This window comes from Molothrus ater, chromosome Z (assembly GCF_012460135.2).
Source record: "Molothrus ater isolate BHLD 08-10-18 breed brown headed cowbird chromosome Z, BPBGC_Mater_1.1, whole genome shotgun sequence".
NCBI classification, from domain to species: domain Eukaryota; kingdom Metazoa; phylum Chordata; class Aves; order Passeriformes; family Icteridae; genus Molothrus; species Molothrus ater.
This window is the reverse complement of record NC_050511.2, coordinates 58,026,138-58,087,085: the sequence shown is the minus strand read 5'-3', so window position 1 is coordinate 58,087,085 and position 60,948 is coordinate 58,026,138. Positions and strand designations below refer to the sequence as shown.

The following is a 60,948-nucleotide window of genomic DNA, read 5'->3' as shown; positions in this document are numbered from 1 at the left end:
GTTGTTTGCTCCCACATCTGACTTTCAGAACTGTTCCTGTACCTTTTAGCCATAACGATTTATTTTTATGGCAACAACAAATCCTTGGCTCAGAGATGACTGCAAAAACGTAGTCCATTCTGGGGTAGACATTCTGGGGTATTCTCAGACCACATGATCCAACTTGGGCAGATTTCCAACAATTGCTTGAATCAGTGCTTGCTCTGATGTATATACGAATCCAGGAGCATAATCAATGGTTGTCTGCAGATATGGGCTATGCTATCCAGGAGCATAGACAAAGATGGCCATCCTAAAATGGGATCATAGTACAGAAGCAGAGAGGAACACCTTGAGACAATGTAGAGATGAAGTTTTAAAATTCCTGGAGTGAGCAGAATGAAAAATAATGAATTGAAGTAAAGTTGGGAAATTCAGTGAGGGGTTGACAAAGCACCTGATTTTTAAGTTGTTTAGCTAAATAAATGAGGATGTATGGAACTTCAAAATCAGTCACTAGAATTGAGCTAGAATTATTCACACAGAGACCACAGACAAAAAGAGTAAGGAGTAAATTCCCATTGAGTCACAAGGGATCTTCTTGCTCATGGTGGATCCTCTTGCTTTTTAAACTCCTTAAGGAACCTTGGTGCAGTTAGGTGCAATCAGTCTCAGATTTGGACAATGATTTATGCCTGATTAAATTATCCATACAAAGTTCATTATAGTTTTGAGTAGCTAAATGGATTAGTAATTTTTCATAGCAGTTATCCAACATGCATCCAACATGCTATCAGTCACTTATTGAGGATTTGTCAAGGGTAAAGAATCTTTCTGCCTTGGATAAGGAACAATCTCTCCATCTCAGGTAAAGTGTTTCTAAACTCAAAAGGCATTCCAACTCAAGGGGAGAGTGGAGTGGAGAGTGGAGTCCATGTGCGGTTTGGGGACAATTCAGACTGGGCTTGTCCTGATGGTGATATTTTTAGAATTAAGTAGTTGGCTGCTAATCACTAGTACAGGCAAGACAGATTTCATTTTAGTACTCGTCTTGTCCTGTACTTTGGTTATCTTGCATTTTTGGGTTTCAAAATCACTTTTCAAATTATTTTTCAAGGCACTTTCACTCTCTTGAATGTGAGATGAGGTTTTCCAGTTTGCAGGTACACCATAAGGACATGTTTGTTGCTCTTTAATGAGCCTAAAGTGAAGTATGGCAAGAAGTGCAGCTGTTCCCTCACTTTCTCCATCAGTTCCTCTGCCAAGTGTGATATCATCAAGCACCAGCATGACTAAGTTCTATTCAGTACCCGATCAATGTTTCATCCACCAGTGACGTAAACACCAGCACGAGCCCCCTTGTATGCACTATGAGGAACTGTGCCACATGTGACATCACAAGTACCCTCACAACTGAGGTTCCTGTACCTGCCCTATCAGCTACTGAGACACCCATGATGTTCTAAGCATGTTGAAGACCAGAATCCATTTAACATCTTGTCAGCATTCCCACCACCAGTAACATAAAGACCTGAACAAGCATGGTTCCCCTGCCTGCCCTATCAGGTGCTCAGCCACAACTCATAGCAGACTCAGCAGAACTTCCTGACATATTTCTCCACAACTGGAGCAGCCCTAGGCAATGCTCCAGTTGTGGAGAAATATGTCAGGAAGGCTGCCCAGTGGAAAAGGACCTGGTGGTGCTGGCCAACAGCCAGCAGAAAATGAGCTAGCATGTGCCCAGGTGGCCAGAAAGGCCAATGGCATCCAGGCCTGTATCAGAAATAGTGTGAACAGCAACACAAAGGAAGTGATTGTCCCCCTGTAGAGGGCACTTGGTGAGGCTGCAGCTCAAATCCTGGCTTCTTTTGGGCTCCTCACAACAGGAAAGACAATGTCCTTGTAAGGATTGTGCTGTCTCTGTCTACCACCTGCTGGTGCCCCTAAATCCCTGCGGTGGGCACTCCTTCCAACTGCAGCTGAACACTCAAGGAAAGCCTACCTGCATAGTATCATTTCTTCTCTCCACAAAGCTGCTGTGTTCCTGCATGAGGGAGCAGCTGCTAGAGGACATGCTGTCCTTTCTCCACCGCTCTGAGCTGAAACTCAGGAAAGAACAGGATCCCAGTCTCCCAGGCACCTTCTGTATCAGCCCTTACCTTGTCATGGTTCCATGGCTTGGCACATTTTAAATTTATTGAGATCCTGCCATCTAACAGGGTGCCCTCCAGGTGATCCCACAAGCTCTGATTCACAGTCACTTGACATAGAACCTTTCTTATGAAGGTGACACTTGGATTGCAGCAAGGTGACTCAAGCACCTTCCTGAGCCTTGAGAATGCAGAAGCCAGTGCTTCCAGCAGCGCTTACCCTGGGACCTGATGCCACTGAAGACGCCATTTGCCAGAAGCCTTGCAAGAGACAATCCTCCACCCTGCTAGGATGTGCAAGAAGTCGGGCACCAGTTTAATGTATTTCATAAATCAAAGAGCATTCACACCCTGTTTTTACAAACTGGTTGGTATGGGAAAGCCGGGAGCCGTCCTTCATCCCAAGCTCGATGCTGGTGTTTGCAGCCGCACTGAGGATGCACAGCCACCTGGTGTTGCTGTGAGACAAGGAATCGGCTGGCTCTGGCTTCACTCAGCGTCTGCCTGGGCTCAACAGGGCCCACCATCTCAGTGACCATCTGGTATAAGGAAATAACTGGAAATTTAAAGTTCCAGTTAAATTTCCTTTTTTTTAAGGAAAAAACTGAATTGGTGGCTTACCCAGTTTACATTCTTTCCCCCCAGTTTTAGCAGCTGAATATCATTTTGGATACTTAAGAGAACAAAAAAAAAAAAACAAACCAAGGAAAAGAAAAATATATGGACATGTAATCTCTTCCTTCTCAGTTACTTGTGGTAGAGATCCAATTTTTTTCTATGAACACATCAATCACCATACCTGGAGGTGTTTTTGAAATGATTGGATGTGGCACTTAGTGCTATGATTTAACTGATATTGTGTTGTTTGGTCAAAGACTGGACTTTATGATCTTGGTGGTCTTTTCCAACTTGAATGATTCTATGATTCTTTGATTCTAAATGAGGAATTTCCAAACACTAGGAAAAGGTTTTCTCATGGCAAGGAGCATTTTTCAGAAGGAATTATTTTAAGGTAAAAAAACAATTGAAATCTTTGTGCTTGCAATAACTTCACAGTCTCCTGGCAGTACATACTAACAGTGCTTGATATGGGGAGGTACTGCAGGCATTGTTCCATCCTGGAGCAGCCTGTCAGGGAAGGTAAGTGAGGATAAGAGGATAAGATGGATAAAAGATGAGGATAAGATTGTAAAGAAAGAGTACATTGTACAATTTCTACAATTCATAGTATGCAACATTATTTCAGGTTGTTTTCAGATGCAAGCCAACATGGGATATATATAAAAATATGAAGGCCAAACAAATACATTAAATAATCATTCAGGAAAAGCTCTTTGGGTTTCACCCCAGTTCTCCTGCACTGGCATATTTGTTTCATTCCTAAGAATTAGGAGGAGTTTTTGGCATGCACAGTTGTAGTGATGTATCAGGTACAGCTCTTAACTGCAGAACTATTGTCCAATTAAGCTCACAAATAAACCTGGTTTTATATGTGAAACTATTTATTCAACTGTGCATTTTTCTTGACCACTACAAGGCCAAATTTCAGTATTTAGTGGGACTAGGGGCAACACCCCAACCTCATCATATTATGTGGAGCAGTGCAGGTGAGAGCTACAAAATCCTGCAGCTATGCTGAAAACTGCACATTATATATTAAAGAACGAATGAGCTAACTTTAAAAAGAAAGTGCAATACAGAAGAAGATTCAAAAGAAAGCAAGGTCTTGTTCTTGCCCATAGATTACCCCAGATAAATAATGGCATATTATAAATAATTATTGTGTCTAATATTATAAATAATTGTTATTGCCCACTATAAACATTGGTTATGTCTAATCAGAATGAGTTCTTCCTCATATTTTTTCATTCTGTTAAAAAATTCAGCACCCTGAACCTAATTATTAGTGTTGATATCTTAAAACTGTGAAATGAACAATAAGAGACAAAAGACAGGTTGGACAGGTGTTCTGAGAGGAAGGTAAGAGAGGACAGTGTTAAGAGTGTCTAACAAGGTGTTAGAAGTCTGTGGAGCATGACACAGTGATGCAGCCAGCGTCTTCTTGCCAGAACACACCAGGACTCTCTTTCAGGCAAGTGAGTGCTTTCCCAGGGTTGTTTTATTATACTTCTTTAAGAATGACTCCTCTGCATTTAGAGAATAGCTCCTCTGTAGTCTGACTTCTAAAACAACTGGCTTGTTAGAATAGGATTTAAAAATAGTAGAAGTTCAAATTATTTAATTCCTTCTACATAAAAAAGGATTAAATGTAATAGACACATCTAAGAATTTTTAATTATATAATTTGCGGATAAAATAATCAATGTAACACACAGCAAGGCATAAGAATATATTCCAAACTTTATTTCTTAGTATTCAGCACTCTCTCTCTTTTTTCTTTTTTTTTCCTCCTAGTACTTGGCACCATACAATCCTACCTGAGGCAGAGTGGTGAGGTAAAGTTCCTGGCACAGAGCATATCTTCCTTTGAACATGCCTATTTCTTCCAAATGAGTGTGGTGCTGTTGCAAGCATTGCTTCAATTTATACCATTTGTCACAAAGAAATGTTATTTCCAATAAGCAGTGCTTTTCTTCAACTCTGGGATATTTTGACTTCTTACATTTAAGAAAGCATTTTCAACTCCTGTAATCAAAATTAAATCAAAAGGCAGTGTTTAACTGGAAGATTCAGTCTTCTGTGGTACACTGGATGAATGAAATAAGAATTACTGAACTAAGTAAACAAAGGCTGTTTCTACTGAAGTGAAGCAATGATTTCTCATGCAGATAATTACTTGTAGGAAACAGTTTAATGTGACTGTCCTGGTTGCTCATTTAGCTCTCGCTGCTCAACTCCTGTCTCATATGTCCTGCCTCAGACATGTGTTCCTCTCTTGGGACTAAAGCTGGCTGGTAGTAAGAGATCTACCCAGATTTCTTCTGACAAAGCCATAGCACCAAAGGTCAGATCATTTTATAGAAAATGAGATGTAGTCAGAGTAGAGCACAGAATCAGACCTGCCAGCCAAAAGCAACCATCCACAACTGACTGGATACCTCACATATTAAGTGCACAAACAGAAATCTCATGTTTTCTGCCTGGGATTTGCCTTATGGATCAGTTTCACCAAAGAGAGGAAAATTATTGTCATTCCTATTTCACAGCTAAAGAGAACTAATGATTTTGTCTAAATAATTGACTGAATAAAACATTTGGACTTGCAGCCTTCCTGAATAAAAGAAAAAACAAACCTTTGTGACTATTTTGGTTTCTGATCAATATTTTAAGCTTGGTTTTAAAACCCATTTTCATTCTTTCAAATTTTGTATTTTTACCAACGAACTCATTACAGATTGCTCTTCTGTGTTCAATGTGCTTGCAAGCAGCTTTAGTGAGAGTCAAGAAGAGGTGGGAGAACACCTCCAGTGTTAATCAAGCCTTGCTCTTACAAATACCAGCACAAGCCTCAAAGTTAATGAGGCTGCTCAGTGCTTTGTTCAATTTCAAATATTGTTGAGGATGAAGTCTCTATGGTATCCCTAGTCTTACTTGGCTATCTCTCATCCACTCTAATGTGGTGGAAACTGTAATGATATTTCCATTTTTCAGCTTTCCTGCCCATTCTGCTACATCAAAAGTCTGTGAATTGCCAGAGGTATGGATAAGGTATTAAAAATTCTGTTTCAAAATTAAAATGTGTGGTAGGTAGTACAGTAATTGGAACTCCCCTCACAGTTGTACTTCATATGACACCATGTTTTGGCAAACAAAAAGGGCCCATTTTTACACTTTTTTTTTTAAATCATGCTCTTGTCTCTTAACAAGGAAAGACATTAACTGATGAATAGGTTTTGTATAAAGGTACCAGTTGTGTATTATTTAGTTTACAGTAAAATTAAATGAAACATGAAAAAATTATTTGGGGTTTTTTTCTGGCCAGAAAGTTAGATTTTTATTAGAGTTATATTTTGTTTTGAAAATAGGACCTCATTATACATATAAAGCTCAAAATTTTCACCTTTGCAGTATTTTTGGTATAAGCTGACAAATTCACTGAAAAGGAAATAAAATTTTCCAATATATGAAGAAGATACTGGATTAAATCTACATATGCAATTATATACAGAAACAAAAAATTATATTTTAAAAAATATTGCATTCTATTAGGTATGCAAACTTGTGATTATTAAGTCTGCAACAAGACAACAGTATGTTCAACTGGAACAACTGTTCCAGAGAATAGTGATTCCTGTATTACCTATGTTAAAAGCAATCCCTAATATTTCTCACCTTTAATCATAACAACAGTCAACTGAAAATGTCTTTTCACTATGCCCAACCCTGCTGTTTTCTTGGTTTGGAAGATCATTGACCTTCTAAATACAGTACTTATGGGTAGTCACAGCTCTCACTGATAAAGCATTTTGTTGATAAACATCAGAGAAGCTTGATCACTGTACCCAAAAGGATGGACAAGAGAATCAGAAGGACAAAAAGTACAAAATCCTGTGGCTTAAGGTAAGTAATAACTGGGGGAAAAAACCCAAGACAACACCAAACCCAAGATGAAGAAGTGATACACAAAAAATAATTGCATGCCACTAACTAACTGATGCCCAGCCACTTCTCAAGTTTTGACAAAATCTCCATCTGCAAACCATTTGTTAAAAATAGTTTTCCAGGTAGAAAAAAAATAATTTACTAATATTTCATTTATAATGCTGAATATTCTATTACAGAGTATTTTGTTTTCTTATTCTTATCTTACAAACTATTTAAATAGAGATGAATGAAAAGCTTATGTTCGTCTGAATAGCACAGACTGGTCAGTCTGGACGGGGGCATAATCTGTACCTTTCATAATCTGCAAAATAAGTTACTTCTTAGAGAGCACTGTAAGTATAGGAACATTATGGGAAAAACTCTTCCCTAGTAAATTTGTTAATTTTTGTTTGCTGAGGTCCATGGATTCCCTAGAGCATCAGACACCCGCATCTCTGAAAGGACAAAGAAACTACCACCACTTTAATAATAAATCTCCCACCTATTCTAGTTCAGAAAATCTATAGTGGTGCATACAGAATGTGCTTTTACATGCTTGAAAGAGATTGTAATAGACAAATGCACCAAGTTTTGAAAGTCTTGAAACCAAAAATCACCATTCACTGTCATAGTGGACATAGCCAGTTTTCATCTGAGTAAAAACCCTTTAACCATGGTATGGAGGATAACATGGTGAAATGGCTTACTTATCACCTTTTCACTTTTTCAGATTTCATCACAATTTCTTTATGGTAATGAGTTCTGTTCTTAGCCTCTCTTACTTTTCTGACTATCCAGGTTCAAATTCATACAGGAATGCCCATAACCTTTAGAGAAATCTTCATTCATACTAACAACTCATCCAAATTGCAGTTCTATAAACTGTTCAGCCTGGTCAAACTGAAGCCATTGGAACTCACATCCATCACAAGAGTGTCATGGTCCAGTTTTTAAAGTTATTAGAAATGCCTCTGCCTGAATTAACGTGCAAATGCAACCATATGCTAACATCAATAGTATAAGTTTTATTTAGTAATAAATATGAGAGAGAACAAGAAAAGGAGAGTAAAAGGAAGAGAGAGAGAAAAATAGAAGAGAGGCTGGGCGAACAGAAAGAGAGTGACAGAGACAGATTAAAGGAAATATCACCACTCCATGGATCTCACTGGCATCCCCATGATCCTTTCCAGGTGGTCTTCTTGGTGGTGAGGGTCCCCTGAAAAGCATAGAATCTAATGGATTAATATATGCTCAGGCCAGATGGGAATGCCCAGGTACCTCCCCTGGAGGCAGTTTGACACTGCCCTGCAGCAGACTCTGGGTTGGTCACATTACTTTGCCTCCTGCGTCATGAGCAGTGCTGTAGTGCAAGGCCTCAGGAATGAGTCTGAGGAGTACTTGCGGAAGGAGGTGGGGGGAGGCTTTGATGGATTATTACACACCATCAGCTGCCTCCCATGTGAACATCCCACTGATGTGGCCTTCCCAGGGTTTGGGCTTCACAGATGGGCCAGTTTCTATAAGGAAGGGTGGGTGTTCAGTGCCTCTGACCAGTGCTTGGCTTTCTTGTGGATGCATTCCTTTCCCTCTGCCTTGTTTGCTTCTCCCTAGACCTGAGATGATTGAACAAAAGTGTCCCCTTTATCTTATCTAGATGGCTTCCCTCACAGTCCAATGTTGTCTTTAAGGGTGGGAATAAGCTCTCCCCAGGGCCTGCTCTTTTGCAGGCTGAACAAGCTCTCTTGGCCTTTCTTCAGATGAGAGCTGCTCCATCCTCAGATCTCTTCTGCATTCCTGTCTTGTGCTTTAAGAATCCATTTAGTTTTACCTGGTTGTAAAAATACTGAAGTAGAATGATGTTGGGCAGGAGGACTGAAATGGTGGTGGAGCATCTTGGGGTGGTTTTCTATCCCTATGATCGTCTGCTCTATGCCCAGAAATGGTTGTGGTAGCTTTAAGATGGGCCCAGGGCAAGGGGGAACCTTGGGGCTCTTGTGGAGGCCTTTTCAAAGCCTTTTCAAAAGGCGTCCATAGTATGGGTGGACTGGGCTCTCTTTGTTGCTTAGCTAGCTTAGTTTTTTGTTAACTTAGGCAAAATAATTTTTTTCCCTTTCCCTGGCCTTGGAGACTGTGACAACAATCCTTTGGCAGCCTTTGTTTTTTTCCTAAACTGTTCAGTTTGGTCTGAGGTCAAGAAGACTATTGATGGGATAAGCAGGGGACTACAGGGGACACAAGCAGCAACTCCATCCTGGCCCTAGACCTCGGAAAAGCTGACCCACTGAAAGAAAAGACCCTAAAACCACCAGCTTCATCTGGTGGCTGTGAAGAGGAGACCAACAACAGAGATCCACCAGGTTTCCTGTCTGATTTTTTCCTTAACTGGTGTGTAAAACTTTTGATTATTTTTTCCTTCCTGAGACAAAACCTGTCACCATTTATTTCCTCCTCCTCCTTGCGATGTGCTTGGCCATTGGTTTTTTTTCTTTCCCTGGTATTTTGGGGTGTTGTTTTTTTTTTTTTGTTTCAGTGTGGCTGTGTGTGCATTTGGGGAAAGGAGGTTGGGGCGGGGGTGGGGGGTAAGGTTCTGACAATTCAGCATACACCATTAGTTAATTTTTTTTCCCTGTACCATTTTGACACTTTGTCAGTAAATGGTTGGGTTTTTTTCACTTTCATCCACTAGTATTCATTTTCTCATTGGCAGAGAGGGATTGTTGGGGCCTCATTTTTTTGTTAGAGGAAACATTAATTCCATAGGGTTTTCTCCTAAACTATACATTAAGTGATATGGGAAACATGTATGTTTATGATTATTCAGAATTTTAGAAGCATAATGTCCTGGGTGGAGAGAAGCAGAAATATATAGCTTATTTACCAAGTTTGCAGAAGTACAGAATACAGCTTGTAACAGGAATGTAATTTGTTAGGTAGAAACAATTTGTAAGAGAACACATAGGAATTTAGTTGCTAGGTAAAAGCGATAAAAATATATTGTCTAAGCTCAGTAAAGCAAGACTTAGGTATTGTTAAAATCCACAAAGCAGAACCCAACTAGCAAGAACTGGGCTCCTGGTTTTGGCCATAACTAACTGACCTGGGAGTTAGGCAAACATCTGCTGCACTTGCCCAGAGACATGGTCAAGTAGCAAATACCTGAGGAAGACTTATTTCATCAGAAGAACCCCTGCGACAACCCTCAGGGGGCATGGGGCCACAGAAGACTAATTATAAAATGAAGCACAAGGAGGCAGAGAATGGGATGGGAATGGGTGGGGTAGGGAGCTGTGGGCTTGGGGATCAATGTATACTTGAACCTGAAACCTGTCTTGACTAGGTATTTATGTATAGTGGAAATATCCCTCATGCATCTCAGCTGGAATAAAACATACCTGCTTTACAATATTAATTGTGAAGTCCTTATTCCACAACACAGAAGGAGGCCACTGAAACCAGTCCCAGCCAAGCAGTCAGACAATTGGCTGTGGGAAGGAGGGGTCAATGGGGGACTCACTGTGAACTTCAGAGGGGATGCAGCTTATCTCTCCTGCCTCTATCTTAAAGGTTTCTGCCACCAAGCCCTGACTGTAGAAGTTTCTGACACTAAAGCAGGTGGGATGACACTAAAGCTGAGTGGGATGTTCTCTCTAGCCATTCAGGTGCAGGGCAAGGCTTCCTCCAGCCATCAGAAGTGCAATTAAAAGAAGGCTCTAGAGAACACAGATAACAGGAGCGGGCCAACAGGGGCATGGCACAGTTCTAAGGGCATGGCACAACAATTTGCTTGGCAGTTTAGTCACACAGGCAGGGCAAGCAAGCAGAAATGCAGGCATCTTCCCGCTAGTGGCATTTTTATTTTATTTAGCTTGATTTTGGTTGGTGTTTTTTGTTTGGTCAGTTGGTTTGTTTGGTTTTTGTTGTTGTTTTTTTTCTTCACAATGGTCTCCAAATGATCAAAAGCTATAGCTAGTAAAACAGGACAAACAGAACACTCCAAGAAGGATGCATTGTCCAGACCCCGTCCTCTACGGTATGTTTGAGCCTATGAGCAGTACCAGGGGATGGTGGAAAAGACACATGCCTGCAGTGTGAACAGGTGAATGATCTCTGTCTGGTGGCTGAGCTTAAGGAGGAAATAGAAAGACTAAGGAGTATTAGGGACAATGAAAGGGAAATGGACTGGAGTTTCACCCTTCCATCTTCCATCATCCATGAGAGAAGCCCACCATGCGTCAGAGGACTCCCATGCCTCCTACCATCAGGCAGTAGAAGGAGACCTAGTTAATGAAGGGGAGTGGAAATGGCTCCCTCCTCAGGGAGGTAATGAAAATTCCTCCCAATCCCCCATCACCTTCCTAGACCCTGAATCCAGAGGGCCCTCAATCCAGGGTCAGCCAGATGACATTGAAGAAAATTATCTGCCTCAAGAACCTCCAAATTACACATTTGTCAAATGGATCACTGCCTCTAGCATTAGAAAGAAAAGAAGGGTACTCGTAGTAGGTGACTCCCCTTTGAGGGGAACAGAGGGGCCTGTATGTCAATTGAACCCATCCCCCAGGGAGGTCTGCTCCCTCCCTGGGGCCTGGGTAATGCATGTTACCAGGAGACTCCCTGGGCTGAGTCAATCCTCTGATTATTACCCACAGCTGATACTCCAGGCTGGCAGTGATAAGATTGAAAAACAGAGCACCAGGGCAATTAAAAGAGACTTCAGGGCTCTAGGTCAATGGGTTGATGGGGCAGGAGCACAGGTGGTGCTCTGCTCAGTCCCTTCAGTGACAAGAGACATACGATGAAAGGAACAGGAGAACCCACGTTATCAGCAAGTGGCTTAAAGGCTGGTGTCATTGGCAGAATTTTGGGTTTTTTGATCATGAGGCAACTTTCAGGGCACCTGGCCTGCTAGAGCCAGATGGGCTCCATCTATCTGTTAGGTCAAGGGGATTCTAGCCCACGAATTGGCAAAACTCATTAAGAGGGCCTTAAACTAGGTTTGTAGGGGGAAGGGGATGCAACTAGGCTCTCCAGAAACAAGCCCAAGGGTGGTAAGCCAGAGTCACAGGTAAAACTAGCAGCCCAGTTGAAGTGCATGTACACTAATGCAGACAGCATGGGTAACAAACAAGAGGAATTGGAAGCCATGGTACAGCATGGTACATCATCATAGAAACGTGGCCAGACAACACACATAACTGGAGTGCTGCAATGGATGGCTACAAGCTCTTGCAGCACAGAAACAGGAGAGAGAGAAGAGGTGGTTGGGTGACTATAATATAAGGACGTTCTTGACACCATGAAATTGAAACTAACGACAATAAATTCAAGTCCCTATTGGTAAGAATCAGGGGGAAGGCTAATAAGGCTAACATCCTGGTGGGAGTCTGTTATAGACCACCCAGCCAGGAAGAAGAGGTGGATAATTGATTCTACAAGCAGCTGGAGGATGTTTCAAAATCACTGTCCCTTGTTCATGTAGGTGATTTTAACCTACCAGACATCTGCTGGGAACTCAACACAGCAGAGAAGAGACAGTCTGGGAGGTTCTTAGAGTGTGTGGAGAGCAACTTCTTGTCACAGCTTGTGAGTCTACCAGGGGAGGGACTACATTAGCCCTGCTGTTTGCAAACAGAGATGGGCTGATAGGAGATGTGGTGGTTGGAGGCCATCTAGGGCACAGTGATCATTTCAATATTTGGTGAAACAAGGAGGGACACCAATAAAACTGACACACTGGACTTCTGGAAGGTAGACATAGGCCTATTCAAGAGACTTATTTGGAGAGTTCCTTGGGAAGCAGCCCTTAAGAACAAAGGAGTCCCAGAAGGATGGGTGTGATTCAAAACTGAAATCTTGAAGGCACAGGAACAGACTGTCTATGTGTCAAAAGATGAGTTGAAGAGGAAAACGATCAGCCTGGATGGGCAAGGAGCTCTTGAAGGAGCTAAGGAAAGAAAAGAGGGTGTATCACCTTTGGAAGGAGAGTCAGATATCTCAGGAAATATTTAGGGGGTTGCTAGGGCATGTAGGAAAAAAAATTAGAGAGGCAAAAGCACAGTTAGAACTCAAACTGGCAACTTCTGTGGACAATAAAAATATTTTTATATATATAATAATAGAAAAAGGAAGGGTAAAGACAACCTCTATTCTCTATTAGATGTGGGAGGAAATTTAGTAACTAAAGATGAGGAAAAAGCAGAGGTACTGAACACCTTCTTTGCCTCAGTTTTCAACAGAAAGACAGGTTGTCCTCAGGACAACTGTCCTCCTGGGCTGGGAGATGGTGTCAGGGAGCAGAACAGCCTGCCTATTACCCAGGAGGAAGCAATCACAGACCTGCTGAACCACTTAGATCCTCATAAATCTATGGGACCATGAGATGGGATCCATCCTAGGATGATGAGGGAGCTGGCAGATGAGCTTGCAAAGCTACTCTCCATCATTTACCATCAGCCCCAGCTCACTGGGGAGGTGATGACTGGAAGATGGCCAATGTGCTGCCCATCCACAAGAAGGGCCAGAAGGAGGATTCAGGAAACTTCAGGCCAGTGAACCTGACCTCAGTACCTGGCAAGGTTATGGAACATGTCATCTTGAGTGCCATCACATGGCACCCACAGGATGGTGAGGGTATCCGACCCAGCCAGCATGGGTTTAGGAGGAGTAGGTCATGCTTGGCCAACCTGGTCTCCTTTTATGAGTAGGTGATCTACCTGGTGGATGCAGGAAAGGCTGTGGATGTTGTCTATCTGGACTTCAGCAAAGCTTTTGACACTGTCTCCCACAGCACACTCCTGGAAAAGATGGCAGCCCACAGCTTGGGCAGGTGCACTCTTTGCTGGGTTAAGAACTGGCTAGATGGCCAGGCTCAGAGAGTGGGGGTGAACGGAGCTGCATCTACTTCATGGCCAGTCACAGTTGGGGTCCCCCAGGGGTAAGTACTGGAGCCAGTCCTGTTTAATATCTTCACTGATGATCTGGATGAGGGGATTGAATTTATTGATTCCATCAATAAATTTGCTGGTGACACCAAGCTGGGGGGAGCATGTGTCAATCTGTTGGAGGGTAGGAGGGCTCTGCAAAGCAACCTGGAGAGGCTGGATAGATAGGCTGAGTCCAATAACATGAAGTTTAACAAGTTCAGCTGCCAAGTCGTGCCACTGCAATACCCCTGCAATGCTACAGGCTGGGGACAGAGAGGGTGGACTGTGCCCAGGTAGGAAGGGACCTGGGGGTACTGGTCAACAGCCAAGTGAATATAAGCTAGCAGTGTGCCAGGTAGCCAAAAAGGCCAATGGCATCCTGGTCTGTATCAAGACCACAGAAGTAATTCTTCCTCTGTACTCAGCACTGGCGAGGCAGTACCTTGAGTACTGTATCCAGTTCTGGGCCCCTCAGTTTAGGAAGGATGTTGAGATACTCAAACAGGTCCAGAGGAGGGCAACAAGGCTGGTGAAGGTCTTGGAACACAAGCCCTCTGAAGAATGGCTGAGGATGGTAGGGTTGTTTAGCCTGGAAAACAGGAGACTCAGGGGTGACCTTATCACTCTCTACAACTACCTGGGAGGTGGTTATAGTCAGGTGGGGATCTTCTCCCAGGAAACAACTGACAGAACGAGAGGGCACAGTCTTAAACTGTGCCAAGGGAAGTTTAGATTAGACATTAGAAAAAAATTCTTCACTGAAAGAGTGATTGTGCACTAGAATCATCTGCCCAGGGAGGTGGTGGAGTCACCGTCCCTGGATGTGTTTAAAAAAAGATTTTATGTGGCATTCAGTGCCATGTTTTAGTTGATGAGGAGGTGTTAGGTAGTGTAAATTGCTGATCTCTCCTGGGGCACTTGGGTCCGATCCAGCTTTGGCCCCTTGCAGCCTTTACAAGGACAAAAGTAAAAGACGTGAGGTGCTCTTCTCCTCTGGGCTAAAAAATCCCACAGCTTTATTGTGGAATTACTCCAGGGGGTCCGTGATAGGGAAGAGAGCAGTGTCCCAGGGGAAAAAGAGGGTGAATGCCTCATAGTGGGAGACTTTTAAACCCAGGGGAATGGGGGGGCGGAGGAAGAGGACCACAGCCAATGGGGTACAAAGGGGCGAGGGGAAAAGTAAACCTGGGACAAACCATTACCACCAGGGCTTTTGGGGGGAAATGGGACAGACCATTGCAAGTTACCAAATACCCAGTAAAAAGAACTACTAAATTAACTATTTAGTGCAATACAAGGTAGGACTACATGATCTTAAAGGTCTTTTCCAACCTAGTTAATTCTGTGATTCTGTCACTTGTCCCAGGCATAAGGTATGGGAACTGCTGCTACTCCCACTGAAGTCAGCACGGATTTTGGTGGTTGGCTGCCATGAGAGCAGAAGTAGTTGTTTACAAAGTGGGTGCCTATAGTGCCCTGAGTCTTGAGGCCAGAGGGGTCCCTCAGTTGCATGGGTGACAGGGAGCTGCCCCTTGTTATTATTCTTTGTCATGAAAAGCTGTGCTGGACAGAAGTGGGTCAATAGAGCAAACAGGTACCATGCAAGTCTCTTCTGTCTGGATCCTCTGATATTTTAGGGGCACAAATGCAGTGACTTTTGGTCACTTTGTGGATATCCATGTGAAGTGATGCTTCTGAATCTGTCTGTAGCACAGCACCAGAGGAACAGCTTCTCGGTTCCTCAGGTACATTGCTCCTCGGTATTGTCCTTTTATGAGGGAGAGAAAAACTGGCTTAAAAGTGATGGGAAGGTGAAAGATGCTTCCAAACTTTCTTCCTTCCTTCTGTTCATTACAGGTAGATCTCTGGGGCTCACGGATTTGCCCAGGAAAACTCAGACATTTTCACAGGCCACAGATATTTATTGGAGATATACCACAGCAAGAGCAGGTTTCTTGTTTGGCATGTGCAGCAGGTTTCTTGCTTGTCTTTTCCCTTTTTTTTTTCATGAATTATGAATTTTGGATGCCTAAAGCTTGAGTGTCCCCATGACAAGTGTAGAGGCTAGGGAGACATTCATCTCATATGTGTTTGCATAGCTTGACAATTGAATAGCTTTTGTGTTGTCAACACCTCAGGGACACATCCTCTAAGCGCCTGTGTCCTGTGCATGGCAGGGGGTGTCCTTGAAGCAGCCATCAGAATGTGGATTCACCTGTAGGTGTATCTGCCCATTCTCCCCACTTTGACCATTTTTCCTACAGTCTCAAAAGCCAGACTTTCTCAAAAATAAGTTCCCTGTCTGTAGGAGAAAGGGTGGGTAGGACGGTCGGGACAGACAGAGACAAGAGATGTCTGAAGCCAGGTCTTGGAACTTGTGGTTTATTGCAAAGGGTGTGGGTGAAGGGGCCCTGCTTGGAGCTGCCAGCTGCAGCTCGCAGCAGGCCCAAAAGAGTAGCTCCAAAGAGGAGCCCGAAAGAGAGAGAGTGTATAAGGGACAGCAAGAGGAAAAGAGAGGATGAAAGAAAGGAATAAGAGCGGACAAAAGAGAGCAAAAGAGTGAAGTTCCCATTACAGTACAATAAATCTTCTTCTCTACTGAATATTCTAATTTTCACTAATCAATGTAGTACAATATACAAATCCTATAGCATCTACATACAGCCTATAAGAATCATTACAATACCATACTCTGTTACATTTTAAACCGTAAAAACTACTCTTTGGACCCCTTCTGCCAAGCTAGTAGGGTCTGCTATGAGCCTTGGACCTGTCTGCAAGCAGAAAGTATTGTTTAATCAAAAGGGGACTACCTTCAGCCAGCCATACCATTGTTTTCCAGTTGTTCAATAACTAAGGCTTGGTATCTCAAAGCTTGCTTTCATTTCAATTTCACTTACAGTTTCCATATTCTCAAAATCTTTTGCCAGGCAATCATATTTTAAGGCTTTTCTGTTTCATCTTCCCCAATCCTGTCCAGCATTGGACTCCTGGTGCCTTTGCAAAAAGAAGATTCCCTTTGGCTTGTGGGAATCTGCAGCATCAGATCCCTCAGCAGATTGCTTTTAAAGCTCTGTCCCATCCATGATGGATATGTGCTGGATGGCAGCACATTTAAAATTATTTGCTGGACTCTAAAATCCAGCCCACAGAAGGTGAGTAAACTTCTGAGATCACAACTTCCATTTTTACAGTAGACATTTGCAAGGAGCAAAAGAGGGATGCACTGTTGGTATAAAGTGCAGTTTTGTATGGAATTTTTCTTTGTTATTAAATTCTAGATGTCAAAATAAAGTGCTACTGAAAAGAACAAACTGATGGCAGTGCCGCAGGTGAGAGGAGAAGGCAGCAGGTAAATCACAAGATTTCAGACCCTGGATAGAGGTAGTCCTGTTGTGTGTCTGGAAGCCAGGGAATTTTCCAGGTAGGTGAGTCCTTGAGACAGTGTGGGGCTGCCAAACAGCACAACAGATTTGTGTAACACAATACAACTCTGAAATTCTTCTCCTTACTAATTGTGTACATAAGATGTACACATATGGACATAAGATGTAGACTTCGGCTATGAATAGCTTTTCTTTCTGCAGTAAAAGAACATCAGAGGCTTTTCAGTGCATTCATTAATCCATTTCTCTTCTGACTTTCATGGTTTAGCAGTGATAGTCCCCAGTTTTGTACTACCACTAAAACCATGCACTTCCTCCCCCCTCCAACTGGAGGCACGAGCACCTGGATGTTTCTGCACATTGTGGAAGGGAATTCTCAGAGGACTCAGAGACACCTGAGGGTCATTGCTGTTTGAATGCAGCTCCTCAGACAAGTCCCTGCATCCTGTGTCTCCTGCAGGAGCTGCTGGCTATCCTGCACCAGCAAAGACCCACAACAGAAGCCATTTTCCAGAAAGTTGACAGCATGTGAGCTATATGCTATGTAGCAATCTGTGGCAGAGTACAACCCCATCTGATGTACACGTCACATCAGGACTCTGAAAGGTGAAGTTATAATTCTAAAGGCCTGTATTTCTAGAGTTCTATGTCTACAGATATTTAGGTATTGATATTTGTAGAGTTATATGCTGATTTTTTACCTCTTTCCCCACGCTGCTGCCTCTGTCCCCTCTTATGCTGGGGTCTGGGCTGGCAGGCGGGCCGGGCTGAGCAGCAGTTTCAGCCCCAGATCCCTGCTGCCCATATGTGACAGGAGTGGAAGGAACCACCAGAGGCACCAGGCACTGACCCCCTGGGGAGTATCTGGGCTCAAGCCACAGGGAGCTGCTAAAGGGCCAGTACAGCTAAGGATAACGAGGTTGTCACAGGGGACAGCACCACTGAAGGCATGGTGCTGCTGTGGGTGGTGATGGTGGCACTGAGAGCATGGTATGGCTGTGGGGGCTGAGAGGAAGCAGTGAAACTGAGGGGTCTAGGAGAGCTGATGGTGATGGCAGGGACTGAGAAGAAATGGCATGGGCTGAGAGGGGTTGTGGGGCTCAGGGCACTGGGGACACTGAGGGGGATGGCAGCACTGTGGGGGCGGATGGGCTTGGAGGGTCTGAAGGGATTGGGAGAACTGCATGTGTGCTGAGACTTTGGTGAGGCTAAGGGCATGGTGGAGATGACTCAGTATTTCCTTTGCTTCCTAAATCTCTGTCTGCTCTGTTTCCAGAAGGACTGTTCTGGACAAGAGAAAGCAACTGAGGGGAATCATGGGGAAATGCGCCAGCTGGGTTCTGTCTATATCTTGTTCTCTCCATGTCTATATTCATCTCTGTTTCTGTCTATATATACTTATGTTTCTATATGTCAAGAGTTGTATTTCAAATTATATACCATTATACTTACTTAGTTACAGTATACAGAAATTTAGGTACTTTAATATTTGCATATTTATATACAAGCTCACCATGTAAACTGTTACATTTACACAGATGTCAATATATTTATATACCGTAAATTGTTATGCTTATATACATATGGAGTTCTATGTAAAGCTGTGTAGAGTTGTACAGTTTAGTGTTGAAGTCAGGTAGAAAAATTATGAAGAAAAGCCTCATAAAATCAGGCCTGCTCTGCTAGATCGATGGCTGGCCTGTCATTTCTTCTAAGCGCACCTAGTACTTTGCAAGTTCCCATGCGAAAATAATCTTGGTATGAATAGTTCATTAACAATCTATTCCTGGGTGAATAGTTCAATAACAATCTATTCCTGGGTGAAAAAACAACTAGCACCTGCATTAAGTCTATCCCAAAGAGTTAATGAAGAAAATATGTAAACAATTTAAAAATAGAGAGACTTGATGGACAAGTAAAATACCTTTTACTAACCAGTACAGTAATTGTCAAGAAAGCTATTAACCTAATAAAGCTAATGCACACAAGGTCTGTAAAAACAGTATAAAAATGTGTTGTGTGAATGAAGAATGGGCTTTTTTCCTACATTTAAAAAAATGGAGACTTGAGGTGGCTGCTGGAACCTGGGCTAGCTCTTAGAACTCCGGCGCCAGGAATGGGAACTGCCTCAGTATGAGGATATACCAGAGGCAGAACATTTAGAGCCACTTGCTCTAAAGTGCCAGACAAAAGCCACAACAGAGACCAGGCATAGGAGAAAGGAAGAGGCTCCCCGTCTTGAGGTTCCAGAAGAAGCATTTAATCCAGGCGAAAGGAGAAGATAAAAAGCCCCAAGCTGTATTTCCAAGGGGTTTTGTGTCAGAGGGTGGATACAAACAGCTAACCAATAGGGAATCCTCAGAGGAGGAACAAGCGTCTAGGGCCAGTTGGGGTAGGGTGGTGGAGGGGATGGGTCACATGGGCCAATGAGGCTTCAAGGAGTAGGGGAATTTCAAAGTGGTGTTGCATACAGGGATTGGCCCAAGGTTTAAGTGGCAGAGATGGTTCGGGAATCAAGGGCTGGGTTGCCTTGACAGGCAGGGAAAGAGCTGGAACAAGAGGCAGGAAATGGCATGAGGGACAGCTCTGAGCGAGGGTAAAACCCAAGGATAAACCAACTCAGGGAGAACGTGAGGGTACAGCAGAAGTAACTACTTAACAAGGAATCAATAAAATAAATTCAAACTACTACAGAGTCTCATATGATTCATTCTGATAGTTTAGTTATTGCTTTGTGGATATTTAGATAGTTCAATTGATGTTTGTCTCTTTGTATATATATGTGCGTAGGCATTACTTTATAACCTGTAATAAATTTGATTGTGTGAACTGAAAGTGATATTTGTATCTTTATATATGGTCAGTACATTTGTACCAATGTGTAGTAAGCTTTTAAGTGAAATTGGTAATTGTATATAAGTACCGCGGTTGCAAATATTGTATAATCAATGAAACTTTTAAACTGAATAGGGTATTGAATTGTGATATTTGAAGCTATTAGCAGATGTCCACCTTAGGATCCAGGAGGATTTTGGCAATGGGTCATGATAGTGACTGGGGGAAAATATGCAGGCATGCCTCACAGATCCCCCAGTTGCAAAAAGGCAGGGAAAGAAACTGTAGGGTTTGGATAGGCAGTGGAGCCACACATTCAGGGAAAACTCACTGCAAGGCCCTGCTAAGGAAAGCTACAATTCCAAGTGTAACTTTGAGAAAGGGAAAGAAACCCCCAATTCAAGAGGACAATTTATTTCTTTCAGGCCACCACTACTTTCTCACACAACAAGCAGATGAACATACATCAACCCCACATACAGTGTAACAACTCTTCAGGTATATTTATACCTGTTATTACTTTGGAGTAATCCAAGAGATCCTTTGTGCGAGAGATCCACAATGAGATCCACAATGTATTTGTTGATTTGTGTACTCTCTGATAAATTTTTTTTAAAATATGGCCCTTAACACTTTTCAGGCAGTTTCAGACAAGGAAGACAGAGATTTGCGTAAGCTTCTAAAACCCCTTACAAGCTATCTATCCTCCTACTCCTAGGGAATTTTTACTGCATTAGCTGGGTGTTTGAATACTTTAAAAATCTTTAGGACTATTATATATCATGAGAAAAATTTCTTGATATAGGTAAAAGCACTCAGTTTTAGTTCTGATTTACATAAACCAGCATGATATAGGATAACATAATCTGGTTACAGAAATCAATAGCTATGCTTGTAGAATGAATTTGCATTAGTTAAGGGAACATAATTATATATATATCATGCTGTCAATTACCTTGTTTTCTTTGTACTTTTTGCTCCGGTAAAAAAAGTCCATAGCAGTGTAACAATATTCAATCCTAAGAGAAAAGAAATATGCCATAGGACCTGTAATGAAGTATTTTCTTAGGTAAGCTATTTATAGAGCGAAGTGGTAAGACCAGGATCATGAACATCTAAGGCTGTAGAACTTTATATACAATGTAGTTCAGCATGAGAAGATTCTGCCTCTGCTTAGATCTGGCCAGAATCCAAACAAAGCCTGTGGCCAGGGGTATTGCTGTGGCATGGATCTTGTAGGATAAACCCCTCTGAGACAGAAGATAGACAGGAAGTCAACTGCACTAATACAGCTACTTGACTTCTGGAACAGAGGGAGAACAGACAGGGTGAGCCTCTATGAGCCTCCAAAAGAAGCATGTACATGTACCCTTGTTGTGACAGTGTCACAGTCAAAGACAGCTTCAAGGAATGCAAGTAGCTGTAACTACATTATAAAAATTAAATTTTTCTATGAGCAGTATGAAATTAAAAGGAAGACTGTTGTCTCTTAGTAGAGGTGAACAGCAGAAATATTTCTCTAAGAACATTGAAGAAAAAAGAAACCATAGATGATAGTTCTCAAAGCCCCAGCTAGATTAATGAATACTATGTGACCTACAGAAGAAGCCAAAGGGCTTCTTTCTAGGTTGTGGCAATTTACCTTAGTTTTAATGGCTATTGAAGCCCAGATTTTTGGGGTTGGGGGATTTTGGTTGGTTGGTTGGTTTGGTATTTTTCAGACATGGTTGATAAAATGAACAGTTAATTTTTTGGATATTTATTTTCCAGAAATTTTCTAATAAAGAGAAATTCAAGGGAATCAGTTTGTCTGATTTGTATTTGTGGTTTTCTTATTTTATACATTGTCCATGCTTTTCCCGAAGAACCATATCACAGAATCACCAGTGCTGGCTCCTTGATGCAACTAAACACCATTTTCAGTTGTCCTTTCATTTGAGATATAGCAGGAGACCCATCCCCACCTGGCTACAACCTCCTCTCAGTGAGTTGTAAAGGGCAAGAAAGTCATCTTCCTTTCCTGCAGGCTGAACACCCCCAGGTCCCTCAGCCGCTTCTCAGAGGACTTCTGATTCAGACCCTTCCCCACAGTCTGTTTCTCTCCTCTGGATTCCCTCCAGCACTTCAATGTCTTTCTGGATATGAGCAGTGCAAAAACTAAACAAAAGATTTGAAGTGTGACCTCACCAGCTGTGAGGGGACAGTCCTGCTGGCCACACTCTTGCTGACCCAAACCAGGATGCCATTGGCCTTCTTGGCCTCCTGGGTCCATGCTGGCTGATGTTCAGCTCTGCCAGCCAGAATGCCCACGCCCTTTTCCCCATGCAGCCTTCCAGCCACTGCCCCAGCCAGTAGCACTCCAGGCATTGTAACTCAATGGCAGGACCCAGCACCTGGCCTCACTGAACCTCGACCAATTTGCCGCAGCCAGTCTAGTCTTAGCAGTATAAAATATGTTTGCTAGAAAGGAGAAACAGATTGAAAAAACAAACAGCCTGAAAGCAGTATTTTTACTTACACCTGAGATGTGCTGTAGTTCCTCCTGTTAGTTTCTTAATGAAATATTCAAAGAGAAATTTACCTTTGGATGCTCAAAAAATATCCTGACATGATGGCATTTATCTTCTCCTCCAGATTCTTTTCCTAATTCTCACCTCGGCGATGTCCCCTGCTCTGTCTCGGTGTTCTGTCACCCACCCTTGTCCCTGTGGTGCCATCTTCTCTGTTCCACTGGTACCCTCTGCCCTGTTCCCAGCAGTGCACCCAGCATTTGCCCTCTCCGGCCATGTCCCCTGTCTGCGCCGGAGGTTTTCCCCGTCCCATCCCTGAGGTGTCCCTGCCCTATCCTGCCGGTGCCCTCTTTCTTATCCCAGCGGTGTTCCTAACCTATTCCGCCGGGGCGCCCTCTCTTCTTCCTGGTGGTGTTCCCCACCCCATCCTGGGGTGTTTCCTTTCCTATCCCGGCGCTGTTCCCTGCCTTGTCCCGGCAATGCCCCCTGGCGGCCTCTCGCGACCCGTCCCGCCTCAGGGATGCGGCTCGTTGTGCGCACGCACTCGACCGTTAGTGACACGGCAGCGGCGGCGGGACGCGCAGTGGGCGTGTCGTTGCCGCCAGGGGGCGTCGGGCGCCGGGTCCAGCCGTGACGGACAGCTCAGGTAGCCAATAGAAGGCGGCGCAGGCGCCGCCACCGCTCCCCCCCCTCCCCCGCCCCCATCGGGGGTCTATTTGTGCGCGTCGCGTCACGCCCCGCTGCTGTGGTTGCTGTCTCGCCGCAGGAAGAGGCGGAGGCGAAGGCGGAGGCGGCGAAGCACCGTGGAAAACGTCGTCCGCCCGCCCGCGCCTCCGCCGCCTCATGCCGTGGCGCCGTCCTTCCGCCAGCCCAGGAATCTGCATGGCCGGGCATGGGGAGCGCTGTGCCCTCCCGCGCCCCCAGGGCTGAGGCGCCGCTCGCCGCTCTGTGGCGGCTGCTCGCCACACTGGGGCTGCTGCTGCTGGGCGCAGGTACCGGTAGTGTGGGGCTGGGAGGGACAGGGGCGCAGCCGTGTGCGCGGAGAGGCGAGGAGCTAGCGGGTCCTTTCCCTTCCGGTGGAGCCTTTCATGAAGGAAGGATTCGCGAGCTGGGCCTGTGTAGTCCAGAGGAGAGACGACTGAGAGGGGATCTCGTTAGTGCAGTATAAATATCTCCATCCGAGAGGATGGTGCCAGATTTCTTCATTGGTACCGAGCGACAGGAAGAGGAACAATGGCTGTAAACTGAAATACAAAAAGCTTTACCTCAACATTAGGAAGAACTTCTTTGCATCAAGGGTAGTAGAGCACTGGAACAGGCTGGCAGGGAGGTCATGGAGTTTCCCTCTCTCGCGACATTCAAACCCTACCTGGACACGTTCCTGTGTCACCTGGTCCAAGTGATCCTGCCTTGGCAGGGGGGTTGGACTAGATGATCCCCAGAGGACCCTTCCAGCCCTAAAAATTCTGTCATTCTGTGGTTTATTGGACTGCTTGATAACTTAACAGACTTGCTCAGCTAGCCTGATTTATTTGTGATTAAAAAATTATGAATACAACTAAAGGGAAATAAAAGTTTTGATGCTTTGAAAGTCTGGCTCTAAACCCAGTATTCCCTCTGTCATTTTGCTTGGTGTGGGTCTTTTTTGTGTATCTGAAAACACAGAAGTTGATTATTCGGGTTTTTTTCCCGTATTCTGTAGAGGTATGTATGGCTTGCACAAAGAAATTTTTAGCTTACCTACACGAGTCATGGTCATACTTAGCTATAGGTGGGGGATTCCTCATTCAGCTTCGCGTTGTCTTGGGATTTTGACAAATTTGTGTTAGCTATGCATCACTGGCAAAACAGTGCTCTTATAAATTCATGGTTTAGGTATTCAGAGTAAGTCACCAGAATACTGACTCAGGAAGGTCAGCTAAGGGGCAGGTAAAGAAATTGCTGATATCCTCTTATCACTGGGTGCATTGCCGAAAACAGCTATTTAAAAATGAAAAATGTTGTTATTCAGGCTATTTTCTACTTCACATGGCTCAGGAGTTTCTCATGCGTTTTGTTTTCCCTTTTTTTTTTAACTTTTCTATGTGTCTCTGTGGCATTCCAAACCTGCTTTATGACAGTGGAAAATTTCAGTTAAATGTTCCCACAGATGAATTTTAGTAGATAGTTTTGCAGGCTTGAACAGCTGTTGCATGAAGCTGTGCACCTATTCTTTATGAAGGTCCATTTTCTCTTTGGATGGCAGGAAATGTGATCTCTCCTAGATTAGGGTCCTCCTGGTTTTAACCTGTGCGAAAAGTGGTGTTCTGTTGCCCTTAGTGTGTCTTGTTCATTTAATTTTTGCCCCTAGTAAGTTCTTTGGTAAAAGTTACCTTCAGAAAGCTGTTGTTAACTGCCATGAGAATCTGGAAGGATTTCAGATCATACGTGTGAGAACTGTGGAGGAGAAAACTGTAAAACTTCGATTTGCTTGCAAGGATGTTAACTGCTTTTTTATGGAAATCAGGTAATCAGATAAAATCTGTCTGGTTTGTTCATGTAAACTGAACTACGTAGGAGTTGTATACATCTGATAATTACTTCAAGCTTTTGTGGGCAGAGAGTTTCTCTCCCCCCTGTCTTATTACTGAATTGTGCTCTGAAAGGTACAGGAACTGCAATGTATAGGTGGGTTAGCTGAAAATTTGCACTTCAGACAGCTGGGTTTTTTCCCGCTTTAGTCCCCAAAAAATGAGCAGTGAAGCTTTAGCTATGGCAGTGCCAGGGAAATAAAGCAAACTGCTTGTCCGCTTACCTACTCATTCTTCCCCCCCCCCCCCACCCCCAGTTTCTAAAAGAGAACTTGGTTTTTGTTTTATTCAGTCTCGTTTTTGTCTAAACATTTTTAGACATTTGATGTCTAACGTCTAAACAACGTTTTTTTGTTGCCTTTACCACATTCTTCGGAGGGGCAGAATTCTATATAAAAATTCAGTGAATTGTGTAAAGCACTTAAAGACTAAATGGAGACTTTCTTATTGACTTGAACACAGAACTGCATCATCATCTTGGTATCTTGGTATCTAGAAAGAAATGTTTGGCTTGTACTTTGCAGGACTTAGTGCTCTTAATTTTCGTCTGGACAATATGAAGTAATGGATTAAGACATCACGAGTCCTGTCATCTGAGATAGTCTCTGTTGTTATCTTTCTATCTTTCAACCTTTTTTTTTTCCAAAATGCAATGTTTCCCTAATGGGTGAGCACTTTTAAGTTTCTTTTTTAAGGTACTTGTGGGAGTGGAAAGGGGTATTGCCATAGAGGAGGTTTGCTTTATGTCTTTCTGCTGTCTATTTCATGCTTAGGTGACTGTGAGCTGCACACATCTTGTGGAATCCAGAAGTGCACCACTGATTTTGTATCCTTTACCTCACATCTAAACACAGCTCTTGAGGACTTTGATTTGGAATTCTGCAAGGCCCTGCGGGCATACTCTGTGTGTACCTATCGCAATTCCAAAGTATGCCGTGGAAACCTAGTCTACCATTCTGCAGTGCTTGGGATTGGTGATCTCATGAACCAGAGAAACTGTACGAAAAATGGACCTACGTCCTCCACCAACTCTGAAATGACCCATGATCTCTGCAATTACAGTGGCCACACAGAAGCGAGAGAACGTCAGGGGGGAGAGAAGACACCTCCTCCTACTTACCTGTTTTGTGGTTTGTTTGGGGATCCTCATCTGAGGACTTTTAAAGATCACTTCCAGACATGCAAAGTGGAAGGCGCTTGGCCCCTCATAGACAATAAATACTTATCAGTGCAAGTGACCAATGTGCCTGTGGTCCCAGGATCCAGCGCTACTGCTACAAACAAGGTACAGATTATTTTTGTGCACTGTGCATGCATGCAGAAGTAAAAGGCCAAGACACTTAAGTAAGTCATTTAGCTCTTAAGAGTGAAGAAGTGTATTAGCTTCAGAATCTTCTATGTAGTAGTAAATAAAAAAGTAAAACTCTTAGCATCTTCTTTAGTGAGCAAACAAAACAGGTTTTTTCCTTCCCTCTGCTCCTTCTTAAGACAAGAAAATCTGTGCGTATCACCACACAAGCCTGTAATGATACTGATGTAACACTTTAAACAGTTATTGATTATTTTACGTCTGTGACTGCCTCTGCACTAACTAGAAGTTTAAAAAAATCATACAATGCTTTGGGTTGGAGGGGAATTTAAAGATGGAAAGAATATATGTGTCTGCTTTTTATTAATTTTCTAAACTTCAGAGCTAAAACAAAACAGGTTACCAAAACACTGATGATTCAGAGCCAAAACAAAAGGACTGAAGGAGGTAGCAAGCTAAATGTTTGTGATAAGGACTTAGTACCTCAGCTTTACTAAACAAGCAGTGGCCCTAAAATTGTGCCAAGAATATTAAACCCTTGTTGAGACAGGCAAAATTTAGGATTATATGCCTCTCAGATACTTTGAGGAGTCTTGAGTAGGAATACATCCGCTAGTATTTAATAACTGATGCTATTTCTTTAACTTAAGAGGAGTCCTTGTTTCTTCCTGCTGGATGTGGGTAGCAAGTGTGTCCATCAATTACTTAATCATGCATTTGAAGCTGATATTGTCACATATCTCTTTTGCAGGGAAAGGGCTTTTTTAAAAATTGTGGTAGCATAGCTCTTGTATTGTCAAGCTGTATCAGGCTATGTGTACACAGCCTCAAGACAATTACACTAGAGAATTTTCACTGTATTGTTGAACCTAGAAGTAGGTTTTGTTAATTACTGGACTCAGAAGCAGGAGTTGTCTGTCACAGTAGGGTAGAGCATTGTCTGTGGAGTTGGCTGGGCAGTAGTATTAATATAGAAAAATCAGTTTTACTATTAAGTTTGGCCTGGGTTCTGAAGTATTGAAGTAATGGCAATGCTTGGATGAATGAACAGAGATTGGACCAAAGTTCAGAATTACACTTTCTTAAGTTATACCAGTTTCAAAACCACTCTTCATTGTGAATGAGTTCTGAAGGTGTATAAAATAAGCAATGAGAGTAATATGAGTGTGCTTTGCAAAAGAGACTTATATCTCCTGCAGTCTCCTCCAGTGGCTTTTTTTAAAGTGGAAGAAAAAGCTGCATTTCATAATCTGCAGTAAGCTTTTATGCTCAGTTTTACTAAACTCTCCCTGAATTTTCTTCATTTCCTTGTTTCTGATAGTAGTAGAGGAAAAAGTTGAGATTCTTGTGTGCAAATTGTATGGATGGCTAGGGTGTGGTTGTAGTAGATAGGTGATCATAAGTTTAGCCCCATTCTGAAAATTATTGATTATGGTAGCACATTATGCTAGAACATATATGTCTTTTCAAAGAGATAAAGAGGAGAACACCAGGAATAAATATATGCACATACTGAGGAAAAGTATGATTTTAAAAAGTGTGCCTTCTGTCTTTATTTATTCTCGATAAGAGGGGTTTTTTTTCTTTTTCTTTGATTTGGGTATTTTTTTCCTTCCGGTAATCCCTGTCATTTGCCCAAGTGCAGCTAAGTGTGCAGAAGCAATCAAATAAAACAAGATCTGTTATTTACAATACTAGAAATATTTCTAATGCTGATATATCTTACATGTTGCATGATGCTGCACCCCTGATCTCGGGAGAGGGGGTGACGCTGGTTGCTAGCTAGCTTCAACCCCCTTCCTCGGCATGTGCCTCCAAGTGGCCGCTCCCCACCTTGAGCCACAGGCGAGGGCCGAAGGTAGCAGTTTGGCCACTGGTAGGAACCCCTTCTCGTGACCTGGCCGAGCAGGTGACCGAAGGAGTCCTCGTCGAGCGGGAGTGGTTAAGGAGAAAGAGAGGGATTCTCTGGCTGCAGTTTCCAAGTTGTTTTTATTCCTTCCCGGAGAGGAGACCGCAGATGGTTACAAAGAAGCAAACCAGCAGGCAGACAACACAGAGGAGCAAGGAGTATGCAGATACATTAATTTATAAAGGGGAGCTGACTGTGGGGAGGAGTCAGCCTAACAACCAGTAGTTAACAAGTGGGGAGGGGCATAAGAGGGACTAAATTATCATATAACCAATGGAATAGGAGAGGGGAGGAGAGCAGATGTAACCGACTAGTAAGAGGAGGAAAATTACATAATTGACATGGAAGAATCTAGACAAAGGGGCGAGGATTACCAAGATTGACAGGTGTAGGGGCAGGATTACAGGGATTGACATCAAAGTGTCTGGAAAAAGAGGCAGGAGCAAGGGTGATTGATAGAGATGGTTGGTACAATGTAGGGTGAAACCAGCTAGGGAATAATGTAGGGGTACATGGAACAGGACATTACAAACATGTTGCAGCACAGAACTAAAAGCAATAAAGCTGAAAACCACCACAGTTGCCTAGTCCTTGAATATTTTTCCTTTTTTTTGACAGATAACAGAATTTACCACACCTGTTGTAGGCAAGGAAAGTTGTTTGAATGTACAAGTGACTTAGAAGATAAGCTTTAATATCTGTAGTACATGCTCTTGACTCTGTTATTTCTAGTAGGAGCAGACTACTATAATGAAATAGAAAAGGCCTGTTAAGCTACACTACCACTGCTTCATTCACTCCAGTAACATCTTCCTCTGCAAGTATTCCATTTTAACTGTGGTTGACTATCTGCTGTTGGATGTACTTAAATTATTTTGGCCACCGGGTAGCTCTAAAGAGCTACACTTCATTGACATTTATCCACATAGAGTAATCCCTACCTGAGAGCATCCAATAGGTCACCTACCTTCACCATATGAAAAGTTTTCAGACTATTCCTTTTTGTTAGTTTGGCTGTTTTTAAATTGCATGTATTTGAAATAGATGTTTAATGGGAAATAAAAACAAAGGTATATGCTGAGCTTAAATTGTACAGAAGCCCAAGCCAATACTAACTTAATTAGTCCTGTCTAAAGAGGTCTAATGAAAGGAAGTACAACAAGAGTAGAAAATTTAATTTTTCCTGAATGCATTTTTCAGGGAAGTGGTTTAAGAAGCCATAGAAACAGAATGGTTAATCTTCAGCCCGTTGTCCTTTTGAAAGGTGCAAACTTGCCCTTGCCCTTGTAGGGAGTTACTTTTCACTTTTATCCTAGCTTTCTGCTGTACCAATCTTTGAGGGAGTTGACAATGAAGGCAACTTTACATGTGAAGTTTTCTTCTCTCTCCAAAACCTAAGAGGCTATGGGAACCCTAGCAGCCTGAGGACTATCCGGTAAGTTCATAAAGGATAAGAGAATGCCAGGAGGACACTTCAAGTAAGAATGTGAGGAATAAACACATGTTGTCTCTCCCCTACCCATCAACTTGCATCTGGCATGAAAGTACGAAAAGCAGGAAAAATTTCCCTTGAATCCCTTAATTGGAAGAGCACATCTTGTGAGAGTTGTGTACTTACAAAAATGCTCTTGACAATTTGTTTGTAGATCTTTTGCACATTTGTGTTACTCATAGTAACATATGTCTTTCACCATGAGCAGAGCTATTTTATGTTCTGTGGTCTAGCTGAAACTTTGAAACTCCAGTTTTTTGAGCTTGCCTGATGTGCTTATGCCCCTTGGCATAGGATCCTAGGGACTTTCAGATGGAAAAGGAAGATCATCAGCAGATAACTGGGAAACTGAGTTTAAGTTTAGGCTCTTCTTTCTTTTCTTTTTTTTTCTGATGGACTTCCTGCACGTGTTTTGAGTAGGTCACTGGCATTATTCATGTGTGATTTCTGCAGCTGTAGATAAAGAGCTTCCCTGTCTTGGAAGGAGTTTTGAATTCCCTGAGAATAAATGTCTATTACAGGGAGCATGTAGGAAGGGTATTGTATAGTGCATGAAATAGTACATTGAGGTTTTTAAATTTTTATTTATTGTGTGCTTTATTTGGAGGAGTACAAAGTCTTTATAGCCTTTTGCACCTGTGACAGGTATTCTGGATATCACTAAAGTAATTGTCCCTGAATAGGAACTGAGGCAGGGATGCTTAGGCTTGCCAATGGAAAGCTTTCTTTCTTGTTTGGAGGTGTCTTCTTGTTTGCATTAATTGGAAATGAGGGTTTTCCTGTCCAGGTGTTTTATAATAGATAGCTTGAGGGTGAGAGAGTGAATTTAAGCACACAGAGAAGGAAAAAAACTACAGAGCTTTTCACTGTAGTGATTTCTTGGGTATAAACCGTGGAACCTGGGAATTGGTGCTATCAGCAGGGTAAAGGAATTTTGGAGATAAATGTTCTTTTACCCAGAGTCAAAAAACTTTAAATATCTCTTTTGTAGCGTGGTTTCATTTTTGCAGGAAATTATTGCAGAGTGAGCACAGTGTAATAGAAAAATAACTAAAAGGTAATTGGAAGATAAATGTTCTAAATGTTTTAAGAAGTAGAAGAATCAGGTAACTTGTCACATCATTATTCTTTTCATCTTTATGGACATTTTGCTTAAGGCAGAGATTAATTTGTCTTATTACATAGAAGTAGCTTTATACTACAGTTTCATTGGAGGCTGCAATAGAATCTTTTAGGTTGGAAAATACCTTTAAGATCATTGAGTCCAGTTGCAAACTGTCTATTCCACCGCTAAATGTGATCTTTTTTAAAGGTCTGCATGCCTTTAAAACGTTTTTGGGAATAATGACTCAAGAGGTTTAGAAGCCTGCTCCAGTGCTTGACAACTCTTTCAGTGAAGAAATTTTCTCTAATATTCAATCTAAATCTTCACAGCACAGCTTAAGGCCATTTCTTCTCATCTTGTCACTTGCTATTTGAAAGGAGAGACTGACTCTTACCTGGCTACAACCTCTTTCCAGAGACTTGTAGAGAGCAGTGAGGTCTCCCTTGAGCTTCCTTTTCTCCAGGCTGAACAGCCCCAGTGCCCTCAGCCTCTATTCATCAGGCTTGTGCTTCAGATCCTTCCCAGCTCTTTTTCCCTCCTCTGGACTTGCTCCAGCACCTCAATGTCTTTCCGGTTATGAGAGGTGCAAAACTCAACATAGCTTTTGAGGTGTCACCTTAGCAGTGTTGAGTACCAGGTACAGTCCTGCCCTGGTCCATATGGCTGCACTTTGGCACCCAAGGCAGGATGTCCTTGGTCTTCTTGGCTCCCTAGGCCCACTCTGACTCATTCAGCCAGCTGAACAACCAGCATCCCTAGGTCCTTTTCCACTAGGCACTTTTTCACTCACTCCTCCCCAAGCTTGGCAGTGTTATAATGAAGTTAATGATGTTAGAGGTCTTTTTCTACCCAAACAACTCTAGAATTCTGTGAAATGCATAGTAAAATAACAACATAGTGATACCTTCGTCATTGTAATTGAATTGTGACACTAGGGAAGATATCACTGTTGCCACTAGAAATGTAGGGATGGGACTACCATCAGTCTAGGAACAATTTATTGCTCATCAGTCTCAGAGGCCGTGAGATTTTAGAGGAGCAGGCAGTCGGCTGTAGCACAAAGTAGTCACAAGTTTCTTCGTTACAAGTCAATATATAACTTTCTAAACCAATAGACAGTTGCCACAGGATTTATTTTACTTTTCTTACCTATCACCTTTACTTACTTCTGCTGCACTGTGGATACTTTCATCTAATGGTCTTCTAACTCACAGTCACACATATGCTTCTATTATAACTTCTAAACTCTTAGCTTATTCCATACAACCACACCCCTACATTATAAACCCTTCACCATCTTACCAGTACAGTTTCTCACTTACTTAAGGCATATTCTCACCTACAACTGTGGAAATACAAGTTTATGATTTTTCTGCTTAGTATCTGTGTATTGTATTTTTTCATCAATCTAAGCTTCTAAGGCTGCAGAGCAAACCCTTCCATGTCTGATTCCCACAGGAAGATAAGTACAAGAACTCAAGAGTTGAAAGTGTTGGTTTTGTTTAAGGCATGCAAGCCTTAAACCTTCTACAAATGCAGTAGGGTCTTCTCTAGAAATGGTAGTTTTACAGCTCAGTAACACCATCTATGAAAGGTTTTGTATGTGCAGTGGAATTTAAGAAAGCTTTTTGAGCAGTGTACTCATCAGTACTGGCATCAGTAGGAGTGGGAGGATGAAGTCCAAAGTGAAATGTGTAAATTTTATGTGTGGGATTTCTTCGGTTTAATCTTACTATAGCTGATGTTTGTTTATTGTATCCTCAGATAAGCCTCTGGAAACCTTTACTTTCATCTTTTAGGGTGCCTCACTGCAGAAGACCTCTGTATGTGCCCAAAGAACAAGGTTGATACACTGATAGTTTCAAAGATCTTTCTTCATGTGAAGATTTTGGCATTTCGATTTTTCCATCCTAAGTTTAGAAAGGGCAGCTAATCTAGTCTGTAAACAGTACTGCATAAGCAGCTTTGTGAAGGTGTTCTTGGGAACCAGACAGAATATGAAAAGTACTGTAGGTAGATTCTCACTTTTTAATGCTCTCTGATTCATTGCAGAGCTTTCTCTCTAAATTCCCAAGGTTATTTTGCTTCATCTCCCTTTGCAACAGGTTCTGAAGTATCTATCAGTACCAGGGCATGATACTGAGATAGGAATGTGTGATAAGGCAAAGCCCATGCAGCACTCTGGTTTTACTGATCTGGCCTATGGATTAGATGGATGCCACCCAATAGACAGTAGAATATTAAAAATCAGTGTCTTGAGCTGCAATGTTTAAATACAATTATGTCCTTGGAAAATCTTAATGGTCTCTGTTGAGTCTCTGTTTAGAGAGTCCTTGCAATGGACATGGAGGCCTTTATTCATATAATAGTATTTCAGCTGTCATTCAGCATCCATTGTTATTGCTAATCTTAAATTAGGATGAAGGCTTCTTGTTCCTTCTCTGTGTTCTGAAATTGTGTGCATTTCATACTTTTAAATGAGGGAGTTCTGGAGAGAGCAATTTGATAGCTGCTTCCTGATAAATTTTGCCAGGTGCCTTACTTAAATATTTAATCAAACAGCCAGTTCAGTATCTCATTAAAACAATGAGACTTCTTTTTGGCTCCAGGCTAAGGAGACTTAGAGCTTTACTTCTGTAGGTTTGTAAATTATTCTTTTCTGGCAGAACAATGCAAATGTGCTCAAGGAAACAGCAATGCTTCTTTGTCTGAGCAGGCTGAGATTGAAGTCTCTTTCATTCAAACTGTGTTACACAAAATAAAAGGCCTTTTACTGCATTATGGCCTGGATTATATGCAGAAATATTAATCATTTGAGAGACCTCAAGTTTCTCTTCTGTGGGTTACTGAGCTTACTTTACTAAGAACAAAGCTGTGAGATAATCTTTACAGCAAGAGGGGCACTTGTGTGTTTTCTGGATTTTGGGCGTAAGCATTCCAGCTCAGCTATGGTTCACAATCATCACTTTACCAAATTACTTGACTACAGATGGTCTCAAGGTATATAGCTGATACATCTTATACTGTACAATTGATTAATGCAAGGAAGAACCATTGGAAAAATCCAATCAGCACTAGTGAGAATATATGAAGTCAAAATAGTAAGTAGTGTCCATGCTGTGAGACAAACACTGACAAAGCATCAACCACCTGAGATGAACCAAATATTGAAAATAAATGAAAAATAAATTGCTTAGGATACGTCTGCATACTCCGAAGAAGTTGTTGCAATGGAAGGAGGGAGGTGGGAAGACTTGTGTCTTATACAAGTGGTGTAGAGAGGTGAGGCTAATGAGGGCAGAGGTTTTATTCAAATTGTGACTGGCTCTTGATTTAACCTCTTGCTCTTACTTTAAAACAGAGAGACAGAAATAAAAGTTGTGCAGAAGTGTGATGGTTAATTGAAATTAAAATATGAGGGTGCTGTGGAACAGATTTTAAATTTAACCTTAGTTTAAAAATCCCTTCTGATATGTTTTGAAGTAATGTGAGTCTCATGGCAGACTACTTAAATCATAGACTGTAAATCATTGGATATAATCAATCAATGATGAAAATAATTATTAAAATATCTATTCTTGGTGCAAAATGTCTTTTGAGCTTTTCAAGAAGTCATTCCCCTCTAGTCATTCTTCCTCTAAAGGGAGTAGCATATCTGTTTGTAATACTTGGATGTGAATTCTAATTCTAATTTTTGTTTCAAGAAAGCTGCTAGATACTCCAAACTTGGTCTGCCATATAGCCTAGTTATTCCCTTCAAGCAGGACTGGAGGACCTGCTTTTTCTTTTGTTGTGACCTACTCCAATAAATAGGAAGGTTTAAAAGGCTAGTTCTAATCTTAAAAAAAAATAATTAATTGCTTCATGCTAATGATTTTGAAGCTGAACGTCACTCACTCTTCAAAGACACATCTTTGGGTGTCTTTCAGTCTTGCATTGTTTCTCTTGTGGGCACATTTTCTAGAACAGTGGGCTCAAATGTCAAATCTCCCATTTCCTAGGACTAATGTATTCAGGATCCCTAAGCTGTTATTTGACTAGTTGTTGTTCTTGGTCCTGATTATACCTTTCTCTGATTTTGCATGGTCTCATTCTGGTTTTGCCATAGTTTCCAGCACTGTGGGAATTACTCAGTCCTTATGCTTCTCTGTCATTGCAGGATGTATTCCAAAGTGTTAATGAAGTGTGAGGCAGGAGGTAGTTGTTACGCTTAATTAAATACAAAGTGTTTTCCTTTCCTGACCTCGAGGCTGTTGCCATGTGCTAATAGTCTTACTTCCAGACCAACAAAAAAACAAATCTAACATTTGCCATCCAGTAAAATACTGCTTTAAGCATGTGTACAGGCTGCTTTCCTTAGGCAAGAGTTGTGGACAACGGTCAGGTTTTAAGGTAGTGGGCAGTTCCAGACATATTCAGTTAAAAAATGGAAAAGGGATTGAGATGATGATTTCTTTCCACTAAATTTGCCCTTTTTTTTTCCCCTTCCCCCACAGATAACTATAATCTTCAAATCATACCAAGACTGTACAGATCAGAAAGTATATCAAGCAATGACTGATGACTTGCCTGCAGCTTTTGTTGATGGTACAACAAGTGGAGGAGATGAGAACACCAGGAGTTTGCACATTGTGGAGAAAGTCAGTGGCAAATATATTGAGATGCATGCAAGGTACATCGGAACCACAGTGTATATCCGCCAGCTTGGGCACTACCTGACCCTGGCCATTCGCATGCCCCAGGAGTTGGTCATGACCTTTGAGGAGAGCCAGGATCTGCAGCTGTGTCTGAATGGCTGCCCTTCCAGTGAACGTATTGATCAGAGTGGCTACTTGCCATTGCCTGTGATGGGAAAGCTGCTTCCCTGGGATGCTGCATCTCATCCCCGATCAGGGTACACACTGGAAACAGCCACCACCAAATGCCATGAGAAGATGCTTGTGAAGGACATATATTTTTACTCATGTTTATTTGATCTACTCACCACTGGTGATGACAACTTCACAGCTGCTGCTCACAGTGCCTTGCAGGATTTGGAGGCACTGCACCCCAGCAAAGAGCACTGGCATATCTTTCCCAGGAGTGGAGATGATGGTGTGGGCAGGGATAGCAAATTCTTTGTCAGTCTTGGACTTCTACGCTTGATCCTTGTTCCATATTTGTATGATTTTTTTTAGACTCTAACAAAATTTTGAAATACATATTGTCATAATATATTGAGTAAAGAGGAATATATTTGTATATACCATGTATATGAAGGAATGTTTTGTCTTGCAGCATCAATCAGATAGGATGTTCACTGTATGTTTGATTCAGTATTCTGTGTATCTATTTGTTTTATAGTTGTTGAAAAGTTCTATAGTGTCCCTGCATGGAGACCTGAAAAAAGCACTTTATTTTTCACACATTAAATATATAAGTGTGTACCTCAGTAACTATGTGTTACGCAGTGCTCTCTTTTGTCTTGGTTACCAAGTAGTAACTAAGTACTACTTGGTTTAACACATTTTTTTAAACTGTTTTCCCAAGAGACCTTTAGTTAATGCCAAACATGTATCTTTTGAAGTTAGTGAATGGTCTCTGGAGAGAGCTTAAACTTAAGAGGGAACACCTTTTTTTTTTTTTCTCTCCACAGGCCCTCCAGTTGTCTGTATTCTAGGAGGCTACAGATTATGGTTTTTTCATGCTTGGAAACCCCACAATGTATCGATCTTTGCAAAATGTTGTAGGTGTGATTCATTAGTATACCAGTAAGTATTTGTGCGTGTGTAATATAGAGTGGCTGTGCAGTGTGTAAATATTTTAAATTATTATAATAGAAGAACAGTTGTCGTGTCCCATCCCTCCCCCTGCTGAGGAATGTCAGTAAGGTGGTATAAGTGACCCATGGTGGGGTGCACAGAAATTGGATATATAGACCACATACTGGGCAGGTAATCTATAAACAAATTCTCAGTTTGTCTCCTAGCCAAACAGGATGGATAGGATACTGGATAGCTATGTGCCGAATACAGTTGTTATACTTCTTGCAGATGCTTGTTTCCCTCTGCTATATAAGATATGTAAATTTATGACCAGCAGCTGCAAAACAGGCCAGTTTATTGAAAAAGATGAGTTTATTGAAAGAGATGAGGAAGCTAAGATGAGGAACCATTCCCTCAAGATCTACAACTTCCAGTTGTACAGTTCCTTTGTAGTGTTTGCAGAGATACTTACAAGAATTTTAACACAGGGATCTGTGTTACTTCTCCATCCCTCCTGAGAGACATTATAAAAATCCTCTTTCCAAGTTATTGGAGAACTCTCAGACCAGAAGAACCCCAGAACAGAAAATTATTTTCTGTAAAACTGAAGAAGAGGTAAGGAAATTTGAATAAATTATAAAGTCAACAAGATTACAGAACTTAGTCTAACATCTGTTAAATATATATGGAGTATTTCAGCTGCAAGGCTAATCACACAGTGTAAAGGTAAATTGAAAGTGCCAAAACTTAAAAGAAGTTATGTCAGGTACATACAAAGAAATACAGACCTAATAAACCTAATCACAACTGTGAATGTTGCTTCACTAAGATTGTATTACAACTGGAAGTTGAGGTGTGTGAGAAATAATCTTATCTGGAAGATGAATGAGTCAAACGAGTTGTGGAAATTGCCATAGAAGGCAAAAGGAGCTTTAAATATGTATATGTTTACTGTACACAGAAGGCAACTGTCCTATCTGTAAGAGCTTTCTCACAGGTGTCAGTCTAACACCACAAGCTCTGGAGAAGGCTATGTAATGTGATCATCCATTGGTATTTTAATGCAACAACCAGTCAGCCATTACTGATGCTATCTGTTTGCTGGTCGTTGTCTTAAGCTACCCTTGGATATTATCACTCAAAAGGGTTTTTGAGTATCTTCTAGAACTTTCCTAATCATATGCTAACAGAGCTTCTAACAACAGGTGATGATAGTTCTTTGTAGTTGTGGAGTCTGACAACTTCCTTAGTAAGCATGTTGCAGGACTGGCAGAGACTGTATGCCTAATCCTTTATTTTGTGTGTACAGAAGGCTCCTAAACAAGGGTATTATAAAAAGAAACAGTAGGCTCAATTGCCTGTCAAACCAAAGATTATTTTTTTCTTCCTGGAAAACCTATCTGGAAGAAAAATGTGCATAGAGCATCTGTTAAGTGGAATACAACTGGAGAGTACAACCTTTTGTTCTTATTGGTCAAGTTACAGACCTTCAGTATTGCATTTCCTTTCAAACTACTGCTGTACTGCCAGAAAATAGGATACAATTATTTACATTCTCCTGCTTTAGCATTATGACTACTATGCCTTTGTTCTATGAGTTTTGAGGCTGTGCCAGTGTCTGTTTACTTATATATACTCCTAAGTGAAGCAAGCAATTCTGCAAGCTTTGTACTGCCTAATGAGAGTTTCATTACTGGACATGTTTTGAAAAAAAGTCTAGGAGCATTATGGCTTTCTTCCCTTCTGAGAAGAGACACAGAGCACAGTTTAAAATCTTGCATTCATTTTCTTCATGTAGGTACAGCTTGTCTTTTAGACTGAAATTTTCATGCTCTGGTTATTTAATGCCCATCTATGTCTTGACTGATATAAATTCTTTTGTGTCTTTCCCTGTTCCAGCTATACAATAGCCAAGTAACAATTCCCTTTTTTTAGCAGGTATTCTGTGTTTTTTACAAGGTAAGTATTCTCTGTATTGTGCTGCTACTTCTCTTCAATTGTATTCAAAACAAACAGGGATTGTGGGGATCAGTGTTGTCCATTAGATTTTATAGTTCTCATTAATTACCTTGTTACCAAGAGCAACATAGCTACAGATTGAGCACAAGTATGCAGGTAAATTTGTGATGATGTAAAACAACTGCATCTGATCTGATTCAGAATTCTTTATGTTTGTAATTGAACTTTATTGACATTAAAAGCTGCTATTACTAAATTAACTGTGAACAGTAAGATTGATTACAGTCTTTGTGGAGGGGTATATATAAGAACTCATTAACTACATATAAAAAAAGCATGTCATATGAGGTGTGCCAATACCTTATTTATAGGAATTATTTTACACTTATTTTACAGTTACATTATTACATTATTTTACAATTATTTTAAAGCTTAATGTACATGTCTGTCTACACTGTAACAATAGAAGAATATTTATTTATGTACACAAAATATGTACATGTCATTGATTTAGCATGTGCTGAGGGCTGGATCTACAGAAGTTCTGTATATCTAGTTAGTGTGTGAAGTATCAAAATCCAAAACTGAGACACACAGTAAAGCCTTTTCATCTTGAACCCAGATGTTTCTCTGGGCTCTCTAATTCTTTTTTTAGTCCAGTGAGCCCCCTTAAAGAATCTGTGTTTTGCTGCTGAGCAGAGAAAATGAAAGCAGTCTTCAGAGTTGTACCTACCTACCCCAGCCAGAGTCAGATGTTGGTCATTTGCCTGGTTTACTTGCAGGACCTTTTGGGCAGGACCTTTTAACTTGCTCACTCGTGTTTGGCAGATGATGGTGGAGTTGTTTAGAGTATAGAGGTGATGAGCATTCTACTGGAGTTTGGGAGAGGCAAGTTGAAATTCCTCTTCTGCCTTGGTCTTTCACATCTTGTGAGTAATAGCTCAGAGCTATTACTGAATAAATACAATTTTGTGGTATTACAGGGGGATAGCTTTATCCAGACTTAGGTCCAGAGGTCCTAGGTGCCTCAAAAGAGATGGAGGCATACTTCAGCACTTGAGAGGTAATTCACCTAAATTCAGCAAACTAAACTTGTAAGCTACTTCTGTGTTTGGTGGAGCGAATGGCAACATTTTAGATGGATCAAATTATCTTCTGGAAATGCCTATTGCTATTGTCCAGGAGAGGAGGAAACAGCTATTTTAAGTAGCTGAAGTCAAGTGAAACTAGTCCAGTTCTGATGGGTACATTTTAAATTCCAGCCTAGGTTCACACCCAGGGACAGCCTAAGTTCACTAGAGACAAGCCACCTGATCCAGCACTTCCTGCACAGGTCCTTGTCTTCCAGACCTGGCTGAGGGAGACACCTTGGCCTGCAAAAGTCTCACACCAGACCTAGGTCTTGCCTCTAGTCTCAAACTTTCAATGTTTGATTATCTTGAAAGTAGAATTGAAGAAGGCAACAAGGCCACCCCATGCTTGTTGTACTGGCCCATTCTCCCAAAGCACTCTGTGGGTCAGGGGAAGGGTGGAAAAGAGAAACGAAGAAGCTGAAGTCAGAGGGTAAAGAGGAGAGTGGACCATGTGGGTAAGATCTTAGCGGTGTTTAAATCCCAAACTGTTTACATTTTCTAGTGAATTATGTACAGTATATAGCAAGTCTGCCGAGAAACAAGGGCTACATTTTCTAATTAGAGAATTTTATCTTTTTGGCTCTACTTGGATGTGTCCTTGCTGCCATTACTATACAAGTGTTTTACAGAAAGCAAAACAGTTTCAACAGCTGAGGCTGGCAAAACCCTTACATACCCTGCAGCCATATTATTAATGTATTTGACTAGAAAGTAAGAGGTGTTTGTTTGAATCCCCACTCCAAATTTTGTGAAGGAGATGTGTAAACAAAGGTTTTTTGCCTGCTTGGGTGACTGCAATAGTTCTCCTACTAGGCTTACCATTTTTATCTGACCATGATAAAAGAGCAAGTTGCTGTCCTTTCTCAGGAAAAATGTTCTGCTTGGAATTGTATGAGACCTGCATTCAAAGAGTATGTTGGATTGAAACTACTCCCACTTTCTATAGGTGGGGTATGTCACAGGAATAACTTTCTCTAACACTGTCTGTAGAGACATCTCAGCAGTGGCAAACCCTTGTGGGCTGGTCAGGTTAAAAAATCACGTTCATCACCCTCTGTCATGCCATCTCTAATCCCTTACTTCTGACCTTTGTAGTGCCAGCGGTTTGGCATGACCTGCCTTTATCTAGTTCTTCCTTCAGGTGCTGCCAGTCATCACTCACTAGCTTGCCTAAAACACCATGAACAAATTCTCTGTAAAAATAAGTAAACTGATACTCAGCCATAATAGAGAACTGTTACCAGAACAGGCTTTTTTGGGGGGGAAAAAATTACAATGCTTTAGCAATTATAAATCTTGTAAAAAGGCCCTAATCATTAAATTGTGCCTTGCGCAGTAGTGTTTGGGATTCTTTGGAATGCTACCATTTCGGAGTGATTTTTTTTTTAATGTGCATGTAAAAAAGTCAAACTCTCACCTTCTTGCCCCACAAACCTCTCCTGTAGAAAAGCAGGTTGGGTTAACATTCAGGCAATGCAATCAGATCCACAACACAACACTCACCACAGCTGGCTCAGCGAGAGAGGCAGAAGGCTCGCTTGAGGGTATATTCCAGCAGAGGTTTATATCAGAGGCTGAAAGAAACCCAGGCAAAACAGGAAGAGCACGTGGGCTGGACGGCTTAAGAAGGGGAAGGGATTGGGGGCGGAGCTAAGGGCAGGGCAAAGGGGATTGATCTCCAGGAGAGAGGGGGCAGCCCCCAGGGGCGCCCAACCAATGTGGAAATAGAGAAAGGAGAAACCAGGGGAGGTTGTGAAATACAGGGATCAGTGAGACAGAGGTTTGTGGTGTCTTGTTTTTGGTTTACCCCAGTTTCCTCCCCATTCCTTGGTCTGTGGTTCGGTCTGGAAATCCCCCACCCTAGTTTGTTATATGCCAGTCTCCTGATCCTTCCCCTGTTTCCATAGTTACTCTAATGTATCTAGGTTTTCTCCGCCCCGAGCTCCCTGCCCTTCACCCGGTGACCCATCCCATATCTCTAGAAACTTCTTTCCAGGGTGCTGGGTGGTTGGTCAGAGGACAGGGGCCCCTCCCCTAAGTTCGTTTCATTTGTTGGATCTACTTGTCATCCAAAAGTGACTCCACCCTTGCTTCGTTTCAATTAGTTCTTGTATGTCACCACCCATACCCACCCCCTGCATTTATAAACTCGCTCCCTTCAGATTTTCCTTGTCTCCGAAGGTTCCCTCCCCTTCGCTTCCTACCCCTGTTCTGTTACTGGTCAATAAACCAGCTGAGCTTCTACCCTTCCTTTGGAGTCCTCCCTTCATTCTTTGTGTGGTTCGTGATTGTGTTCGAGAGGCGTCCGTGGACCCACCAAGGCGCGGACTGGACTTTGAGTTCGGCAAGCGCCCTTCCACTGCAGGCTGGGCTGGTAAGCTCGCTGGGCACCCTTTCTCCACCATCTAACCAGCGCAACCGCAGAGGTTCATGGGGGAGTGTTGTCTTTCCTAACAGGAGAAATAATCTCTATGGTACAATGCCCTTGGGAATTGGCGGGGGGGGGGGGGGGGGGGGGAGTTCATGGGACACTATACTTTAGCAATTACAAACCCTGTAAAAAGGCCCTAATCATTAAATTGTGCTTTGCACAGTAGTGTTTGGGATTCTTTGGAATGCTACCATTTTAGAGTGATTTTTTTTTTAATGTGCATGTAAAAAAGTCAAAGTCTCACCTTCTTGCAAATGAGCTGAGCTTTATGTATGTTAAAGAGATCAATAAATAGTCCCATTGGGAAACCACAGACAGATACTTCTCTATAATAACAATAATTGGTAAAAAATAATTTCAGATGTGCCTGTGTCTATGGCAATCACAGTCTTCTGCCCTCTCTCTGCAACTAGTCTAGGCTTCTTGGCTAAAAAATATTAAATCCTGCAGAGATGACCCTCTGTGTTTGAGTCCTTGAGAGCTTTCCAGAATCAGACCAGTCATTGACAGAAATGCTGAGAGTTTCTTCTGTCTCAGCAGACCATCAGATAACTCTTTTAAGACAGTGGATTACTTTTTGACTTCCTCTGGATGTATTTTTTGTATTGTTTTACTCTGATCATAAAATCTGACAATCCTGATGTTGCTGTTTTGTGGACAGAAATAGAAGGCCCTTGAAAGTGGAAACACTTTCTACTTCAGGGTTTAGACTCATAAAAATCCAAATTTCACAATAATAAAAATGAAGCCAAATAAAGCTCTTTTCATAAATGTGTTAAGATGCTGCTCTTACATTGTCTGCTGAGAGCAAAATGTGCGGGGAAATCTTTAGTTCTGCACAGTTGAGGCAATTTTGCTCTAAGTTTCTTCTACGCTAGCTCAAACAAAGCAAACAGCTGTCAGCAGCTGGAGTGCATTACATAATCTTCTAAACATTTCTTTCCATTTAGTTCTACCAGGAAGGATCCATTTCATCCAGTCAGAGATGTGAATCAAAATCAGGGTAAGAGGGAGGATGAAATAAGGAGGTTCTCTTCAAAAGTGAAAATCTCACCAGCTCTTTCAATATTAAGAAAAGGTCAGTTGTCTGGTAATTATAATGCAAACCTTTAAAATCAATATTCTATGTAATATCTCTGGATAAAAAAATAACAACCAGAACCCTGCAATCTAAAAGCAGTTCATTAGTCTAATGACCAAAAAAGCCTTCCCAATTTCAACTTTAACTAGCCAGTAAAAATATCCTCTGAGTAAAGTGCCAGTAGTTAAATGGCAATATATTGGCCTCCGGTGGAGGCTTTAAATTAAGGGCTATTAACTGCAGTGTAATTGTGCACAATAGGATTGTATTATATTACATTACATTACATTGACAGTCATTAATGAAGTTTCCCAAGGTAACAATTTAAGCAGGATTTTTTACCACTAATTTTGCCTTTGAAGCGGCATCAGCTAGAGATGTCCCGGCAAGCAGGCCAGCACCGCTTGCAGCCAAGGGGGGCACTATCCTGACTTTGATGTCAGGCACAGCGCCTAAGGTCAGCACCCTACATTATAGTAGCAGTGCCGCCTTGAGTGAGGATATGGCTGCGTTAAAGCTTCAGCCCGCAGGAAGAAGAGAGCACTCTTCAGTGGTGGCTAGTCTGGGTTTATTGTAAATCCAGGGAAGGCCAGGAACTGAAGAGGACGGGGGAGGTATTACATCAGGTTATAAAGGGTGTGGGAGGTAGGGGTGGGAACCGTTCAGGAACAAATGGGAATCCAGGGGGGAGTGGGGTACAAGGGATTGACGTAGAAGAAATACCAATAGTGACCAACTAAGGGAGGGGCCCCAGCCCCTGAACCAATCACTCAATGCCCTAGCTACAATGTTCCAGAGAAAAAGGTGGGGGTGCAGAGTGACTGGCAGGCAACCGGGGTGGGGTTTGGAAGAAGATACATTGGTCTCCAGGGAGACTGGGGAGGGGTTCAGGAGAGGATATATTCGCTGTCAGGGTAACTGGGGAGGAGCTAGGAAGACTGACAGAAACCGGGAGGGGAGGAGAACCAGGGCAGAACCATTACAAAACAGGGGGGAACAGGACATACCAACTTAACACACCACAACATCTCCCCCTTTTTTGTTTAAAAAAGAAAAAGAAAATTAATGAACTGCCTAAAAAGAAGTGAACTGATCTTGGTTATTGTGCTCAGAGTCCAGATATAAGTCTCCAAACCAGGGGTGGCTTAGAGGGGCAGAAGCCCACTGATCTTCCTACAGGGCTTCTGCTTCCTCTGACTGTCCATCCTCAGAGGCCACCACCTGGTTAATGTCCAGAGTAGGAACAATCCTACTCAGTAACCTCTTGATCAACCTCCAAATAATTGAGCACACAACCAAAACTACAAATAAGATGTGAAGAACTAAAAGTACGGTCTTTAAAATTGACCCCATCCAACCCGAAAGGCCCCATCCTGAAAAGATGTCCCCCAGCCAGTCTGACATCTCCTTCTTAATGTCATGGACCATGTCTCGCATTTTGTTGATAGCTGTCCTGGCGTCCTCAGCCTTTGACGATAGATTGAGGCAGCAGAGGCCCTCGAACTCCTCGCACTGGTGGTTATGGAGCAGAAGAACAAAGTCCATGGCCTCTCTATTTTGGAAAGTCACCTTCCTTGTTATTTCCTTGTCCGATAGGAGGTCCCATAGTGCGGCTGATGTAAGGTTGGCTTGTTTAGCTACCCAACACTCTAGGTGGGCCAATTCACCTAGAGCCTTGGCTATGGATACCCAGGGCAAAAATATGGTGATCGCAACCCCTTTTGGCTTTGACCAATGAATAATTTCGGAGTCACACTCCAGGTCGAGATCTTTAAGATCTCTTTTAGAGCAGGCCAAATTAAGTGTGACATTTTTCGCTTTCCACTTATTAATTTGGGTTACATTGGGCGTAAACAGCATCAACCATCCGATGGTGCAGGGACCTCCAATAAGGTGAAAGGGGATGCCTGCCCATGCTCAGTCTCCGCAAATTAAAAACACACCCCGGGGTAAAGCCAAGGGTTTGCGTCCAGGTGTGGACAGTACATTTAATTTGGTGACAGATCTGCACCACTGGTCAGTGGAATACTCCTTTTTAAACTGCCGCACCACCTGGAAGCTGTTACCTGTGGGGGCTGGGGTGAAGAGTGGAAGGAACTGAAAACAAAGGGAGGCATTGGCGGAGCCAAGTAGTTCGAATTCATAGGGGTTAGTATCTAAAGGGACCAGCCCTTTGACCCCATTCCTCCAAGCCACCCCAGGGTAAAAGCCAAATGGACTGGCAGCCCTCTTTGAAGTTAAAGGGGTGAAAGAGGTGGCAAGACAGGCAGGAATATCATTTGGATGGAAAGGGATCCCCACAAAGCATGACGACATTGGGTCCTCTGCTGATACGGTGTTAAGGCATATATGTTCTTGGTTGAGAACTTTGGGAAGAGTCCACCAGACGTTGGCTTCTGGCTGAGGGATGATCCAGGAATCCGAAGATGGAACGAGGGACCCAAATGCTGTCACCAGCAAGAGGATGTTGGTTGGAAACCAGGCCATCTGGGTGAGGGTCACTGAAACAATAAAGAAATAAGGAGATAAACTCAAAACTTTGGTTCTGCCCTGCGGGGATGCTTAGAGGAGGTCAAAGTCTAGGGTAAAGGGCTTTCGCCTCCTCCTCCAGCAAGCCTCCTCAACCTGTGCCACATTTCCAACCTTGGGTACCTTCTTTGGAGGAAGGGCCCGACCCATTTAGATGGAACCCATTTCAGCCCTGAGGGAGTGGACACGCAAGTGTATCCCCTCCCCCAGGTGACTAGGTCAAATGGCCCTTCCGTCTTCCAGGTCTCCAGGTCCTTAACTAGGACCAGAAGCCTGGCCTTTGGCTGCAGCTGTCCATGTTGTCCGAAGCATTGCACTATAGGAGGGTTCAGGTTCTCAAAGGAACAATTTAAAAAATTGATTGTAAAGATTGCCTTTGCGAGACGGACATGGGGGGACTCGACCTTCACAGCTGTGTGTTGTTGCTCTAAAACCCTCTTTAGGCTCTGGTGGGTCCTCTCCACCACGGCTTGGCCTGTCGGGGAATAAGGGATGCCAGTCTTGTGCTCTATTCCCCATTGCTGCAGGAAACTTCTCAGTTCCCTGGACTTATACGCTGGGCCGTTATCGGTTTTGATGACTTTGGGGATGCCCAGGACAGCGAAGCCTGTAAAATATGCCTTTCTGTGTCAACTGCCCTTTCACGTGTGTGGGCAGAAGCATAAACAGCACCGGAGAAAGAGTCCACAGAAACATGTATATAGCTCAACCGGCCAAAAGACAGGATGTGCGTTACGTCCATTTGCCACACCTCACAACTGGAAAGGCCTCTGGGGTTAGCTCCGGAGCTGAGTGATGGGAGCTGGTGGGACTGGCACTAGGGACATGTAGCCACAATCGCCTTGGCCTGTTCTCAAGTAAGTTGGAACTGCCAACAAGGGCAGGGGCATTCTGATAGAATTGCTGGTGGCTGATCTTCGCCTGACCGAACAGATCAGGAAGCGGGGCCATTTGGACAGGAGCGGCAAGGGCGTCGGCTCTACAATTGCCCTCCGCAATGAACCCCGGCAGGTCAGTGTGTGACCTGACATGCATCACAAAAAATGGTTCTTGGTGGGAGACCAGAGTGACCAACTTTGAGAGCAAATTAAACAGAGGGATGTTAGACACCTCTTGTAGAACTGCATTTTCCGCCCTGGACACTACACCTGCGACATAAGCCGAATCTGTTACCAAATTGAATGGTTCAGAGAACCTCTCGAAAGCCCTGACAACTGCATCCAACTCAGATACCTGAAGTGATCCCTCCACCTTGACAACATCAGCCTCCCACCACTGAGTCTGAGGATCCTTCCAAGTCATAACAGACTTGTGGGATGCTCCAGACGCGTCAGTAAACACAGTCAGCGCTTCCAAAGGGTCCGATTCCAAATTATTTTTGATGACAAGGAGAATTGAACATCTTAATTAAACAATTTATGGGCCGGCTGATCAACAGCCATTTGGCCGGCCTAACTGTCCAGAACAAACTGTAACATCTCATTAATTTCAAGCAGTTCATCAAAAGCTCTCGTTTTGAATTGGCGCAATTCCAATTTAATAGGGATGTGAATGCAGTCAAAGTCACAACCAACCAGCTCCCTGATCCATGATCTTGCGTTTCGGATCAGTTCTGCCACCAGCTCTGATGGCTGTGTCATTCTTTTGGACCTATGATGGCTCAGGAAGACCCACTCTGTGATCAAGAGAGGGTCCCCCGAGCCTTGGTCCTTGCCCTTGATAGAATTGTCCCATTGAAAAATCACCCCATGGAGGTGTGGCAACTTTCCCAGAATTACAAACCTGAACGGCAGGCCCAGTTGGTATCTGTGGGCCTGCCTGGCCGAAATGGATCCTTGGATTTTCTCCGGTGCTGCCTGTGCCTCTGGGGTAAGTGACCTAGGATAACTGAGCTCTTCTCCCCCTTTCAATAAATTGAAAAGGGGAATTAGGTCATCAGTTGGTATTCCTAGCCAAGACCTTACCCAATCCAAAGATCCACACAGCTGGTGGACATCCACCAAGTTCTTAATGTTAGTTCTGATAGCCAATTTTTGCGGAACAATGGTCCACCTAGTTATCTCCAGACCCAGGTACTTCCAAGGTGGCATCTGCTGAATTTTGTCCTGTTGAAGCTCGAACCCTGTAGCAACCAATGCATTGATTGTCAGGTCAAGCACATGGGTAAGTATGTCGTTGGTCGGAGCACAAATGAAGATGTCATCCGTGTAATGGTAAATGATGGCATCCTTGGCAGCTGTACGTATTGGGGACAGCAAGGAAGTGACATACCATTGGCAAATCACAGGGCTGTTCTTCATTCCCTGCGGAAGAACACGCCAATGGTAGTGCTTACTTGGGGCTCCACAGTTGATGGCAGGAACCGCGAAGGCAAAACATGGAGCATCATCAGGGTGAAGAGAAATTTGGAAAAAACAATCTTTTATGCCTATTACAGCCAACTTCCAATCTTGGGGGAGCATCGTTGGGGACGGCATCCCTGGTTGGACAAGACCCATATCTACAATGCTGTTCATTTGGCGGAAGTCATGAAGGAGCCGCCACTTCTCTTTATTTGGTTTCTTGATGACAAACACTGGGGAGTTCCACTCTGACATGGTCTCTACCAGGTTGCCTTTGAGTAACTGCTCCTTGACGAGCTTGTTGAGCACCTTTAATTTTTGCTTGTTGAGTGGCCACTGCACTACCTGTATTGGTTTATCCGATTTGCAATTCAGTTTCCAGATAGGGCGCCCCTCAGTGACCACTGCCCGAAAAACCTGGGGAGCCACTAGAAAGTCAATTCAGGTTCCCCACTGGGCAAGGAGGTCTCTCCCCCACAGGGGTTCCGTGTAGTCCAAAGCGAATGGGTGTATAGATGCCTATTGCCCATCCGGCCCCTTAGTTTGCATGGTGCTCTTTGATTGTCTCGCCAATTGTAAACCCCCAACACCTCAGATGTGACCCGACACGTCCTGCAATTCCCAATGTGATGGCCATTCCCGAGAAGAAACGATCATCGCATCTGCACCTGTGTCCAATAGACCCTTAAGAGGTTTCTGTCTTCCCCCCTTGAGAGCTGGCGCATTATTCTGGGCTTCTCCTGCCCTAGAACCTGAGCCCAGGCTACTCTAGGATGTGTGTTTTGAGATGGTGTGGAAGGCAGTCCTGAAACCCAGTCAACTCAGGCACAGGAATAGCTTGCGCAATAATTTGGCCCTTGGGCAGGAAGGGGGGGAGCAGACACAGTACAGCCCCATAGAGAACTGCCCCGGGTCCGATGTTAAGAGACCTGGGACAATGTTTATCTCAAGTGGGGTAAACTTTATGTCTCCGACAACTGCATACTTACAGCTGATCCGTCCCCAGTTACCTGGACACTCCGGACACACGGTCACCAGATGGAAGTTGGAGTCCTTTAGGTGGAGAGGTTCCGTCAGCTGCAACCTGAAATGTACGGTTTTGGAGGAGGTAGTTAGTACAGGCATAGGTCAGAGGCATAATAAACACGACAAGTCCGGTCTGTAATAGTCTAAGTCAGTCGTGGCAACAGGTGGTTCTCCTGTTTTCCCCTCCCCACTAGATAGAACTAAACCCACCTTATTTTTGTCATAGCGCAGGGGGGGACTGCGCTCTGATCTTAGTTTTGGGGTGGAGGATTCGCCCGAAGCCCTTGCCCCTTTTTATATTCACAGAACTCCCTTCTCAAGGGACAGTCGGGCATTCAGCGCCCCACCTTCCCACACAGGTGGCATGGGGAAGTCCTTTTCTGGGCCGGTCCTGGAGTGTTAGGATGATGTGGGTGGCCTAATGAGGGAGTGCGTTGCTCCGCAGACGCAATGTCCATGGCCGCAGAACCAGCAGCAGCAACATGGCAAGATAGTGGCTTGCCCCTTCGATTGGAGTCCCTTGATGGCAATGGGACCTTTCGAGCACAGACTTCCAGCACTAGGCGCAGAGTGGGAGGAGGGTCCAGTGGTAGGCTGAGAATGGCATCCCTGCAGGCGGAGTTGGCATTTGCAGATGCCACCTCTTTCAAAATTTCCATTCTGGCATACTCACTCTGCACCTGCACCTTGATTGATCTGCGAAGTCGCTCCACAAACTCAATAAATGGTTGCTCTGCACCTTGAAAAATCTTAGAATATGTCATTTGAGGGGCGGCCTTCCGCAGCCCCAAGAAGGCCCTTTCAGCTGCCTTTGCATTTTCCCTTAACACCTCCTGAGGGACAGCTCTGGCGTGGGAGGGAGCATCTGCCTAGTTCCCCCTCCCACACAGGTGGTCAATGGAGATGGCCTCGCTGTCTGTATCGTGTCCTGTGCGGGGGTCGTCCCACAGGGATGGAAGGATCCCCACCGCCTCCTTTCTCTATGCTGTCTCCCACATCACAAATTCTGTGAAAAATAAGTGAGTTATCACTTTGAATCCAAACATCTAATCTCATTTGTGTTTTAATATCACTTTCAGATATGTCTAGAACCTAATTCCTTTGCTTAATTGGGGATCAAAGCAAAAGTCACCTCACCTTAAGGTATGGCTGGTTCTCAAGTTGGCCAGGAACTAGAGAAGACTTATCAGCCTCCCCACAGTGCCCCTGTAAAGCAGCACATCTCCTTTATCCTGACCCAGGCCAGATAGCATGGTAGGAGGGAACCTCTGCCCCTCCACAGGGAGTTCCAATGTCACTTGCTACCTCACCCAGCTTTTCCTGGGGAGACTCAGGGGCTGCCAGATGGGGGGATGTGCCAGCCCCTCATATGTTTTTGGGGTACTAAATCCCTTTTGTAGGTACAGACCTGTAAGTACAGACCTTCATTTCCCACACCTTTATGCGTGCATAGACTCTGCCTGTGCCACCAAGTGCAGCCCCCAATTGATTCAGGCTGACACAGACAAGCTGACATCCTTGTTGCTGTCAGGAGAAATTATTAGAGAAGGTCAGGCACAGGTTAACAAGCCCCACAAGACCACTCTGGCATGTAATAAGGATCAGTCCATTGCTGGAAATACTCTCCTTTGCTCTTTGCTTTGCCCTTGTTCATGCCCACTAAGAGTCTGGCAAGACTATCATGGTGTTATCCAAACACATGATGAAACATTCACTTTCTTTTATCTACCAACTGGAACTTCAGTTCTAAAGGTCTTTAGACAGTCTAAAGACTGTGTGATGCTTTGTTCTTTTTGTCGCTCTTGTCTCTGTTTATAATGTTGTAAACTCTACCTGAAATATTCATTTCAATCAATAAAGTACATCAGAAATAGCCATGATTATACATTTATATTTGTGCTGTAGTTATTATTTTAGAATCTGCTCTTTTGGTGGGCTCACTTCAGAGTCTGGAAAGTGCCAACCATCTAGTTCTCTAAGTTTTAGTTTTGGCATTAACTGAAAGAAGGTTGCTATATTCTGGAGCTCAAACTACAGCTAACATACATATTTTGCATTTGAATTAAGCTCGAGAGAAATACACAGACTGTAGGAAGCATGAAAATTTTACTATTCACAAAGCTGAAAATTAATACAAATTATGATTAATTATTACATATTTAACATTAAAAAATAGTTGAACATTAACAGTGCTCTGAGAAAAGAAGTCAACCATATTAAAATATTTCAAAAGTGCTGTATTCTTTGGCATTACTGACAATTGCTAGCAAGTTTATAGAAATCAATATGTTTTCACGTAAGCCTGTTCATGCAGACATTTAAAAGTACATTTCTTGTAACCATAAAAGAGCTTCAGAAGATTTCATAGTCACATAATCTTAAAGAGGAAACTGTGTGGAAAATTTCAAAATACCAGAGTTTATGTCCAAGGAGAAGACATAGGAGTCCTGTAACTTTATTCAAATAAAGGGAGAGGCCATGGGGCATTTCCCCTGGAGTCTTTAAAATTGTTGGGGAAAGCAACTCCTTTATTATCGGAAGTTCTCAGGCACATCACCGTCTTCCTTTCCCCATTGGCTGAGGTACTTGGAAGGTAGAGACACCCTGAATTACCTACTCTGTGACCCCTTCTAATATGCACCCCCCCCCTTTTTTAAATTTTGTTACAAAACACTATCCATAATTTCATTATGTCTCTGTTCTTTTTCTCTAAGTTCAGGAATTTAACACAGCCTTGGTTGAGCATCAGTCCATGTCAATTAGTAAAATTTTTTAGAACTGATAGTTTCTTTCTTCTGTTACTTCCTTATCTGTAAGTTCCTGGCCCTATCTACAAGCCAATTTACATGGTCTGTTTATAAAGACACATTCATCTTACTCATTTCAATCCCTCCTCTTTTAATTTTCTCAATAATTCTCTTTGCAAACCTTAATTATAATTTGTGACAGCTATAGCTGGTATACACCTACACAAGCAATTCAGCCTTGACAGTCACTTACTCAACCAGCTAGCTCCTTAGCTTATTGAAGTACAGAAGTCCCCAAGTATGAAAGTGATTGGCTGAATTCAAGCTCAAACATGGGGACCCCAGCCAATTCCTTTAAGCCAGGGATGCACCCACATCATTGGCCAGTAAGCTGGGTGGAGTTGAAACCTTTGTCCAATCAACTCAGTATGAGTAGGAAGGTTGAAGCCCCTATAAAAAGGGCTGCCCTTCAATAAACACTGGCTGTTGCTGCATGAGCACAAAGTTTGTTTGTTTTTCTGTCTCCAAAACTGTGACAATCATTCATTTAATATTTTCTTCCTGGGTTTTCTTTGGTTTTGCAATTATTCACGGTGACATCATTTTCTTTCCTTTAGCCATTTCTGGACCAGTAGGCACGGCTACTGTTTTAAGTAAAAGTTAAGTTATGTTAGATTAGGGTATAGTTCAATTATATTGTATTAATTATGTTATAATAATTGCATTATGTTAAGAGTTGGGGGGGGGTTATTATGTTCTAGGAGAAGGGTCCAGGATTTGGTGGAAGGGTGGTCTGGCGGGGGCAAGGCGAGGTCGAAGAGGGATTGGATGGAAGATCTGACCAATCATTCAAAGCCCTGCAGAAATGATTGGTCCAGAATGAACGGCATTAAAGACCAACGAGAAGCCTGGAAATGGACCAATCACCATGCGGATCCAAAATGGACCAATCCTGGACTCGAAGGGGGCTATAAATGGGGGGAGTTTGGTTGGGTCAGGGTTCTTCTTTTTGGAAACTTGTTTTCTGGGGAGAACCCAGTGCACCTGAGGGTAGCGCACTGTTCTGGTTTTGGCTCGCTGTGTGGGTGCTTGGGCTTATGCTGGGTACTCTGTTCCTTGCAACTATTTTAATAAACGAGAACCTCTTTCTCCAGAGAAGGTTTGGCCTCGTTCATTTTCACAACATCTTTCTGGGAGAATGTCCGGGATAGGCCACGCCCTGAAACAGTCTGGGGTAGCCCAGGACCTGGGAGATGCATCCAGCCACCTTTTTGGCTGCCAGAGATTGGACTATGTCAGACTGCAGAAGGAATTGCGCCTACACCAAGGCTGCAGGGAAGACAGCGCCCCAAAAGGTGAGAGTCCTCCAAGAGGGAGCGGGGCTCACATTGCCTCAGAGTAACATGAGTGGGGTTAAAGGTAATACCGGGTGCGAAGTGCAGGTGAGTGAATGAGACGGGGGCTGTGAGTACAGACCCCCGAAGCAAGTGCAGTCCTCCCAGTACCATGATTCCGGACTCCTGCGGAGGGGTCGGCTGGGAACAGAGGGAAGTGAGTGTTGTCGTGGAGTGCGTGTACCCCTATGGACCCCTGGGAGTAGGGGAGACGGGGAGTACCCACCTATAGCCACCCTTACCCGCTCAGGCTTCCGTTCCTCCGGTGATTGGAGGCTCCTAGGGGTGGTTTGAGCCCTTGGTCCAAGTTGTACCCCTCGAACTAGGATCCCGTTGGGGGGTCATAGAGGGGGACACACTCGGTATCCCAAACTAGGATCCCATTGGGGGGTCATAGGGTACTCGAGGGGGGTTAGTGGGGTGGACTTGCCCAGTGAGGGGTAGAGCTCCGACCCCTAGCTCAAACCAGCTGGAGGGCTGTTCCTCAGAGATAGACTGGAGGAACTAGGACCTTGGGGGTGGGAGAAAATACTATAAGGAGATATAAGGTATTCCTTATAGGTATTATATCTATATAAGATATATAGATATAATACCTATAAGAAGACCACTGAACAAAGTGGCCACCGTGTAGGGGAGTGCCCCTTTTCTGAAGCCAGCGAAGGGGAGGGTGCCCAATCCAAGGGGAGTATGGTCTCCTCGAACTAGGACCCCAGTGGGAAGGGGGTTATAGAGGGGAAGTAGGCTTACCCTGACCTAGGATCCCAGCTAAAGGGGGTCATAGGGGTAGCTGAAAATACACTTCTCAGGGACGGTGACCCGCAGGGGGGAAGTGGGCTGCCAGCTGTGGAAGGGCCCTTTCAGTCACTAGGGCTGAAGTGGAGGTTAGAACCGGCTTACGTTAGGGAGAATTTTTCTCTTTTTTTGTATGTTAAGAGTTGGGGCCCCTAAGGAGTGAGGTTTGGAGGTGAGAGCAGGCCAAAGTCCTTTGACCACTCCCTAGGAGTTTTTGAGTTTTCTGTGTGGCCAGCCGAGAAGTGGCCATTTTGAGTTTCCGGTGAGACGAGCTGAGAAGCGGCCATTTTGAGTTTTCTATGCGGTGGGCCGGGAAGTGGCCATTTTGGTTTTCATGTGCGTTGGGCCAGGAAGCGGCCATTTTGATTTTCATGTGCAGTGGGCCGGGAAGTGGCCATTCTGGGTTTTGTGTGTGGTGTGCAGTGGCCATTTTGAGTAAGCGGCTTGTTGAGGCCATTTTGTACTTGGTTGAGTGTGGTGTGCAGAGGCCATTTTGAGTAAGTGGCTTGCTGCATCTATTTTGTATTTGGTTGAGCAGGTGGTTGTAAGTTGTTTCATTTCTTGAAATAGCCATCATTATTGTTTAGTTTTCCAGCTAAAAGGATAGATAATATATTTCTTTTTGGAATTAATTTCGACATTTCACTATTCTTAGGTCATAATGTTCATTTGAATTGACATTATTATTCCGAAACCCTTGTTAAACTGCCATACTTATTTTGTTTCCCACACTAAATATTTAAGTCGCCATTTTTTTTGTTTGTTTCCCACTAAAGACACCATATTTATTTCATTTCCCACATCAAACATTTCTTTAAAGTTGCCATCTTTGTCTTGTCTCTTATGATAAGGAACTTTTTAAAGTAACCATTATTATTACATTTCCACAATAATTAATATTTATTTTCTCTTCCTCATTTATAACTTTATAACTAACTCATTTATAACATTTATAACTATAACTTATAATAGATATACTTTATTAGAAAAAAAAAATTGTATTTGGATACCAATTACTAGTTAAAGATGGGACAGTGTGCTGGCAAAAGAGCCAGCAGGAAGAGAAAAGGGAAGGAAGTTTTTAAGAAAATACCTCCTAGTAGTCCTTTAGGTGAACTTTTAAATAATTGGGATACTAATGAGGGAATGATCTAGATAAGATAAAAATTATAAGATACTGTATAGAAATATGGCCTAAAGAGAGTATTGCTGAAGGACCTATTTATTGGCCCTGGTATGGGACAAAAGAAAGATGGCTATGTATATCTTTAAATAGATATGTCAATACCCGAGTAGAACCCTGCGACGAAGAGATTAAATATGCTAAATATTGGTTAGAAAGGGAGAAACAGGAAGAGGAAATAAAATTATATAAAGTATCCAGAGAAGAAGAAAAAGAAGAAACTAAGCTTCCAGAAAGGAGGTGGGATCCTTTAGACCATCTTCCTCTGCCTCCCCCTCCTGATCCCTTAGATTACATCCTGTTACCTCCTCCTCCGACTCCTCCTATAGACCACCTTCCTCCTCCCCCTCCAACCTTGTACCCCTTGGTACCATCTCACGAGGCAGATGCAATTTCAGTATCTACTCCCACAGGAGTTTTAAAATCACCTCAGCCTTTTAATTCAAGTTGTCCTGCTCCCGGCATCCCTTCTTCTGTATCACCTCCCTTCCCAAATATACCAGAACCTGCCCATTCTATTACTCCTTCAGTTTTGCAGATTCCCTCCAGTTCCTCAAGTACCCAGACACCGGTCTCTAGTACCACTCAGAGTGTCCATACCCCAATCTTGGCTCCCAAAACTTTCCAAAATACTCCTCTTTATTTTTCCCCCATACTTCAACCCATAACCCAAAGTACCTCTTCCCCTGTTCTTATTCCTGGAACATCACAAAACAATCCATTTTATTTATCTCCCATACCCCAACATACTGAGAGTCAAAAGCAGGAGGAAAGTTTGCAAACAAAAGGTCAGGAAGTGAAAAAGGCCTGTTGTTGTAAAGATATAGAGGAAAAGAAGTTAATTGAACCAGATGAGCATGTAGCAAGCCATCAGTATAATACAAGGTTCCAAGCAAATTCAAGATGAATGTGGGAGAACTGAAAAGTTGTTTCCTCTAAGGGAAGTGCCTATGGGGGGGCCAGAGGCGGTATTGGTTTTGTGAATGCCCCATTAACCGCCTCTGAAATTAGAAATTTTAAGAAAGAAATTAAAACTTTATTAGAAGACCCAATAGGCATCTCCCAACAATTAGACCAATTCATCTTTACGTGGGAGGAATTAAATTCTATCCTAGAAATATTGTTCTCTTCCGAAGAAAGACAAATGATTCGTACAGCGGGCATGAGGATTTGGGAAAGAGAAAATAGAGGGGGTCCTAGAGGGGAAGATGAAATGCCTATTAACCCACATAACTGAGATCCAAACCAAGAAGAGGGAAGAGTGAGCATGAGGCAATATAGGACACTAATTGTAAGAGGGATAAGAGAGGCAGTCCCAAGAACAAATAACGCAAGATTGGCATTTGATAGTCAACAGGAGCAAGATGAATCATCCAGCGCCTGGTTAGAAAGATTAAAAAGAAACTTCCAGTTATACTCAAGTGTGGATCCAGATAGTCCAGAAGGACAAGTTTGAGTTAAAATTCAATTTGTAACTAAGGCCTGGGTGGATATACGAAGGAAAATGGAAAAGTTAGATGACTGGCAGGAAAAAGGAATGAATGAGTTATTAAGAGCCGCAAAAAGTATATCTAAGGAGGGACGAGGAGAAGACCAGGACAAAAGCAAAAATTATGGTAGCAGTAGCTAGAGAGAGTGCTAGATTTGAGAATAGTGAGTCACCAGGAGATGGAAAAAGTGAGTACACAGGTCCAAGAATAAGTGGGTTTAAAGATCAGCCAAGTAGAAGGTATGAGCCAGACAGAGATAATAAGTCACCTTGGCCCGAGAGAAGACCACCTTGGGCAGAAATCATATGCTTTTATTGTGGTAAGAAAGGACATACCAAAAATTTCTGCAGAAAAAAGAAAGATGGATGAGGCTGCTGCTCAGGAACAAGACACCTTAGGGAGAAGGCTGAAAGGAGAGGACTAGGGGTGTCAGGGGCTCTACTCTCTGAGGGATGATATTGGACATCAAAAGGAGCCCCTGGTAAACCTAGAAATTGGCCCTCAGAGTGAGGAAATGGAATTTTTAGTGGATACTGGAGCAGATCATTGAAGTATTCCAAAGATTCCCAAGGGATGCAAATTAAGTAACCGAACCTGTAAAGTTAAAGATGCTGAGAATAACCCTTTTGAAGTACCCATTATTGAAGAAGTACCTATAAAAGGAAGTTTCAGAGAAGGCTGTGCACATCTGCTGTATATGCCTGAATTAGACTCTAACCTCTTAGGCTTTAGGGATTTACAAGTGCAGTTAAGAATAGGGGTAGTCCCTGAAGGAAAACGTATGGTAGTGAAAATGATGGTTTTAAAAGAAGAAGATGAGAGATAGATAGATCCAAGAGTGTGGGCAGAAGGAGGGGGTCATGGACTGTTGGAAATTCCACCCACAGAAATCAAAATGAAACCTGACATTCCCCCAATAAGAGTTAAACAATATCCAACTTCCGTAGAAGGGAAACAGGGATTAACACCTGTAATTAGAGACTTAATTAAAAAAGGAATTTTAGAACCATGCATGTCTCCACATAACACCCCAATATTATCCATAAAGAAACCCAATGGTACATACCGATTAGTCCAAGATTTATGAGAAGTAAATAAGCAAACTGTTACTCAATATCCAGTAGTAGCTAACCTGTATAATTTATTGACCAAAGTACCATTGAGACATGCATGGTTTACTGTTATAGATTTAAAAGATGATTTTTGGTCCTGTCTGCTTGAGAAAGAAAGTAGAAAATGGTTTGCATTTGAATGGGAAGATGAGGAAACCAGGAGAAAACAACAATTACAATGGACAAGGTTGCCTCAGGGATTCATGGAGTCACCAAACCTATTCGGCCAAACCCTAGAAGAACTAATGAAACAGTTTATACCTGAAAAAGGATCTCACAGTTTATACCTGAAAAAGGATCTCAAATCCTACAGTATGTAGATGATCTCTTAATTGCTGGGGAAGAGAAAGAAGAGGTACAAACAACAACTGTAATTTACTGAACTTCCTAGGGGAAAAGGGGTTAAAAGTATCTAAAAGAAAGTTACAATTTGTGGAACCAGAAGTAAAGTATCTAGGCTATATTATTGGGAAAGGATATAAGAGATTAGATGCTGACCAAATTCAGGGAAGACTATCATTGCCAGCACCAAAACCAAAAACAGATGTGAGAAAATTACTAGGATTAATTAGGTATTGTAAATTATGGATAGACAGACACACAAAATTAGTTAAGTTTCTATATGATAAATTAGTTGACAATGAGCCCATAAGTTGGGATGAAAATGATGAGAAAAAGTTAGAAGACCTAAAAGAAAAGTTGGCAAATGCTCCAGTACTAAGTTTACCAGATTTAAATAGACTGAACTATTCATCAATGTAGAAGAAGGAATAGCTTATGGAGTTATTGTACAAGAATGGTGTGGGGTGTGAAAACCCATTGCTTATCTCTCCAGATTGCTGAATCCCATAGTTAGAGGCTGGCCCACTTGTCTCCAGGCAGTGGCTGGAACTGTAACTCTTGTGGAGGAAGGTTACAAGTTGACATTAGGAAACAAGATCAAGGTGTTTACTCCCCATGATATAAAAGGTATACTAAGTAAGAAAGCCTGTCAATGGATTTCAGATAGCAGACTTTTAAAATATGAATTGATATTAAACAAAAGTGAAAATATAGAATTGACAACAACAAGGATCCAAAATCCTGCACAATTTTTATATGGAGAACCAAAAGAAGAATCAGAACATTACTGCCTTGAAACCATAGATTTGCAGATAAAAGTTAGAGAAGATTTATTAGAACTTTACCTGAAGGAGATATACTGTTTATAGATGGTTCATCACAGGTAGCAAGATGGTAAGCAAGTTTCAGGGTATGCTATTGTAAATGGACTTACGATGACAGTCATAGGAAAAGGAAAGCTTCCCAGTAGTTGATCTGCACAATGCTGTGAACTATATGCCTTATTAAAAGGGCTAAAATGGCTTGATCAAAGGAGTGGGACCATATTCACTGACTCTAAATAGGCCTATGGGGTAGTATATACTTTTGGGAAGAGAGGATTTGTCAACTCAAAGGGAAAAACCCTAATTCATGAAGGCCTCATAAAGGCAGTGTTAGAAGCCTTGAAAGGACCAAAAGAAATTGCAGTGGTACATATAAAGGGACATCAAAAAGGCAATACTAGAGAAATAAAAGGGAACAACTTGGCAGATGTAACTGCAAAAAAGGCTGCTCTAGAAGATTCTGAAAAGATCTTCAGGTTAAATGAAGTAGGAGATGGGAATGAGGAAGATCAAGAAAAGGAAGAGATCCCTATATTTAATGAAAAAGAACAAGAGGAATTACTAAAACATGGTGCAGTCCAAAACGGAAAAGGAGAATGGAGGATGCCAGATGGTAGACAAGTATTAAACAAGGCATTAACCAGAAAGATATTACAGGACCTACATGCCTCAACCCATTGGGGTACTCAAGCTTTACACGATCACTTTATGAGAACTTATGTGTGTATCGGGGTGTGGGAAATTGCCAAGATAATAACTCAAGAATGCATGGTATGTCAGAAGATAAACAGAAAAATAATGAGAAAATTACCTCAAGGAGGTAGAGAATTAGCGGAAAAGCCATTTCAATGTGTACAGATAGACGTTACAGAATTACCACAACTACAGAGATATAAGTATTTAGTGGTGATAATAGATCATCTAACTCATCGGGTGGAGGCATACCCAACCACAAAAGCAATGGCTGAGACTGTAAGTAAAATATTATTAGAACAATTCATACCCTGATATGGAATGATTAATATTATTGACTCTGATAGAGGTCCTCATTTTACTGCCAAGATATTAAAACAAATAACAGAGGCCTTAAATATCATCTGGAGATTTCATACCCCACGGAGACCTCAAAGCTCTGGAAGAGTAGAGAGAATGAACCAGACTCTTAAGATAACTCTCACAAAATTAACAGAAGAAACAAAAATGAATTGGTTAATATGTCTCCCTCTGGCATTATTGAGAATAAGGACTAAACCAAGGGTGGATATAGGGATTTCTCCATATGAGATGATGTTTGGTTTACCTTTATTAACTACTCCAGGTAATGCAGGAATGTATGAAGAAGGAGAATTAGGCGTGAGAAAATATATAAAGACCATAACCTGCACTTTAGAGGAGTTAAGGAAAAAGGGATACCTTCCTCAAACTACTCCTATTGATTTTAAAATCCACAAATTCCAGCCTGGTGACTGGGTGTTAATTAAGACCTGGAAAGAACAACCACTAACTCCAAAATGGGAAGGTCCATTTCAAGTTTTACTCATCACAGAAACAGCCATTAGGACGCAAGAACGAGGATGGACACATGTCACCAGAGTAAAAGGGCTGGTTTCTGCTCCTGAGAGATGATCTCCCACTACAGATAAGTTAAAGAAGACATCAGGAACACCATAAGAATCACATAAGCTATTAGTTATAATAAGAACTCTGTTAGATTTATTAGAAGATATTTGATTGAAAAGTTTTTAACATTCTTTTAACTTAAGGAAATGGTATTTTTATATGGGAGTGAGATTATATGAATTATCAAAAACATGTTTTAATCTCTGGTATTCCCTGTTACAGATCCTGTGATCCAAGAAGCAATAGAGCATTCTCCCACGCACCTAGCAATATGGCCCTAAAAGAAAGAAAGAACAGATTGATACAAAAGGGGAAGTAGACTCCTGCAACAGTAATTGGTAAGAACAGCACAGTAGTAAGGAAGGGGGGGTGGGGGGGGGGGGTGGGGGCAGGCAAGACTGGATCAGGATATATTCTTGCCAAAAGGAGTCGCTGATCCTCTGCAGAGGGGAGACATGAATGAGAGAGTAGCCTGTTCTATTG

The 60,948-nt window shown here is 42.6% G+C and overlaps 1 protein-coding gene across 1 annotated transcript; it reads left to right on the top strand.

The window, feature by feature from the left end:
- Positions 1-23,076: 23,076 nt before the first annotated feature.
- Positions 23,077-38,683, top strand: RGMB (repulsive guidance molecule BMP co-receptor b). Its single transcript, XM_036403338.2, has 3 exons — positions 23,077-23,320; positions 25,672-26,183; positions 35,210-38,683. Exons 1-3 carry the CDS (start codon positions 23,221-23,223, stop codon positions 35,888-35,890), a joined length of 1,293 nt encoding a protein of 430 aa, XP_036259231.1. The 5' UTR covers positions 23,077-23,220; the 3' UTR covers positions 35,891-38,683.
- The last annotated feature ends 22,265 nt before the right edge of the window (positions 38,684-60,948 follow it).

Excerpts from the sequence above, each read along its gene's own strand:
- RGMB (XM_036403338.2), top strand. The coding sequence starts at position 23,221 with ATGGGGAGCGCTGTGCCCTCCCGCGCCCCCAGGGCTGAGGCGCCGCTC. Across the intron at positions 23,321-25,671 it reads GCTGCTGCTGCTGGGCGCAG|GTGACTGTGAGCTGCACACA; the intron begins GTACCGGTAGTG and ends TTTCATGCTTAG. Across the intron at positions 26,184-35,209 it reads GCGCTACTGCTACAAACAAG|ATAACTATAATCTTCAAATC; the intron begins GTACAGATTATT and ends CTTCCCCCACAG.